This window comes from Pinus tabuliformis, chromosome 2_2 (assembly GCF_031772625.1).
Source record: "Pinus tabuliformis cultivar Carrire ecotype Pingquan chromosome 2_2, CPIR1, whole genome shotgun sequence".
Taxonomy (NCBI): Eukaryota; Viridiplantae; Streptophyta; class Pinopsida; order Pinales; family Pinaceae; genus Pinus; species Pinus tabuliformis.
Window position 1 is genome coordinate 727,190,820 of NC_142300.1, and position 72,089 is coordinate 727,262,908.

Consider the following 72,089-nt stretch of genomic DNA (forward strand, 5'->3'; position numbering starts at 1 on the left):
AAGAAACAGGGTGAGTCATCCCCTGGAAAAAATTCTTCAAACCCTCCTGGGAAAGGGAAACAAAATTATCCATGTATAATATGTGATGATAAAGATCATAACACAAAGAATTGCCCATTCAAAGCTGAGTTAAAGAGGTTCTTTAAAAGTTCCCAAACCTCAGCTGTGTTAACTGATCCATTTCCCAACCCAGGTCAAAATCTGGTTGATAGTGGAAATGCTTCCCCATCACAAGTGCTTATGTTGTCGGTTTCAAAACAGCAGAATGATGCTTTGATTTCGACAAGGAACAAAGATTATAGGAATCCTCAGCTGTCGAATGAAAAAGGTAAAGATCAACCAAGTAGTTCGACAACAACTTCGACAGAAGTTGTACCACCCATCATTCCTGAATTAACAATAAAACCGCCAAAGGGTGTAGTACACAAGTCGACATTTAATCCTCGCGCCAGAGCGGCGCAGCATTATAACATAGTGGAAGATTTGGCCCAATCGCCATCCGCTATGTCGACCCTTGAGGTATTACAAAATTGTCCATCCCAAAGGCAGGCGTTGTTATCAGCAATTGGTGGGGTTGATCCTAAGGATTCCAATCTTGTATCCTTTGATCACAAAGGATATGATCCTCAGTTACCAGCTCAACTAGCTTTCCTTATTCAAGTGAAAGCCCTTAACAAAACTGTTCACAGAACGATTATTGATGAGGGAGCATCAACATGTATTATGTCGATGAGCTGCTGGAAAAATTTAGGATCTCCAACCTTGTCGCGATCTTCGACGAAATTAAAAGCTTTCGACGGAAGGACTTATACCCCGTATGGGATCCTTAATAACTTAAAGGTTGAACTAGGAGGAAAAACAGTAGAAATTGATGTTGAAGTCATTGATGGAAATCTTGACTATAACATCCTACTGGTTAGACCATGGATTTATGCCATGGCAGCTATTGTGTCAACTTATTTTAGGAAGATCGCATTCCCGTTTCAAGGAGGGATTACGGTCGTCGACCAACAGAATTTCCTCCCTAATGGTTCACAAGTTACAGGAAGCATTCCCATGATCCATGAGAGCAACCATTCACTTCAAGATATCGGAGTAGGATTATTGAAAGACCCCACATTGATGGGAACTTTCGCGCTACCACCCGCTATTTACATGGGAAATATACCGTTTGTAGCAACCTGCAACATGATATCTTCAAAGAAGGTCGACATGGATCGTGCAATTGTTTTGACCCCAAGCCCTTTAGAAATATTGTAGCAATCAATGTTTCAAGCATGGGAGGTGAACCCAAATCAACGCTCGTCAAGCGTTTGGGCAGATAGGTCTAGAGAATATGGAACCCCATTAGATCCTTGGTCGAAAGTACATGGGACTGACGAAGGAATCTTACACTCAATGATGATTGAGGGGGCACCATGGAATGATCACCACCATCGTTCCCTTCTTCCGGAATATGAAGAAGATACTCAAAGTGACCTTTATCACCCTTCAGTTTTTGAATTCCTAACAAATACTGTAAACACGGTGGATTCCGAGCGAAACCTATCCAATATTGAAGAGACTATAGCCATAAATATCTCGACTAAAACAAATGTTGTAGAGAATATTTATGTCGGCAAAGGTTGTTCCCCTTCAGAACTGGAAATATATAACGCTCTTTTTCGCGAATTCAGAGATGTCTTTGCTTGGTCATATGATGAAATGCCAGGAATTGACTCGAGTATCGTTGAACATGAAATTAAAATGTATCCTGATGTCAAACCAGTAAGACAACGGCTTCGGCAGGTGCACCCCAAGAAAGCCGCTGCCATTAAGGTAGAAGTTGAAAAACTTCTCCATGCTGGATTCATCTACCCGGTTCCTCTAACCGATTGGGTATCGAATATTGTCCCTGTTATGAAGAAACAAGGGACAATTAGAGTGTGTGTCGATTATAGGGATGTAAACCAAGCTTGTCCGAAGGACAACTACCCTACACCCTTCATCGACCAGATAATTGATGAATGCGCCGGATGTGAAATCTTTTCATTTATGGATGGATTTTCTGGGTATAATCAAATAAATATCCGCCCACAGGACCAGTCAAAGACTGCATTTATTTGTCTGTGGGGCACATTTGCTTATCAAAAATTACCCTTTGGTTTAAAGAACGCAGGGGCGAAGTTTCAGAGGGAAATGAATTATGCCTTCCATGACATCAATAACATTGTTCAACCTTATCTCGACGATCTTCCGGCTCATTCGTGAAAGCGGACTGATCATCCGCATCATTTAAGAGCGATATTTCTACGTTGCCGACACTACAAGATAAGACTCAATCCACACAAATGTGTGTTTTGCGTCGGTTCTGGTCGTTTACTTGGCTTTGTAGTCTCTAAGGATGGGATTCGTCTCGACCCCTGCAAGGTTCAGGCAATCATTAATTTGCCTCCACCTTCAAATTTGCTTCAGATTCAGAAACTCCAAGGGAAAGCGAACTTTCTGAGGAGGTTCATTCCAAATTACGCAGAACTTGCTAAGGGTTATACTCGTCTTTTGAAAAAGGATGTACCTTTTGTCTGGGACCAGGTGGCGCAAGCTTCCTTTGATGCTCTGAAAGATTGTCTAGTAAAAGCATCATTAATGTACGCCCCAGACTATCAAAGAGATTTTAACCTGTATCTGGATGCAGCGGATACGACCATTGCGATGGTTTTAGTTCAAGAAGTCGATGGAATTGAACATCCGATCTATTATTTAAGTAGAAACTTAAATGATACGGAAAGAAAATATTCTTGTGTTGAAAAACTAGCGCTTGCAGCTGTTCAAGCGATTCAAAGGTTTCGACATTATGTCCTCTTTCGGAAAACTACCATCTTGTCAGATTGCAACCCCATGACTTATATACTGTCGCGACAGTTGCTGGGGGGCAAATATTCAAAATGGATAGCAATCCTTCAAGAGTTTGATCTGGAATTTGTAAAATCCAAATCAAAGAAAGCTCTAGTTTTCGCAAAATTATTATGTGATTTCCCATCGTCGTCCAACGATGAAACATCGGAAGAGTCAATCGTGGACGAAAGTTTGTTTCTCATATCTGCAAGCGATGAGTGGTATGGAGATATCATAGTTTATCTCCAAACCCAAAGGTTCAGGCCAAACACCTCTCGCTCCGAACAAAAACGTATACGATACCAAGCAAAAGACTACATGATCGTCGGTGATACACTTTACCGTCGCGGTATCGATACAGTTCTGAGGAGGTGCCTTACCCATGAGGAGGCCGACAAAGCCCTGAATGAATGTCATTCAGGCGCGTGTGGGGGGCATCAATCTGGATATGCAACAGCACAAAAAATCTTATGAGCAGGATACTTCTGGCCAACAATGTTCAAAGATTGCATAACTGCAGTCAGAAGTTGCCATGCTTGTCAAATTTTTGATAGCAAAACCAGACGACCACCCGCACCTTTACAGCCGATAGTTGTTGTTGGGCCCTTCGCCAAGTGGGGCATCGATTTCATGCAATGTAACCCCACCTCGACCGAGGGGCATGGGTATATTATAGTCGCTGTTGACTATTTTACCAAATGGGCCGAGGCGATGCCTACATTGGATAACACTGGTGAAACAGCTGCCCTTTTCTTTTTCAATCATGTAGTCGCCAGGTTCGACGTACCACAGGCTATAGTTACAGATCATGGGTCGCATTTTCGCAATCACATGATGGTCGAATTAGCTGCCAAGCTAGGGCTATCTCACGACAGCTATACCCCGTACTATCCGCAAGCCAACGGACAAGTTGAAGCAATCAACAAAGTCCTGAAGCGTATGTTACAAAGGATGATCGGGGTTCATAAAAGAAGGTGGCACCTAATCCTGTACTCAGCCTTGTGGGCTTACCAAACGTCGGTAAATAACGCAACCGGGTTCACACCTTTTCAACTGGTGTACGGCCTGGAAGCAGTCTTGCCAATCCAGTGCGAAATTTCGTCGCTTAAACTCGCAATCGATCTTCTCCCCGGAACTTCAGAAGAAGAGGCTAGTTTCTTGGAATTAATCCAATTGGATGAAGCTCGTCGTGATGCCAGTTTGGCTAACGAAAACCATAAGAAACGAGTCAAGGCTCAGTTCGACAAAAGTGTCAAACCCCGTGTCTTCTCAGAAGGTGATTTGGTCTTGCTTTATGACCAAGAATCCGATAAATTTGGAGCAGGTAAATTCAATTCCTTATGGATGGGCCCCTACATTGTTAAAAGGGTGTTAGCAAAAGGAGCCTACGAGTTAATGGATTACGACGGAATTCCACTGGCGCAGCCCCGCAACGGGCTGTACCTCAAGCATTACTATGCTTAAATAGTAACCTGCATGCTTTTGTTGTATTTTGTTTTCGCCAAAGTATTTGTTCTGGTCGAGTGATCCACCTTTTCCATTTGTTGCAGATGTCGAACCTTCTAGAGACATGTGTTGGATATGCCGACGGAGCGAGTCGTAGTTCGCGGAACCTATCCTCCGCAGCCTGGGCCATTTTTGATCCAAGCGACGAGTTAGTAAGTTTCAGAGGTGTGTGTATTGGGCAATCAACGAATAACATCGCTGAGTATAGCGCGTTGATGGAACTACTCTCTGATGCCATCACACGTGACATACGCCGACTAATTGTCAGGCTAGACTCACAGCTCGTAATACTACAACTCAATGGTATATATTCTGTTCGCAATCCAGCTATTTATCGCATGTTCCTAAGGGTTAATATTTTGGAAAGACAATTTGATTCAATTCAATATCAACATATTTCCAGAAACTTAAACACATTAACTGACTCATTAGCAAACTATGTGTTAGATAGACATTTGCAACATTTATAAAAAGGATACATCATCAAAGATTGTACATATGGATCATATAACTCAAACAGAATAAAACTCGAAAATCAAAATATATAAGTTGTTTATAGTTCATACATAATGTTCTGTAACCAAGACAAAATGGGTCATATGACCTAAAAACTCAAAAAGTGCTAGGGGGCACCCTAGCCTAGTGGTGCTCATGATAGCACGTCACGGCCTGTGCAATCATGCGCAAGAGACAAGTCCATCGTCTGGGCACACCGGTAGTGTGTCGCTGCAGCTGTAAAGGTAACTCATCAATCCTCACATCGGGAATGCCGAGAGTAAGGCTCTCAACCTGCTCCTGCACAGCTGTAAGGGTCTCAGTATCGTCAAGGTCACGGAGAATAGCTCTCCTAGCAGGCTCCACTGCCGGGGCAGCAACTGGCGGTCTCGGACGAACTGCTGGACGAACAGGACCAACATCTGCATGCACCCAAGAGTATGATTAAAAGTCTTGACAGAATAAAGCACAGCAACATTATGAATAAAACAGTAAACAGTGATATGGTCAAAGAGCTTACCAATAGCGCCCCACTGTTCGCCATCCGGTAACACCAAATCCGGATCACCTCGGAAATCCATACCCACATATGGATACTCGGAGAAGACCATCTCCTGGCGCTCGAACCACCTGAAGAAGGCCTCAGTAAAAGTAATCTGAGGTTGACCAGCATGCCTAGACATGTGATCAACCCACCTCTGCATGCGTGGCTCGGTCGGAGAAGGCAAGTCGAGTATGATGTACTGAGGCTGCATCAGTGGGATTTTCTCCAAGGTGAAGGTAGTCAGAATAGAACCAAATCCAAAGTTCTTCAGCTTCCTGTCCTTTACCTTGGTCAATTGACTTTTCATCTTAACAAGTACTGCATCACACCAGTTGAATACTTTCGGTTGGAGACACTCCAAGGCGTGCTACATATAAGATCTGTTGGCAACATGTAGAGCTGCGCTACCGGCCATCCTACCAATGGTATACAGAATGGACCTGAGAGACCTATCAGTAATCTCACGGATAACAATCTTTCCGTCTCTGCTCGGCTGAGAACCTTCCCTGCAATACTGGCGGACATAATCTCTGGTGGAATCGGTCCCCCGGGCCGTACCTGACAAGGAAATGGGGGCACCTCGTCTTGACAACCCAGTCAAGAAGTACATGTCCTCTATGGTCAAGGGGATGGACTTTCCCCTAATCTGGAATACTTGGTTAACAGGATCCCAAGCATCAAGCATATACTGCAGCAAAGTAATCTGTGCTCTCATGCTAGAGATACGGAAAAACTTCAGCAGGCCACAGTTCCGCAGCGCGTTCACCGTGACCGGGTCATGGAGGGCAATCATGTCCTCCTCTTCATGTTCTCGTTCTCGCCATGTAAGGGACATTTTGTTCAAAGTTCCCTGCAAAGCAAACAAGAGAAGGAGTAAGTTCCTGATTTTGATGAAAAACTGGCGAAAATTCATCGAAAAATGAGCTGGAAACTCAGTTTTCTGAGCCCAGCACAGGCAGAAAGTGTCCCACCTGTGCTGAAGGTCAGGCTGCCTTAAGGCAGCTTGACATTCAGCGCAGGTTTCGAATGGGGAACCTGTGCTGAAGTTAGGGCGCCCTGGCAAAACCCCTGAGGCCCAGAAAGACTGAAAAATAGCATAAAACTGGAAAATGAAACCATGAAAAGAAAGAGCTAAGGTTTAGCTCCTACCTGGTCCAGACGGCGCTGAAAATCGTCCGCAGAATCTCCCGGAATCAGCTGGTGAAAGTCAAGGAGGAAGAGGCACCTCCAGAGCTCCAACAAACCAAATGTAAATGAAATGGTAAATGAGAGGTAAAAAACACCTTTTAATGGATTTTTACGTAGTTCAAAGTGAAATATTAGGGTTATAATCTCATTTTCATGCGAATATTATTCATTTCTAACAAAGTTTGTTGTAGCAATTGAGAATGCAGTACTATCCTCGAAAAGAGAAAAGCTAGTAATGGTAAAAAATCAAAATTTGATCATATGTTCGAGCAGTTTTACCGCGGAATTTATGCTCGTTAAAAAATAGAAAAGCGAGATTCGAGCAGTTTTAGCATAAAGTTCATGCTCGTTAAAAAATAAACGCAAGATCCGAGCAGTTTTAACGCGGTCTTCATGCTCGTTAAAAAATAAATATAAGCAGTGAGCAATGTTTCCCCCAGAGTTTAAGCTCATTTTTAAATAAAAAATGAACCTATCCCGGTAAATAACCACTGTGATCGTAAATTTATTAGCCATAAAAGCCTTGGTCGTGTTTGCACCCGCCACCTCCACTGTCATTTGGCCGATCGTTCACCTCCATATGATTGTTTACCCATTTTGAGGAACAGCTGCGAAGAGTGATTTCACCTAGCCATCCTTGTGACACTGCCGTGATTGGAAAATTCCAACCTGTACCTGGAATCTGCTGCTATCCCTGTTTATCACTCGTTCCTCAAAAGACGAGTCTTCTTTGAGCTCTTTTCAATTGACTCGTAAAATATGAAAAGTTTGCCGAGTTTTGGCCTTCCAGCTCGTTAAAATGACCGGAAGAGCTATCCCTCCTCTAGATTTTAATCTTTTTGGACCTGAGGGATTATTGCACAAAAAGGTCGAGCGCTTGTTTTATTCGGCTCGTTAAAGTTATCGAAAACTCATCCCTTCTGTATTTTTTTATACTTTTTCGGACTTAAGGGATTAGATGACGAAAAAGGAATTTTGGAGTTAACTTTTTGTACCTTTTCAGACTCTCTAAAAATGAAAAGGACCGAGTTTTCCTTGTCGTTAGACTCGTTAAAATGATTAAATAGCGACAAACTTGTCTTTAGACGAGAACAAGTTTCCCTATCGCTAGGCTCGTTAAAACATAGCGATGGGCTTGCCCGAAGGGCAGGTTATAGAACAAGCATATGTTATCCTCCTCAAGCTTGACAAAAATAAAGAGGTACTGGTCAGAAATGACTGGGGAAAAATTGGGAGAACCTCAAAGTTTTAATGGTAGCAAGTCGCTCTTGAACATGACACTTTTCTTCCGTACCACATCGGGTTGGGTTGTTTCATTCACCGGTCTCATCACCATGGTCTCGCCAAACCATCCACATTTGGGGTAATGCTACCGATCCATCGCATCAGTGTCGTTATATGTTCAAGAGATGTTGTTCAGAAAGAGTCAACCGTGTCCCATCCACTACCATACATCATCCTTCATCCATTCATGACCGCTACCCTGAATCATATTTCACAGATTGTTTTCACCTCCATTAAAATCATTAGCTCTGTTCCGTGTCACTGATGTGGGATTCATTAAGGCCCTCCTTTGACGGATCGCTCCTTGTCGACATCAGCTCATTATCCAAGGAGTTGATCTAGGAACACCCCCCTCAGTACTTTGAAGCTTGCATGCCTCAATGGCAAGTTTCTCACTTCCGGCGACAGGTATACATCAATGACCTTCGACCAGAAGATTTTGCGTGGTGTTCGATGCCAAGTCCTTTATTCACACCACGTAAATTGTACTGCAGTACCTTGAGGGTCATTATCATTATCGGTGATTCCTCTCGCGCTTGTTAACGGTTTACATCATTGACCGGTAATCAAGCGATGTCTTTCCATGTTCGACTTCAGCGCAATTCTCACATGGATCGACTTGTACTTAGAGTGAAGATCGAACAAGTTTGAAGACCCCGGATCTAGTTTCATCCATCCGGGCTGTGATATATATTCAGGAAATATAAAGACATTTGATATGTACATCATTGCAGCAGATGATCATCCTACTCAAAGGATGATAATTTCAGCAGAGAATTATCAGTCTACTATCAGACGATCGTCTGTTCTATGTACCAAAATGAATTTATAGAGCTGAGCATGGGAATGCCCGCCTCAGCTAGATCATGAAAGCAAAATGAAAAATAATGTATTGTATTGTATTTTATTACAGGTCACCTCTCAGCGATTGAATGAACTTCGGATCCTCCTGATAAAGCATTTCACCCGATAAACGACCTCATACTTTAGGGGGCAACTGTTATAGACATTTTTGTGCCTTACAGCATGAAGCATGAAATGTCCATAATCTAAGGGATCCAAAGTCCCTAAACATGTTGTTCCTACCCTTAGAGGAACAAGGTCAACAAACCACAACACTGAATAGCAGTTCTCCACCTGAAAACACTCAAAAACAAGCTAATTCTGGATCATGTCAACTGCTCCACTGAGCATCTGCGCTGAATGTCAACTGCTCCACTGTCTACCTGCGCTGAATGTCAACTGCAAAGAAGGCTACCTGCGCTGGGCGAGTTGGGACATGTGGCACAGTCATTCCTCAAGGTGTCAATGCCCAGGAAGCTTCCAAAATGACACTTGGATCAAGGAATTCGACTGGTGATGAGTAAGAGGGTCTAGATCTCCAAGTGGAAGCAAGAACCTCCAAGTGGACTCAAGAACTGAAGAATAACTGAAGTGGGAGAGGACACTAGCGAGCTTCATGCCAGCTTCAAGCTGACTCATCCTTTCTCCAAAACTCCTATATATAGAGCTCTCTCCTGAGGTCTAGGGAGGCTGGAATCTTGTGAATGTAAGGAAGTGTTGTTGGTTTGAGTATAGAACTATTGGGTGATTTGCTTTGAAGGAGGTGAAGAGGAGATTTCTTTCTGCTGGGAAGTGATGCTGGATTGGGCCTTATGGTTGTATCACTTCCTGAACTTTACTTCTTCCATCAATAAAGCATTTGAGGTTCTCCTATATGCATGTGTTTCAATGGTGTATTGTTATACTTGTGTATTTGATTTATTCTAATCCTTGAATCAATTATGAATGTATGCTTCTTATAGTTTCCCTCTCTTGCCATTTTGCAGGATCTTGGTGTAGCTGGGCCAGTGAAAGAGCAAGGAACTGGGAGCAAGCAGCAAAGAGAGAAGATTGGATCAATCATTAGCGGAAGACATCGGTTAGTGGATCTCTTTCTCCCCTCTCTTACATCTCATAAAGAAGTAATCTCGAATAGCTTTGCTTTGATTGTTGCAGAGGTACTATCACCCTTAGAGTGGGATAGGGTCATTCCGTATTGGATACTTTTCCCAACAACACCGCCCTCCCGCCCACCCGCCCTCCCCGCCCTCCCTGCCCACCCGCCCCTCCCCGCCACCCTCCCCCTCCCCCGCCCTCCCCCGCCCCCTCCCCCTCCCCCGCCCCTCCCCGGCCCCCTCCGCCTCCCCCTCCGCCCCCGCAGGGCCACCCCCGGGCCGCCCCACCCCGCCCGACCAGTGACGGGTCGATTCCCAGAATCGACCCGCCGTCGGTCGGGCGAGGCAGGGCGGCCGGGGTTGGTGCTGCGCCTGCACAACGCCACCCCCGGGCCGCCCCGCCCCGCCAGACCGGTGGCATGTCTATTCCGAGCGCAGCGCCACCCTCGGGCTGCCCCGCCCCACCCGACCGGTGGCGGGTCGATTCCCGGAATCGACCCACCGCCGGTCGGGCGGGGCGGGGCGGCCCGGGGGTGGCCCTGCGCGGGCGGAGGGGGAGGCGGAGGGGGCCAGGGAGGGGCGGGGGAGGGGGCGACGGAGGGGCGATGGAGGGGCCCGGGGAGGGGCGGCGGAGGGGGAGGGGGCCAGGGAGGGGCGGGTGGGCCGGGTGGGCGAGGAGGGCGGGTGGGCCTGGTGGGCGGAGAGGACTGGTGGGCGGGAGGGCAGGTCGGCCGGGTGGGCGGGGAGGGCGGGTGGGCCGGGAGGGCGGGGAGGGCGGGTGGGCTGGGTTGGCGGGAGGGCGGGAGGGCGGGGAGGGCCGGTGGGCCGGGAGGGCGGGTGGGCCGGGAGGGTCAGGTGGGCCGGGAGGGCGGGGAGGGCGGGTGGGACGGGTGGGTGGGGAGGGCGGGTGGGTCGGGTGGGATGTGGGGGGTGGGGTGGGGATGGGGTGGGGGGTGGGGACAGGGGGATGGGGGGGACGGGGTAGGGTAGGGTAGGGTAGGGTGGTAGGGGTAGGGTGGGGTGGAGTAGGGTAGGGTAGGGTAGGGTAGGGTAGGGGGGGGATAGGGGTAGGGCGCGGGTGGGGAATAGGGGGGGTAGGGTGGCGGGGTAAGGGTAGGGCGCGGGTAGGGTGTAAGGGGGGCGATAAGGGTTGGGGGGGTGGGCTAGGGCGCGGGGATGTTGGGGGTGGGGTAGGGGGGGTGGGTGGGGAGTGGTGGGCGCAGTGGGGAGGCGCGGCCGCGGTGTCACGACTCCACAGTAATTATACCTGATAAAAAAAAATTGATTGCAAAACCTATGCTTTATGTCCATCCATATATTCGACATGGAATATCCACACACACACATATATATATACTTCACTTCTAAGTACTGGACATATTGCTATGATTAAACATATATATAACTTTCAACTCAATAACGTATTGACCTATTATTATATGAATCATTGGTGACTATACGATTAAGGTTAAGTCAATGGATGGCATTCATCGGATTCACTATTCCGACCAAACCCCGGTGCCAGGTGGTGAACGAATGTTTTAATGTCCTCACCTACCCCTGCCAGGTGGCTAGCACCGTGCAGAGGCCATGTGAAGTCTCGGTAGAATCGTTGGGGTTTGCGCGCCAAGCCTCCATTCGGATGAACGGCTAGGATTACATGCTCAAATCCAAGGTTTTACAATCATTCCAGGGTTTAGTGGGTTTATATACCACCGAGTCACTGTTTTCGGGTTCATTTGCATCTGTTTGGGAGAGGGCCGCATACTGCTCAGCTCGGCAGCCCTTCATACACCAGCTATCAAGTCTTGCAACACCATTCCAGGTACTCCGATGACTATTGCCCGCCATCTACAGGTCTTTCCTCAACTGATAGATTTATATATATATTTATACAGTGCTTTTGCTTACGTTCTAGATTACTATCGACATGAGCTAACCTTGTATGTTTTTCCGCTTGCAGGTATTTGCTTCGGAGTCCTTCTGTCGCTCGAAGAGCGATTATGTAACCACTGTGCTCACAGGTATTTACCCCATCATGATTCGATGCAGAGTCTGTGATTTAATCTTGATAGGTGAGGGTTATTGTTATACGGCTTGTCTTATGATGATTTTCTCAGCCTGAGGAATTCCTCATGGCGGTCTTTCTCTTAATGCTTCAGGGTTCCATCACTCGGTCAAACCCTGGTTCGAGTCGCAGTCGGCCATTTCATGCCTGAACCCGCGACCTCTTTGATTTGTACAGTCTTATGTTAAATATCAGTTTGGCAGTATGCCCAGGTTTCATGTGTACTTGTTTAAGGGTTCACGGCCCTCTGCCGGAACCGAAATGTTTCAAATGAATTCAAGACATTCACTCGTTTACTGTTTCTCATACTGTCGAGAATGTTTAATATGAACTCTCAAGTTTTTGTATGTATTTATGAAGGACGAGAACCTTCTTCAGCTCTCTGGACATTTGGATAAATATACTGTCACCGTACCCAACAGAGTTTCTGTCTATTATAATGTTAATATGTTTTTTCTTGAATACAATGCATATGTTTATCATTTGGTATAGTTTATACTAGCAATCTGCCCTATTTTACCCGCATATAATCTTGATTTAAGAATGTATTTATGCTCGACGGATTATACGGGATTATTGTTATTCTTTTGTTCACAGAGTATTGTTTATTTCAATGAGGGTTTTATGGTAACAGTCGTATCTTCACTGGTTATACATGACTATTCCACGGCAGTTGTATGGCCGTTCCCTCCGCGGGGTTTGGTTACCAGGTGACATCGTGTCACCCTTACAATGTTAACGGCACTACTCCCTGTGCTCTATACCGGTTGGGTATTGGTAACGGTATCACCGTGATTTCTTTTACACTAGTTTTCGAGCATAATGAAGTTTAAACCCTTAGCACAGGGTCTGTTTACATTTCTTTGTTACAGTCTTACTATATACTATGAACAACATTAATATTTCAACGTGTTTCTTGTCTTCTTTAGAGTCACGATAATTCTCTTGTCGTTCTGTTGTTTTCTTTGAATCCTACTACTGTTATATAGTGTAATGCATCTTTCTAATATGCACTTAAATACTCTGCGTACCGTTAGGGTCTTTCCGGACTCTGGTACAATTTGTATATAGATAATATGCTCCTGTTTCTATACAGATAACATACATTGGTTCTATACTGTTATTATGCAGCATTTCTAAATAGATAATATGCATCAATTTCCATACTGTTAGCATGCAAGATATACAGCAGATGGTCTCTGTTCTTTCTGTCTTAATAACCAGTTCTAGGTATTCATAGGAACTGTTTCTAACATTATATATTCCTTACATCTAGTTAGCAACAGAGACTTAGATTTAACTGTACTTTCTTCCTATACACTCAGTATACTGATACAGAAATCTGAATCTGGTGAATAACTCGTACCTGGTCTACCAGCTACAAGAGTTAATGCTCTAGAAGTTCACCTGCATTTTACATACTTGCTCTTAACCACCCAGCCTTGAGATCCATCAGTACGTTGGATTCTCCCCCCGAGCTGTCTTGCAGGCCTACAGCCCTCAACAAGACTCAAGCACCTGAGTGCTTGGGTTATCTAATCCTCACCAGACTTAACCCTCCTTTACTTTCTTTTCCTTTCTTGGAATTTCTTCCCCTGTCTGTCACCACAGCCCCGGGTTTCCCCTCCCAGGACTTTTCCTGGGTGAAGGGTTAGTTTCTTTTCAGTTTCATAACTGTTTCCTTTTCTTTAGAGATCCTCCCTCCAGGAGGTTGCCAGCATTTTCCAAAAAAAATATAAATTCCATTTCATAATAAAATAATATCATTTTAGTCATAGTAATTAACAATCCACATTAGTTTCTTACCACAGTAACATTTCATTTTTACATGTTTTACGGGGTCATCACATCTCCCCCCCCTGGGATTGGACATCGTCCCGATGTCTATTCCCTTTAAACAAGTCCGGGTAAACTTTCCTCATAAGTTCCTCGTCTTCCCAAGTAGCCTCCTCAGGCCCATAGTGCTGCCACAGCACTTTAATTTGGGTAATAACCCGTTTCCACAGCCGGACTTCTCTCCAGTCGAGAATGCTCTGTGGTTCGACCAGAACCTCGCCTTCCGGTTCGACCTGCAGACAATCAATATCTTCAGTTAGTTTCTGTTGAACATATCTGCATATTCAAACAACGGAATTAATTCTTACCCGAACATCTTGCCATTTGATCACATGTTTAGGATCATATACATATTTCTTTAGAACAGAAACGTGGAAAACGTTGTGAATTTTAATATGGCTTGGCAGGGCGAGTTGGTAAGCTACCGGCCCCACTCTAGCCAAGATCTGAAAAGGTCCAAAGTATCGAGGAGCCAGCTTGGCACATCCGCTCCATTGCAGTGTGCTTCTTCTGGCTTGGATCCTCACAAACACATGGTCTCCAACCTGATACTCTTTGAATCTTCTTTTTCTGTCCGCAAAGCTTTTCTGTCTATCCTGTGCAGCCTTCAAATTGGAACGCACCCTTTTCACCATGTCTTCCATCTCTTTAAGCATTTCCGGACCCAAACTCAGCTTATCCTCAGGTTCACCCCAACTTGAGGGTGTGCGGCATTTTCGCCCATACAGAACCTCAAAGGGGCTTAGCTGTGTCGAGGTATGATATCCATTATTATATGCGAATTCAACCAGGTGCAAATATTCTTCCCATTGATTTGGCTTCAGCATCACATACGCTCTCAACATATCTTCCAACACTTGATTTACTTGCTCGGTTTGACCATCGGTCTGAGGGTGGTAGGCTGTGCTAAAGTTCAGCTGTGTTCCCAACTCAGCGAACAATGTCCTCCAAAATGTGGATGTGAATTTTACATCCCGGTCCGATATGATTACTTTCGGCAGTCCATGCAGTCTGAACACATTCTGCATAAAAAGGTGAGCAATTTGCACCGCCTTATAAGTGGACTGCACAGGTATGAAGTGTGCCGCTTTACTCAACTTATCAACCACCACCATGATGGAATCATTGTTTTTCTTTGTTCGTGGCAAACCGGTTATAAAATCCATGGAAATGGTTTCCCATTTCCACTCCGGAATAGGCAAAGGTTGTAATAGCCCGGCTGGATGCTGATGTTCTGCCTTAATCTGCTGGCACTCTAAACACCTCGCCAAATACTCAACTACCTGCTTCTTCATTCTGGGCCAGAAATATTCCTTCCTAAGTGCAGTGACCATCTTTTGGTATCCTGGATGGCCAGTGTAGTGGCTGGTATGGAACTCGTCCAAAATCAGGTTCTTAAGGTCATCCGAATCAGGTACATATAATCTTTTGCGAAAATACAGCATGCCAGCATTGTCTAGTGTATATCCTTGCTGTAATTTTTCATTAACTGATTGTTGTACCTGCTGGTTTAATTGTTGGTATTCAGCATCTTGATTTGCTGCTGATTTAATCTGCTCAAACAGAGAGTTCCACCACTTGCTTACTGAAAGTTCACACAAACACTGCACCTTCCGACTCAATGCATCAGCCACTCGGTTCTCTTTACCCTTTAAGTGGTTAATTTCGAAATAGAAACCACTTAGGAAATCTGCCCAACGACCTTGTCTTGCATTCAAGGTAGGTTGACTGAAGTAATTGGTCAAGCTGTGGTGATCTGTTAACAACATAAATTTCCTCCCCAAGAGGTAATGTCGCCACATTTTCAGCGCATGGATAACTGTTGTTAACTCTAGATCGTAAGCAGAGTATTTCTGCTCATGATCTTTTAGTTTCCTTGATTCATACGTAATTACTTTTCCTTCTTGCATTAATACTCCTCCCACACCCTCCTTACTTGCATCGGTGCAAACTACGTAATCCTTATTAGGATCCGCTATACTCAAGATGGGTGCGGTAGTGAGTAAATGCTTCAACCGATCAAAGCTCTGCTGACATTCTGGTGTCCACTTAAATACCTTCCCCTTTTTCTGTAAGGACGTGATAGGGTAGGCTACCCTTGAGAACCCTTCTACAAATCTTCGGTAGTAGCCAGCTAGTCCCATAAAGGATCTGATATCAGCTACATCCTTGGGTATGGGCCATTCCATAATGGTCCTTATCTTCTCAGGATCTACTGCTATTCCTTCTTTAGTAATCACATGGCCAAAATATTGGATTTCCTCCTTGAAAAAGTCACACTTACTAAACTTAGCATATAGCTGATGCTCCCGAAGAGTTTGCAACACCATCCTAAGATGTTCTTGGTGTTCCTCATGGGAACGAGAATATATCAGAATATCATCGATAAATATCAGCACGAATTTGTCCAAAAACCTGTGAAACACGCTGTTCATCAAACACATGAAGGTGGTATGTGCATTGGTCAAACCAAAGGGCAGCACCACAAATTCGTAGTGCCCGTAGCGTGTTCTGAAAGCGGTTTTGGCAATGTCCTCTTCTTTAATTCTGATCTGATGATAACCAGATCGCAAATCGATCTTGGAAAATACCTTTGCCCCCTTCACTTGATCAAAGAGTTCGTCAATCCGAGGCAAGGGGTATTTGTTTTTAATTGTGAGCTTATTCATCTAACGATAGTCTATACACATACGGAGAGTCCCATCTTTCTTTTTAACAAATAATACTGGAGCTCCCCATGATGATACGCTGGGACGGATATAATTCTTATCCAGCAGCTCTTGAAGTTGCATCTTTAATTCTGTTAACTCTGGTACGCTCATTCGGTACGGTGCCCGTGACACCGGTGCTACCCCTGGTGTTAATTCTATAGTGAAATCTATATCCCGTTTTGGGGGCAGTCCTGGTACCTCTTCAGGAAAAACATCCACAAATTCCTGTACTACCGGAATATTGTCCAATGTAGATGTTTTGTCTTTCTGGTCTGCATAACCAACTTGAATAGCGTAAATCTGACACTTCTTCCTGAGACATTTAGCTAGCTGGGAAGCAGTGATAGGTCGGATCTGTACAGGGTGTTTAATCCCCTGCAACTCTTGCTGCTGCCCCAAGTCATCCTTGTAATAGATGGTTTTGGTCTTGCAGTTCACCAACGACCAATGTTTTTCCAGCCAATCCATACCAATCAGGATGTCGTAGGACCTCAATGGAAGTACATTCAGGTCTGCTGTAATCGGCTGCCCTGCTATGCTGAAAGGACAGTTACTAATTTTGGCTAAGACTCGTCTCTTAGCTCCTGTGGCTAGCTGTACCAACCATGGGTTCCTGAACTTTTCAGAAGATAACTTACACTGTTCTACTATTTTTGGGCTAACATAACTTAAAGTAGCTCCTGGGTCAATAAGAACAGCTATAGAAAGATTTGAAATTTTACCTTCAAACTCCACCATGGTCGGCTGATATTCCGCTTGACGGTCATCCAAGGCTGCGTTAATTCTTGGCATGTTGCACGCCACTTCTCCAACAGTCGATGCTTCTTGGATCTGAGATATTTGGTCCACTCCTTTACGCTAAGGGCAGTTCTTAATGTAGTGCGGTCCTCCACAACCCCAACATTGGACTGGAGGTCTGGTCATCCCTTCAAGGTCTGACCTGGCAGGTGGTTCACTAATTCTGCTCTCACTTGGTTTAGTCTGAAAGGTACTCTTTGCTACATTTCTGCTAAAATTTCCCTTACCATCACCCTTGCTGCCATTACCACGACTCCCTTTATTGTTACCAGCAATTCTGTTGCCCTTTCTTTCACTCCATCTTTTATTTGAAGTGTCCCCTTTCTGTTTGTTTTGCTGGTAACAGACTCTTGCCTTACGAATCGCCTCATCCATTGTTCTGGGATTATCAAACTCAATGGGTTCCCTTATATAGGCAGGTAGACTACTCACAAATCTCTGCACCTTGGCCTTTTCCTCCTTAATATAGGGCACGTAGCGAAGCAGGGAAGTAAAACGATTAATAAACTCGTCCATAGACTGTTGTCCTAGCCTTAAATCATGGAACTCCCGTGCCTTCTCGTCATAGAATCGCTCTGTTATATATCTCTCTTTGAAGTATTTCTGGAATTTTTCCCATATTATGTTCTACTCACTTACTCCTTTTACAATTTTGGTTTCTTCCCACCACAGGGTTGCCTTGCCTTGTAACTGGAAGACGGCCAGTCGTGCTTTCAAATTCTGATCATACTCATACAACTGCAAATACTTATTCATGTTAATTAACCATGCTTCTGCTGCCTCCTCTTGTTCCCCATCGAAATGTGGAGGTTTAATCTTTCGAAATTCTCTCTGTAATTCCATTTTCTGTCGTTTTGATGTTTGTTGTTCCAGCATATTGTCAAAATGGTCCTCCTTTTCCTCTGAATTTTCAGGTGCAGTTGGGTAATTTCGTTCCTCAGTTGCCCTTTGCTGTTCTGCACTGGGATTGGCTAATGGTGGATTTTGTCTGTCCGACAGACTCTTCAATATTCTTTCATGTTCTACTGTCAATCGCGCGTTATCTTCTCGCAGACGCGCCATCTCATTTTTCAGTTCTTGAACAGTTTCTAGTATCGCTAGATTGGTACTGCGTGTCTCTGCACCAAGCTGTACCCACAGCTCTGGATTTTCCCGAAGAATGTTGTCAGCTCCTTGCATTTCCTCCATCTTTATTGTTGACTGTTAGCGGATTGTTGTTTCTGTATTTATCTCATAATTAATAAACAAGAAAATCAGTTAGCTGAATTATTTCTTCCTCATATATGTACTATATGACAATATTCCATGCAGCTGGATCTTACTGCTCCAGAGGCCACAGTTTTGAAACCTCTGCTCTAATACCACATTCTCACGACTCCACGGTAATTATACCTAATAAAAAAAAATTGATTGCAAAACTTATGCTTTATGTCCATCCATATATTCGACATGGAATATCCACATATATATATACTTCACTTCTAAGTACTGGACATACTGCTATGATTAAACATATATATAACTTTCAACTCAATAACGTATTGACCTATCATTATATGAATCATTGGTGACTATACGATTAAGGTTAAGTCAATGGATGGCATTCATCGGATTCACTATTCCGACCAAACCCCGGTGCCAGGTGGTGAACGAATGTTTTAATGTCTTCACCTACCCCTGCCAGGTGGCTAGCACCGTGCAGAGGCCATGTGAAGTCTCGGTAGAATCGCTGGGGTTTGTGCGCCAAGCCTCCATTCGGATGAACGGCTAGCATTACATGCTCAAATCCAAGGTTTTACAATCATTCCAGGGTTTAGTGGGTTTATATACCACCGAGTCACTGCTTTCGGGTTCATTTGCATCTGTTTCGGAGAGGGCCGCATACTGCTTAGCTCGGCAGCCCTTCATGCACCAGCTATCAAGTCTTGCAACGCCATTCTAGTTACTCCGATGACTATTGCCCACCATCTACAGGTCTTTCCTCAACTGATAGATTTATAGATATATTTATACAGTGCTTTTGCTTACGTTCTGGATTACTATCGACATGAGCTAACCTTGTATGTTTTTCCACTTGCAGGTATTTGCTTCGGAGTCCTTCTGTCGCTCGAAGAGCGATTATGTAACCGTTGTGCTCACAGGTATTTACCCCATCACGATTCGATGCAGAGTCTGTGATTTAATCTTGATAGGTGAGGGTTATTGTTATACGGCTTGTCTTATGATGATTTTCTCAGCCTGAGGAATTCCTCATGGCGGTCTTTCTCTTAATGCTTCAGGGTTCCATCACTCGGTCAAACCCTGGTTCGAGTCGCGGTCGGCCATTTCATGCCTGAACCCGCGACCTCTTTCATTTGTACAGTCTTATGTTAAATATCAGTTTGGCAGTATGCCGAGGTTTCATGTGTACTTGTTTAAGGGTTCACGGCCCTCTGTCGGAACCGAAATGTTTCAAATGAATTCAAGACATTCACTGGTTTACTGTTTCTCATACTGTCGAGAATGTTTAATATGAACTCTCAAGTTTTTGTATGTATTTATGAAGGACGAGAACCTTCTTCAGCTCTCTGGACATTTGGATAAATATACTGTCACCATACCCAACAGAGTTTCTGTCTATTATAATGTTAATATGTTTTTTCTTGAATACAATGCATATGTTTATCATTTGGTATAGTTTATACTAGCAATCTGCCCTGTTTTACCCGCATATAATCTTGATTTAAGAATGTATTTATGCTCGACGGATTATACGGGATTACTGTTATTCTTTTGTTCACAGAGTATTGTTTATTTCATTGAGGGTTTTATGGTAACAGTCGTATCTTCACTGGTTATACATGACTATTCCACGGCAGTTGTATGGCCGTTCCCTCCGCAGGGTTTGGTTACCAGGTGACATCGTGTCGCCCTTACAATGTTAACGACACTACTCCCTGTGCTCTATACCGGTTGGGTATTGGTAACGGTATCACCGTGATTTCTTTTACACTAGTTTTCGAGCATAATGAAGTTTAAACCCTTAGCACAGGGTCTGTTTACATTTCTTTATTACAGTCTTACTATATACTATGAACAACATTAATATTTCAACGTGTTTCTTGTCTTCTTTAGAATCACGATAATTCTCTTGCCGTTCTGTTGTTTTCTTTTAATCCTACTACTGTTATATAGTGTAATGCATCTTTCTAATATGCACTTAAATACTCTGCGTACCGTTAGGGTCTTTCCGGGCTTTGGTACAATTTGTGTATAGATAATATGCTCCTGTTTCTATACAGATAACATACATTGGTTCTATACTGTTATTATGCAGCATTTCTAAATAGATAATATGCATCAATTTCCCTACTGTTAGCATGCAAGATATACAGCAGATGGTCTCTGTTCTTTCTGTCTTAATAACCAGTTCTAGGTATTCATAGGAATTGTTTCTAACATTATATATTCCTTACATCTAGTTAGCAACAGAGAGTTAGATTTAACTGTACTTTCTTCCTATACACTCAGTATACTGATACAGAAATCTGAATCTGGTGAATAACTCGTACCTGGTCTACCAGCTACAAGAGTTAATGCTCCAGAAGTTCACCTGCATTTTACATACTTGCTCTTAACCACCCAGCCTTGAGATCCATCAGTACGTTGGATTCTCCCCCCGAGCTGTCTTGCAGGCCTGCAGCCCTCAACAAGACTCAAGCACCTGAGTGCTTGGGTTATTTGATCCTCACCAGACTTAACCCTCTTTTACTTTCTTTTCCTTTCTTGGAATTTCTTCCCCTGTCTGTCACCACAGCCCAGGGTTTTCCCTCCCAGGACTTTTCCTGGGTGAAGGGTTAGTTTCTTTTCAGTTTCATAACTGTTTCCTTTTCTTTAGAGATCCTCCCTCCAGGAGGTTGCCAGCATTTTCCAAAAAAATATAAATTCCATTTCATAATAAAATAATATCATTTTAGTCACAGTAATTAACAATCCACATTAGTTTCTTACCACAGTAACATTTCATTTTTACATGTTTTACGGGGTCATCACACGCGGGGAGGTGTTGGGGGGTGTAGGGGGTTTGGGGGCGGGGGATGGGGGTTTTGGGGGCGGGGGTGTGGGGGGACGGTAGGGGGTGGGGTGAGGGGCGGGGAGGGAGGAAGCTTAGGGGGTTGTGGGGGGCGCGTGGGTAGGGGCTCACCCATACTTTCCTAAATGTCTACTTAGCCTCATTATCCCTCACCTGACCTCCTGCTCGCCCATCGAACCGCCTGCCCATTAGAGGTGGCTGGGCAATTCTGATTATACAAATAAAAAATTTATGGTATATTTTTGTTATTAATTTAAGTTAATATGTTTTTTTATTTACTAATTTATATGTTTTTTTTTTAGGAAAATGGCATCAAGGAAAATTTCTGTGAATCTTTCTGGACCAAAGAGTCTTAAAGGTGTATCTTCAAAAAACATTGGTGAACGAAATCCACCTGAGCTCATGCCTACAAATATTTCAAGTGCTTCAAGTGATAAGAAGCTAATCTCAGATTGGAAAAGTTCAAAAGAGGTGAAATTTCCATCAAGAGTCTGGTATGTGAAAGAAAGAGAGAGCACAACTGTGAATATATATCTATACATTGATATATCCCAAAATAATGAAAATTTGGAGGTGATGCGAAGAGTCATAGATATGTGTTCGGTACCAAACACTGAAGTTGTTTACGTACTTACAAAAGCTCCCAAATCACATGAAAGGATTAAATACCGACTATCATATTTATTATATGACACGAGAGAGGTATCTACAAAGTTGTGTAAACAAATCGTAAATGAGATGACACAAAACATCGTAAGTATTGTTATTTGTATTTTTATTTTGCGTTTTGAAAGTGTCTCGCTATATTTTTTTAACTTTGTTTATATTAACATATGATATTTCGTTTGGCAGAATTTTGTTGAAAGCTGTTCAATTAGGTTGGGAGGCATTCATTACATAAGAATGATATCATGAAATTTGTTAGCCATTTTTACTCAGTGTCAGAAGAAGATATGGAAAACATGGAAAATGTAGTAATTGATGATGCTACAAAACTACATCCAAAGAATCAGAAAAAAAGGCCTCTGGTGGATAAATCTAGCAAGGGTAAAAAAGTCACTTTTGAGGACGATGAAGTTGAAATTGACAATGAAGCATATGTTTCCATTACTGAAGATTACATTGGAACTGAAGAAGGTCGTAAAAGACCAAAAGTAACAATGCCCAAGAATAGATCTCTTGAGAATGTTATGACGAAAAAAAGTAGAGTTGAAGATCTTGAAGTAGTCATTACCAGCAGTCAAGAACCTAGTGAAACTTCAAAAGAAAGCAGAGAAATCATTACAACAGGAGCTGATTTAGATGATGGCATAATCAAAACAAAACAAAATGCCATTAGACAAAATTTGACAAAGAGAAACATAATTGATGGTGGTCGTACATTTCAGTTAAATGTCAGACAAACCTATAAGGCAACTGAAGGACAATGCCAATATCAAATCAGAAAGCCACATCATCTGCATGTTCACAACTTGAAGACATTGATGAGGTACAATCCATATGCTCATGTGGTTAGTTATGTCCTTCTTGTTGATCCACTTCAAGTTCCCAACAAAGAAGCATTTGATAAGTCAAAATGTTTTGAATACAATTACTATGTGCTTGGGGGGAACCATTCTGTTGAAGCTCAAAGACAAATGATGGAGGAATATCCTAATAACCCACGTTTTGAAACAATGAAATGTGTCATTTATGCTGGTTTAAATGAAACAGAAGCAAAGTTACTGGCATTGGACCATAATTCAGATAATGAATATAGGATGTCCATGACTTTGATCCAAAAGGTTAGATTTATTCATAGTGAATTCCTAGAAAAATGTGGTGGGGATAAGATAAATATTACTGCAGATTTCCGAAAGGAATGTTGTATGGAAATAGGCTATCAAATTGAAGAGAAAACCAATTCAAAAGGTGGAAAAGACAGCAGATATAGCGATTTATTCAGAGGTATTGATAACATTTTCCAATTGGCATTTAGAACTAGAGATATTTGGAATTTGATTGATGACATTTTTAGCATGTGGGAAGACATTGGCATTAAAAACCAGAGGGTCAAAAAGTCTAAGCCATTCATATGTAGCAACAATAAATCAGCTCCTGAACTGAAGCAACTTCCAGAAGATATGACCATCACGCCTTGGAGGGCGATGCAAGGAGTGAAAGATGAAAAATTGTCAAAACAATATTATCTCATGTGAGGTCAGGGGAATTATCATTGGAAGAAATGTCTGAAGAATTTCAAAAGTAAGTTTGCTGAATTATTTTTACTTATTTCCAGGATTATAGTTATCTTTTAAATAAAACATGTTGTTATTGGTAGTATTTGTTATACATATCATTATATTAACTTTTTCTTACTTTATCTATGCAGTCACAAAGTTTACATGAAAATTCAGGAACAAATGGTTAAACTGTTGAATGAAGATAGTTGGGATGATGTTGTACGCAACTATCCAGATTCAAGTTCTACATCAACATTAAAAGCTTTTTATCTTGCATTTAAAAAGGTAACTTGATTTATACATTCAGTTTTAATCATCTGTGTACTATTTTTATTTAAAACTTACACATACATTTGTTTTTTTGGTAAAAGATGAAGAAAGAAGATAATGGAGCACCAGACAGTTTCAAGACTTTATTGAAAAAATAAATATTGAAAGACTGAGAAAGCAACGTATTAAGAATGTTGTACTTGATCCAACTCTTAATCATTTCATTTGGAATGGGCTAGACACTATTCAATATCAAGTAATACAAGGCGACTGTGAAGACATTGCTAAACTCGTACCAAAAAGGGATTATGCCCTGGTTATTGTAGATATTCCCCATGGTTTCAATATTCCAAACATTTACTATGATAGTGACCCTTATACTTATCAAGCTTTTAATAAAGTGGTGGCGGGATTTATGGAAGTGACGTCATCACCATTATGGAGATTTGTGACATTTCATTCAGACACACAATTGGCAATGGTATTGTCAAGCTTCAAGGGGAAAACAAATTCAAGGATACTGCTTACATGGTAAGATGTTTAAAGGTATATTTGATTAATGTTGAAAAATTCAATTATGTACAAGTTAATTGAACTTTTACTATTTTATGTTACAGGCAAAAGTCAAATCTTCTTAACAATGAAGATCAACAATTTATAAATGACTGTGACTTCATTCATATTGATAGTTGGGCAAAAGATGATAGCCATATGTCTATGATTTTTAATCAGGTGGAGAGAAAGAGTCATAGCCAAATACTTACTTATGATGTTGTTGTGAGAAAACTAACATATGAAGAAAAAGAAACGAAAGGAGAGATAGTTAACATTTATCAGAAACCACAATTATTGATTAACTATCTTATAGACATATGTTCAAATGAAGGAGATTGGGTTCTGGATTTATTTTCTGGCTCAGGTAGGTTTTGCCACATGGAATTGAATTTCAATATGTTCTTTTTTTTAATTAATATCTCGTTGTACTAATTTACTTCATTATTTTTTTGTGCTTGATAATTAGGTACAACACCAGCATGCTGCCTTCAAAAAGGAAGAAATTGCATTGCAATTGAGAAAGATCCATTACAATGCAATTTCATTCAGCAAAGAATTAATGCTCTTCAATTTCTTCCAGATGAAATGCAAGAAATTGGGTTGAGGAAAGGGGACCTTAATGAATCACGTGTGGCAAAAACGGCAAAGGAACCCCAACCACCATTACATGGAATGTTTGGAAAGACATATATTGGGAGATTTGCAGACATCAAAGACCCATTAGAAGAGGAAATTGTGCAAAAGGAAGCAGAAAATACTGTGGAAGATGACAATGATGAAACTCTAGAGGACGAAGAGTTTGGATTACGTGACATTGTTGATTAAATTTAAGTTATACCTGGAAATCAAGCTTTGCAATGTTTTGACTCTGACATTTCATGAAAAGAATAATCAATGAATTAAAGTTGTTATGTGTTCAATATTTGTAATTTGTGATTTTCGCATTGATTTTTAAGTTAATTATTATTTTTTGAAAAAAAAAGTTGTTATTATTATTTTTTTGACATGAAATTCATAAAAAAAAACTACTATTTCACCATTTTTAGTTAATATTTTTGTATAAAAATTGTGATTTTGACATGTTAATTCTAGCAAAAAATTATCAAAACGTTTAGTTTTTTTGTTATGTTTATGTTAAAAATGGTTATTTTTATGTCCATTGTTAAAAAATGTTGTTTTTTAGAAACAATTATTTCATGTGGATTGAAAAATTAATTAAGGATGTATAAATATGTACATTATCTAAAATTCAAACTATCGACTTTCTAATTTAAAAACGCAAAACATTAAAAACCCCCCTAAAAAAAAAATTAAGATAGGGAACAAGAAAATATGAATAAAATGACGACTTCAAAAACTATCAAATTTAGAAAATAATTTTTTACATTTCACACACTAGAAAATTAAAAGTCAAAAAATAGGTCTTTTAAAAAAAGGGTGTGATGCAGAATACTCACTTTTTAAAATCAGCATGAAAATCACTACCATTCTAAAACGGATGAAAAAAAATTAAAGTTCCAAAAACCATGTTCTAAAAAAAACATGTGTATTCTGCATCACCACTTTTGAAAATCGGGTCATTTTTTTGCTATCTCTACGAAACGGGTAACAGTATCAGTTCCCGTTTCAAAGTTTACATTGTTAGAACTTTTCATGAAATTCTCTTCAAAAGGAAAGGAAGTTGAATTAAGGGGTATCGCAGGGAAAGCAGGAAAGATAATTAGCTCTAATAGAACGACAAAGCTCCTAAAGAAAGAAAAACGAGGCATAATTGCACAATTATGTTCACTAGAGGTTCCCACATTGAAATCATCCATTTCTCCAGATCTCAAAAAAGTCCTAGACAATCATTCCAAGGTATTTGAGACTCCCAAAGGCTTCCCACCTATTCGTGATCATGATCATGCTATTACTTTGATTCTAGGAGGTGTTCCTCAAAACATTTGGCCTTACAGATATCCCTATGTCCAAAAGAGTGAAGTTGAATGTATGGTTACAGAAATGCTAGACGCTGGTATAATTCAATCTAGTCAAAGTGTTGGTTCACAAGAAGGATGGATCATGGCATATGTGTCCAGATTATAGGGAGCTCAACAAGCTCACTATTGGATGAATCGAATGGATCAATTTACTTCACCAAGTTGGATCTTCGTTCAGGATATCATCAAATCAGAATGAAGACTGAAGACATTCCAAAAACAAAATTTGGTCATTATGAATTTTTGGTCATGCCTTTTGGCCTTACTAATGCACCTTCTACATTTCAAGGTTTGATGAATTCCATTTTCAAACCCTTCCTTAGAAAATATGTATTAGTATTTTTTGATGATATACTAATCTACAATAAGTCTTGGAAGGATCATGTCCAACATGTTGACATGGTGCTCAAAATATTATAGGAGAAACAATTATATGCAAAAATCTCCAAATGTTTCTTTGGAGTACAAGAGGTGGAATATCTGGGTCATATTGTATCTCATGAAGGTGTTAAGGTAGACCCTAGCAAAATTAAAACCATTAAGGAATGGAAAATTCCCACCTCCATAAAGCATCTACGAGGATTTCTCGAGTTGACAGGGTATTATCGCAAGTTTGTTAAGAATTATGGGAGAATAGCAGCACCTCTAACAACATTATTGAAGAAAGATGCATTCTCATGGACTCCAGAAGCAACAAAGGCCTTTGAACATCTTAAAGAGGCAATGTGCCAAGCACCAGTCTTAGCTACATTGGACTTCACAAAAACCTTTATTGTGGAATATGATGCCTCGGGAAATAGAATTGGTGTTGTTTTAATGCAAGAAGAAAGACCCATTCCTTTTGAAAGTCATTCAATCAAAGGAAAGTATTTACACAAAGCTATTTATGAGAAGGAAATGTTGGCAATACTACATGCACTTAAGAAATGGCGACCCTGCCTAATGGGAAGACACTTCAAGGTAAAAACAGATCATGATAGTCTTAAATACTTTTTAGAACAAAGGTTATCTTCAGAAGAGCAGCAAAAATGGGTCACAAAGATGTTGGGTTATGACTTTGAAATCATCTACAGAAAAGGGAGGCAAAATGTTGTGGTAGATGCACTTTCAAGAAAGGATGAGGATGTGGAAGCATTTCTTTGCGTCATTTCTTTTATCCAACCATATTGGATAAACGAAGCAAGGTATGAATTGAAGAATGACAAGGAATTGTGGGAACTCATTCAAAAGATAAAACTAGATCCCAATACATCTGATACATTTCGCTGGAAAAAATGATTCGTTATGGTACACGGATCGATTATACCTATGTAAGAATTCCCAACTCAAACAAAAGATTCTTAGAGAATTGCACACCTCTCCCTTAGGAGGGTACTCAGGATTTCTAAAAACCTACCATAGGGTTAAGAAGGATTTTCTTTGGGATGGCCTTATATCGGATATTCAAAAGTTTGTGGCGGAATGTTTGGTTTTCCAACAAAATAAAGTTGAAACAATTAAGACCCCAGGACTATTACAACCTTTATCCATTCCAAGCCAACGTTGGGAGGAGGTTTCAATGGATTTTGTCACAGGTTTACCCAAGTCCCAAGGGAAGAGTGTTATCATGGTGGTAGTTGATAGACTTACCAAGTATGTACACTTTTGTGAATTATCTCATCCATTTAAAGCAAATACAGTTTCTACTGCATTTATGGAGACAATTCAAAAGCTACATGGAAACCCAAAGATTATTTTAAGCGATAAAGATCTCATTTTCATTGGAAATTTTTGGACATAATTATTTTCTTGTCTTGGTACTCAGTTAGCTCATAGCTCATCTTATCATCCTCAATCTGATGGGAAAACTGAGATAGTAAACAAATGTTTGGAAGGATATCTTCGTTTCTTTGCATCTGATAAACAAACACAATGGGTCAAATGGTTGCCTCTAGCTGAATGGTGGTATAACACTTCCTTCCATACTGCAACAAAAATGACCCCATTTATGGCACTTTATGGATATCATCCACCATCCATAACATCATATTTAAGAGAAAATTCTAAGGTTCAAGCAGTGGAAGATCACATCGAGCATCATAAACAAGTTCTCCAAATCTTAAAGGATAACCTCACCTTGGCGCAAAATAGAATGAAATAGCAGGTAGACCAACATCGCATCAAAAGAAGTTTTGATATAGGTGATTGGGTATTCCTACGGCTACAACCATATAAGCAAATGTCCCTCAAGTAAGCTAAGAAGGATAATAAATTGTCACCAAAGTATTATGGTCCGTACAAGGTGTTGCAAAAGATAGGTACTATGTCATACAAATTGGAGCTTCCTACAGCTTCCCGAGTGCACCTAGTTTTCCATGTTTCATGCTTAAAGAAGGTTATAGGTGACAAACTTCTAGTTCAAACAATACTGCAAGAACTTGATGAGGAAGGAAAAATCATATTAGAACCAGAACCAGTCAAAGAAACAAGAACTTGACAGCTACGAAATCGATCAATTTCAGAGTGTCTCATCAAGTGGAAGAACTTACCCATTGAAGATTCCACACGGGAGGATGAGAATTTTATACAAAAGCATACAAAACTACTCAAGCATTGAGGACAACACTTTTTTGAAGGAAAGGGGCATGTTAGGTCCCTATAATACTAGTGATTCCCCCATTACTATTGTCATTGTATCCCTTATTGTTATTCTTGTGCCCCTATTGTCCCCATATTGTTATTATTGTGCCCCATAGAATCCCATTATTGTTATTTTTGTGCCTTTATATTATTATTGTTAGGCTGGCTTGGTTATATTGTGACCCCTTATACTCCTATATATAGAAAGGAGGTTTTTTCATTTGAAACATCCAAGAATTGTTCATTTGTGTAATGTAAAGGAGGTTTCCCCCTTGAAGAGGCTAAATTCTAAGGCGTTGATCTATATTTTCTATCTGTTTGTGAGATGGTTTCATAACATATACTAATCAATGAGAGATTATTATTATTATTATTATTATTATTATTATTATTATACATACTGGACAACATTTTTTTTGGGAAAACCCTTCTAGAAGAAAAAAAATCAATCTATAAAACACACTCAATGCATTATTTGAAAAAGTCAATGGTTACAATACATTATGGGGTCTTTGTGCTCAACGAGAGTGTTTTAAAATAATACATTGAGCGTGTTAATTCATTGTTAGACACCTCTTGGTATAGTGTTTGTGCAATTGAATAGACTTCCTCATATGAAATAACATGAGGAAATATCATGTTTTACCCAATTCCATAAGCCCATCAATAATGAATGAGATTATCCTAACTACTTTATGAACAAGCCAAGATTAACCCAACATTCCACCCTTTACACTTGACTTGGGATAAACACCTATCCTCCTTAAAGCTCATTAACAATGTCTTTGAAAATACAATATGCCCCTTATCACATTAGTCTACATCTATATTTTACATTGGTGAATTATCAAACCATGGGTGTGTTTACAACTATATGCCCATTTACATTTTTGATACATATAACTCAATAAACATACTTACAATTATATGCTTGAGCATTTGATGCTATGAAACATCAACTTATTTCATCATCAATGTCTTTTTAGCTCCAAATACAATGAAAGAGACCAATCGCTTATCATTGTATGCACAAGTAAATGATATAAGAAGCATCTACCCACTTCTTTATTTACATCCCTCTTTGTTCCAAATATAGTAAATTAAATCAAGTAGTCAACAATTTTAGGCATCCAAGTGCTATATTTATCCATATACTCACAAATCCATGCTTCTCTATGCATGTTATAGGCCAAAACCAAATGCTTCAAGTTCATACTCAATTTCAATTATTATTGTGCTTGTCATTTCATTCAGTATATTTTCATTCTACATAAGCTCCCTCTCAACACAAGATTAGATTAGATTAAGAAACCTTGTTGGGAACACCTTGCATTTGAGGTGAGTAGGCTTTGATACCACACAAAACAAAGTCAAGTTGTTGAATATGTTTCCTACATTAATCAATGATAATAAACAAATACGTTGATTTTGGTTGGTTTGACCCATGAAGAATTTCATAGTACTTCATAACATGACTATTGCCAATTGAGTTGGCATGTGGGTTAGAAAAATATGTAGAAATTAAATAAACACTATTGCAATGATAGATAATAGAGGAACATACAACCATATAAGATTGTCCAACAATTAGCTCCTTCTTGCTTGTCTTTGCAGCCCAAATCAAACCTAGACTAGCTACCTAAGGCTATGCAAGCTAAATAGGTCAACCCTTAAGGCCTATATAAGTCAATAAGTAAAGTCTCGAGGCTTATACCATGAGGCACATAAGACTGAAGAACAAAATTCAAAACCATTACAACAAAGCTCATTATGTCATTTGCAAAAATTAAATACACATGGAAATATAATAATCATTCTTCCAAACAATTCAAAATAAACTTAATCAACTAAAATTCAATATTAATAAATTATAAAAAGAATTGTCATTTATTTATAATAATATGGAATAAATCACACTTGACTTGTTAACTTTTATTTATTTTTCTATATATATATATATATATATATATATATATATATATATATATATTAATATTAATTACAGTTCAATAAAGAGCTAAAGTCTTGTGAGGGAAATCAGAACATCATATTTGATACTTAAGTGTAATCACAAATACTTATATCCGTGGGAACAAAAATAAAGTATAAACTAACACAAGTGAAACTACCAACAAGCTACATATTCTCTATTTTATTAGTTAATTTGAGACACACAATTAGTGAAAGAAAATTGTATAATCTCACATTGAAAATGAAAAAGATCAATTGAAAAATTATTTTCGATGCTTTTTTAAATCTGAGTATGTGTAAACACGTTAATTTTTGTTATGTATAACTAGCATTTGCATCATATGTTGCAAAAGAAATGCCATAAGGCAATGGCATAAGAAACAATAATATAGAAAAAAGAAGTCAAAATTTTATGCAATTTTGTTTCTTTACTAGTGTTTATTTTTTTATCATGTGTTATGTTTTAGGAAATTGGTAATTCTTACTCTTGTAAATTTACCTCATCAAAAACTCACCATCCATTTCTTATCTTCTTCCCATCTTTCTTATCTCCTCATTTCTTTTCAATTTACTTTACCCTAATTAGACCTTTAATAATTATATTAATGTATAAAATTACTTAAATTCATGTTCTATATTTTTCAATTTTATATATTTTTGGAAAAATGTTTTGAAATTCGTTGAGATGAAGTTGGAGATTCTTAACACAATCAACTATTTTTCTTTAAGTGTGAAATAAATATCTTTAATAATTATATATATTATTTAATTATAACTTCAAGTAATTTTGTAAGTTTTATTTATTTAACTCATTTATCCATTTGATTTGAAATATTAGGTATTAGAATTTTTTTATTTTATAGGAAAGAAATGTACAAGAATTGAAGTAAAAATAGTAATGTAAATTTAACTCAAAAACGAAAACATAAAAATTGAAAAAACCAAATTTGGGATTAGTTAAATTCATATAAAAAGAGGAATTTCAATATGTAAATCTTTTTTAGTACTAAACTTTAAAAAAATTTATAATTCTAAACATTTGATTTAGTTAATAATATAATAAATTTAATACTTATCATAAATTAATATCTATTTATATTTATCAATTATTTAATTTATATAACCTTATTAACCTATATAATGAGTTCATTTCCTATTCTTTCCGAAAACTACGTAAGCAAATGAATTAGTGATGCATTGTGATTTTTGAGATTTTACAAATGTATATTTCTATTCAACCCGTGTAGCTTTTTATAATTAGTAAAATGCTAGAGGCAACCCAATAAAAATGTAAATATACACACAATTGATGTTATTGTTTGTATCCATTTGTAACATGTAAAACTTAAGACTTTAACACGATTATAAATAAGTAATATTTTTTTTTTTTAATTATTACCATATACTTAAACACCTAGGAGTATATGCATTCTTTGAATAATTATTATGGTAATCCGATACTTTGGTTAATAGATGGCATACCATACATACTTGAAATGTTATTACAACCCATACCATAATCCGTCATGCTTCAATACACAGTGCAACTTAACTATGCACCATAAGGTTTGCCAAAGTTTCGCGAAGAAGGTGAGGGTGACATCTGTCGGTCATCATGGTGGACAACTGGGTACATCTGAACTGTTGTTTTTTCCGGAGCTAATCTGAAGGTCCACCTTCTTCCACTATCAATTAGGGTATCAAATGTGGGAAGTCGTGCCCTCAGTTTGGCTCATTTTCTCTCCACTTGCTCCTAATGGCCGAGCTCTGCAACTTGGCATCAGGGGTTCTGTTGTTTTGGCATCTCCCCATGTTAACTAGGTGAACTAATGTAGGTTCTTTCACCCATTTGGTTAGAAAAGTCTTAATATTTACCATTGGCAGTTCCGACTATGGTTTATTTTTCTGGGATCTCTCTGAACCCTCGATTGGAGTGCAGGGAGCATACAGGTGACTGGTCTCCGATTTTACATCAGGGTTAATAGAAGGTAACCTACATAGTTTTTAGGTGCAAATGACATGGTTTCCTATTACAGGCAGTGAGCTACTTACGATTTTGTTCCTTCTCTTTAAATTACAGCTTATCCCTTCATTTAGTTTCCTTACGGTTTTCACCCCAATTTGTTTTGTATGTGATAGTCATTACTCCTCAGACAATTTGGGCACCAGTAGCACTGCTGCAACTGTATCCCAACTATTAACAGGTGTTGATTTGTTTGCGGCTGTGTAGTTTATAGGTTAACTTGAAGCACTTTTTCATCCACAGAAAATATTATCAGATTTAAGGATGATGACAAGAAGAAAGTCTAGGATGACCCTAATCACGAATGATTGAATAAATATTTTTCTTGGCCATAAATTAATTTAATCGGCTTTATGTTGCAGTGTGGATTTTCTCTAAATATCTCTAGATATTAAATTAAAGCCCTAGTCCTCTCCTCTAAATATCTCTATTTCTTAAATTAGAGCCATGGTCTTCTGCCAAATCCCTTATCCATGTAAAAGGAAAAATTGGATATATGTGGTGTCTCTAGATTTTGAGTTGTTAACTAAATCTTATACCAGAACCTGAGGTTTGTGCCAGAGATATTGCCAAAATTCGGATCTGTGTGATTTGAAGGAATTCTTTTTTGTTTTAATATGTTGTACTTTGAAATATTTTAAAGAAGGATGGCTACGATGAATTGCAACCTCTTTTTCTCCCTGCACAATGTCAGCAGAGCATGGAGCTTTGTAAAATGTCAAAATCTGTATAATTTTGTGTCCAGGAAAATGTAAATTATTAGCAATTTAATTTATATTTCGGTTCAAGTTTTTTCTCTCACTATGAATTTTCATATCGCGATTCAAATTTTCTTTTTATTGTTTGGTGAGGGAATTTTCTTAGAGTCCAATACTGTAATTTCTTCTTTGGCTATGGAATTTTTTTAAAGGCGAGTACCGCGATTCTTGTAATTATTAATTTTCAAGAGAAATTAATCTTTATTTTTCCATTAGAAGTAGGTTCAATCTCTGGTTATCCAAAATTCCAACACCATCTTGCCCGAATTCCCCGAATTCCACAGTTAGGTTTCCTAATAGGATGTTGTTTCAACAGTTTGATGCTTTCTTTGAAATGTTCTAATGGAGATTTATTATATAAATGATGCAGTATAATGGATATTTTACATTTTTTGGAAAAATGTCTTGAAATTAAAATTTAAGATTACTTCATTTATATATTTAGTATATAAATGATGAACTCTAATGGAGACAATAATTGGTTTTTATGCATCAATACTTTACTTTCTATATTCTTCAATGTTAATTTTACACTTTTGAAATGTTTATTTTCTAGAGGGGAAAGACAGGAAAATTTTACATTTTTGAAATGCAACACCATAGTCCGTCCACAAAAGTTCATCTAGTTCACTGATGCAACACAGCAATAAGGGAAAGACAATTAAAAAGTTGTGGAGAAAATTTTACATTTTTGAAATGCAACACAATAGTCCGTCCAGTTCACTGATAGCAGTCCGTCCTGTTCATTGATGCAACATAGCGATAGGTGTAAGAGAAAATCGAACCTTAAACCTCTAGATGGAAAAATCTTTAAAATAAAGATGCATTACTAACCATGATGTAGTGGCCCTTGTTGATGAGGGTTGCATGTGCAAGGTCATAGCTTCTGTGTAACGGGCTGAAATCCTGGCAAAATGTGGCATTACTCTTCAGAAAATCGACGGGAGACTACTGCGGCCTTGCTCTTCACAACATTGATGGAAGATTGTTGCATCCCGTGACCGCAGGCCCACCATTTGTTATTGAGCTTCCACCAGCTTTCAGGCCCCTTGGGACCCTCTTTGTACTCAAATAGACATTACAGTATGAGTAGTTATAACTACTTTCCCTTCCATAGGCCCACCATACTTTCCCTTCCGTAGGCCCACCATTTGTGGTTGTGCTTCCACCAGTTTTCAGGCCCCTTGGGACCCTGTTTGTACTCGAACAACCGTTACAATATGAGAAATTATAACTATTTTCATTTACAACCGTTACAATATGAGCAATTATAACTATTTTCCTTTATCGAACGGTTGAACCTCTTTCAATCGTCTAACACATAATCGTATGGTCCACAATAATGACAGATGGGAAAGAGGAGAGTTGATTTCAAAGGGGAATGCCTTACGACGTAAACATGTTAATTTAGTTGCTGACATTGAAAAGCACGCTTGTAATCCGTATTGTGTAAACACGTTAATTTATTTACTGCCACTCAAAAGCACACTTGTAACATGTATTGTGTATACATGTAAAGTTATTTGGTGCCATTGAAAAGCATGATATTTGAATATTTAATTTAATTGAAGAAGCTAATTGGAGCCACAATTTAAAACATGGTCTAGAAAATCAACTGCCATTGAGATATTTTTATAACATCAGATATAAAAATAAAACACTTTGTAATGGGTAATTTGCTCATCAAATTCAATCCTTGGTCACCACTTCCATCATCCATCTAACTTCAACTTAGTCAATACTAGTAACATATATCATAGTTACCAAGTTCATCTGTATTGAGCAAAAAAAAATTTAAAATTTGTTAAGATTGGATTCCCAAAAAAATACTGTAACATGTAAACCTTACAAAACTGAATTAAACATAGTTAAATAATATATATATATATATATATATATATATATTAAACATTGAGCCTTCTGAGTCTCGTTCACTAACTATTCAGCACACATACAAATATCTGGAATATTATTGTCATTTAATGTCGAGGGAGATGCCATATGCTTGTTGTACCTATCCAATGAATATTATTAATGGCTTATTACCACGACAGGTCTACGTGCACATGGCTTTACATGATACGATGTTGTGTTGGCCCTCATCCGTGCCTCCACACGATGCTTGTACATTCCGAAGGACAGGACTTCGGTGTGCGTCCACCATCTATTGTGGCTCTCCATCGTTGATCTCCAGCCCGAAATCTGATGACAAAGATGGGCTAGAGATTACCCTAACCAACTGCCTGCACTAGTGCTAGCCTTTCTCATTGTTTCTCGCATACTTCGGCTTTATTCTACTCTACAAGGTTTTCGGTTATGGCATTCGGCAAAGCTTTGTCAATGGCGCTCCATGAGGATTGAGAGCACGAGGGTCCATCCATTGAACCGAGCCAAGTAACCCCTCTCTCAATTGTCCCAATAGGCTTTTGCTCGCTCAAAGGAACATTGTTTGGAAGACTGTTTATGACTAGTAAAGTTGTGAGGGTTTTTATCTTGCCGTTGTATAGAGGTGATTGGAGTATTTTCAGAGATGAATGAAGTCAAAAAATTCCCCATCTCATCTACCACTGGTAAGTCACTATTTATCAGGTGAATACTTGATTGGTTGTCCTCTATTTAGGTTTCTCCAAAAATTTACAGCTACGCTCCTTCTTGAATGGATTTCCTATTTCTAACACAGGGTTCTCATTTTCCTTTATAGGTGGGCAACTTACCAAAGGCATGCATCTATCTCAGGTAAGCCCATAACTATTATTTTTAAGCTGAGTTTCTAAAAATGAGTCGTCAGTTTTGACTCTGAAGGTAAAGACTAACCTTACCTTCTGTTGGCTTGTAGGTATGCTATACTAGGAGGTTTAGAGTTCGAACTGTCAGCTTTTAAGTTTCCAAAATCTCACAATATGGCCATTGCTTTTCAGGTTGGAGCTAGACTCTGGTCGTAGGATAAAGAGGTCATTTTTTTTTTTTTGTAAATGAAGAACTTTAATATCAGGCCACGGCTTCCCATGATTCTCTTTGTTTCTAGGTGAAATTACTTGACCGACCATTACAGTTGGCAATCTCCACTGTTGGATTGTAATTGTAACGAGTTTGAAGGGCTTTCGAGCCGGTCCTTTATGTTTAAAGTCTATATGTAATAATTATTCTCAAACCCTAATGGAGGTGTCGTTGCTTGGCTGTTTGAGGCCTATTTAAATACATTTCTATTGCATTTCCATTCACTGAACCAATTTAATTATGTTTATATGAGGTGTGAGAACAGTTTAGGCAACAAACGCCTGATTCTTGCGCATAATCTTTGAATGTGAACATTAGGGTTAAGTTGTAGCAGCTTCGTAATGAAGTCTCACATTTTGCTGTCGGTTTCATTTTTGATATATATATGTATAAAGATTTATGGGGTTATGAATTTTGGCCGACTTGTGGTAGCTATGTTATTGTGAGGCTATTCATTGTCTTTCTTTAGGTTTTGATGTTTAAAACATAAAATTGGCATAGTGCACCAAGGTTTTTGCTTTCTGGTTTTTATGAAATTACAAGTATATATGTTTAGCGTGTGCAGGGATTTGTGTCAATATCTTAGATTTTTCCTGACTCTACTCTAGATGACAATTTCTATTTTGTGTCAGATTAATCATGTATTCCATTCTACTATCAGAGGGTTTATCTTTTGTAGAATTTTTCAGAAGCGTTCAAAATTGTTAACAGATAGCTTATCATTATAATCACTTTCCTGTGCATTCAATGTTAACAACTAAAGTTTAGTATAGTTGATCTATTTCATAGGCATTAATAGTTGCTGCGTGAAGTTGTAATTAAAGTTCAACAATGATTCTTTTGATGGCTTCTCCTTTAGTTTTCTAATTAACTGGAAAAACAGATAATAATGACTATTGTACATAATAATATTTATGGTTTAACATTAGTACTATTAAGAAGCTTGCTACCTCAGTTTAACAATTAACCTGTAAAAACAATATTTTCGAAAGGTCTCTCCTCCGAGCCACGAGTCTAGCAATCACATCCAGACTCTTCCCCGAGCACCTTCTATCTTATCCATGCTGAATCTAGTCCAGTTAGAGTCAGTACTAAGGACTTGGGACTATGGTCCAACCTCCAATTGTACTCTTTGTTGACTGTACTGAGCAGGTTTCTCCTAATGGTTTATCCACCCAGCTCTAGAAGCCTTTTCTGCTCTTTGCCCCTCTCTATATTACCTCTTTCAAGCAGAGGGTAACCACTTTAATTGAATCCAGTCAATTTGTTATATTATAATTTTAATTTTATTAATAAAATTATAATCAAATTTTTTTCCAAAAAATCATAATTTTCATATCACATTAAAATAAATTTAAATAGTAATAATTCATATTTATAGTTATGTCATTTAAGAGTATATAATTAATGTGTATAAAATGAAGTATTATATCAAAAAAATTATAATAGAAAACATTATGTTATTTTAATTTTAAAAGTAATATGAATAATAAATTGAATAACGATTCATATTCATAATGATTATAATTCATAACTTTATATTTAAAGTTAATGGATAAACATATAGAAATTCAATGTTTATAAAAAAATAAAAAATAAAAATCTAAGTTATAAATTCATATATAATGTTCTATTATCAATATTATTATCACATTTAAATTAATTATAAAAATTATAAAACATGTTAAAGAAAAATTCCGGTCAAATCTTCATTATAAATTTACCAAGAATAAACCAAAATCAAATATCTCTAAAAACTTTTCTTGAACTCAAAAACACGTTTACATACTATTTTTTTTAAATAAAAATATTGTAATTATTATAAATAAATATAAACATTTAAATTTTAACTCAATATAAAAAATTCTTATAATATTCCTACATTAAATTATAAAATAATAAATAAAATAAAAAAACAAGCCAAGAAAACTTATCTAAGTTGAAAAAAAAAATAACCAGACTTGATTGCCTCCTTGCATGGTAGATAAACTTATCACATATTAAACACAATATTTTCCATCAATACTTATCTATTTAAAAATTCATTTTAATATATCTCTATAAAAAAAAAAAAAAAAATTATATTAATAATTTAATAAATCTATAATCATTTGAAAAAGAATTATATGCTATGAAGAAGGGGGCATGCGGTAACGACAAAGAGGACACGTGTTTTTGGATCGGAGCCATGGGAATAGAGACCTCTCGTGGTGGATGTGGCGGCATGGCATTTCACAGGCTGCCTCTCCACCTTCATATTCATCCAAACAAATGGATGGCTCTGGCATTTATAACACCATGCTACACATGAGATGTACGCTCAACTAATCGACGCGATCATCAGAAATAATTACCAACGAACCTGTATGGGTAACTATAACTAACCACCAACCTGTATGGGTAACAATAATTATTCACATATTCTAAGTCATCGCTTCATGAATCATTCAAATAAGATCATATCATTAAAATTTATTATTTATTGATTGAAAATCACTAGATTAGATTTCCTTTACAACTAATTAACTTATCATAGTTATCCTAGGTAAAACTTATGAGATGCTTCACTTCGTGAAACTCCGAGGATTACAGTGGATCCATTATTGCTGTCTTTTTGTAATTTGTCCTGCAATATATTAATTATTAATTATTAAGGTGATGCAAAGACATTTAAAATTAAAAATTAAAAATTAATTATAATTGTAATTATGTTTTTATGTGTAGTCTTTTATAAAACAATTATTTTAATATTAATGTGATGCAAAGACATTTAGGTAAATTTCAAAGTTTTAAGGTAATATGTGAGTTTTTAAACATGGATTTATATTGGTTAATAGAAAATTTAATGTATTTAATTATATATAAATTGAGTATATATAATTTTATTAGGTGTGATGGTTAAGAACATGTGTGACTTTTTAAGATATCACATGTTCAAATCCAAATAGTGGTAGAGTATGTGAACTTTTGTAGGGTGTTTGATACCTTGTATGGGGTTTGATATTGGGTATCTCATAGTATTTGTAAATATTATAAAATAATTTCGTTTGTTGTTGGGATAACCCATGGTATTTGTAAATATTAGAACATAATTATATGGTATGGGGTAACCCATGGCATTTGTAAGTATTATAAAATGATTTTGTGTGGTATTGGTAGCACGTGATATTTGCAAATATTACAAAACCAACATAAACCAATCTTAGTCACACATCTATCAAGCATCGACAGGGATCATTCATATTAACCACACATCTATCGAATGTTGAGAGTGATAATCCATCTTAACCACACATCTATCAAGCGTCGAGAGGGGTCATCTATCTTAACCATACATCTATCAAGTGCCGATAGGGATTAAATTTATTAAGATGCAAACATCTTTTCAATTGTAAAATTTGAAAAAATGTTTGCACCTCGAGATATTTGATCCCTCTCGACACTTGATATATCTAGAGTTAATACAAATCATTGTTGGTCATGTGTGTGTGTGCGTGCATGGTCAATCACATGGGCACCATGTGTCAACGTCGTGAATTACACATATCCTTCATCTTAAGTTAATGAATTGATGACCAAGCTCTCAAATGGCTATATTAATTGATGTTACGACTAGGGTTTTTGTCACGGTATCTACAAATATTATAAAATAGTTTTGTGTGGATTTTTTCCAAGGATATTTGGGTAGATCCACCTAAAGGGATCACATTCTATTGGCTTATTAGCAGAACATAACCTCAAGGCCATCAAAGAGAATTGATCACGTGACCTCCCATTAACGAGGTGCTTTAGCAACAAGAACTCGACAAATTGAGCTAACCCTCCAGACAAAAAAATAATTTTGCATCGTATTGGGTAATCCATGGGATTTGCAAATATTAGAAAATAATTTTGTATGGTATTTGGTAGCACATGATATTTGAAAATATTATAAAACCAACATAAATCCATCTTAACTACACATTTATCAAGCGTCGACATGGATCAAATCTCTTAAGGTGCAAAAATATTTTGATTGCAAAACTTGAAAAAATGTTTAACTTTCTTAAGGCGCATAAATTTCTTTCTTGTCAAAACTCCTACACTCTTTAGGACTTGTTGTCATGTGCCCGAGGAGTTAGAACCACTTGCTAACTCGAAAGAGTGATTAACTCAGTAATGGACGTCAGGAGTGAGAGGGTCTTGGATGTCCACTCCTTTTCAATCTCATCAAACCTTCCCAAAAAATTGACCTCTCAACTAGACCAAAGTCCTCACTCAATCGGAGGCCCAACTTACGGTCATTTTATTTTGTTTTTACCCAAAAACTAATATAAAGGAAAAATTCACCAAATAGATTCCATAACATGAACCTCAAGAACTTGCCACATCATCATTTTACATCACGCTTTCATCATGTTGATGTCATCAAGGCCACGTGGCCCATAGGTTGGTGCCACCTGTGATCCAGGGGATAAAAAATGTACTGACAAATGAAAATGCTCAAAATCTCTTGAAATTAGCACCAAATCATAGATCTTGCCGATATGATTCTAAAGACACTTGAATCACATAAATTTGACACCGTCTGAGGACATTATCTCACTCTGAAGTTTTTTGCAAACAACAAAAAATTTCTACTTGTAGGGTTGATTGTGTAGACCTTACGATGATGTGGTGCTAACATCAATACAATGACCGAGTAGTACATATGACATTTGGGCCAATCCCATGAGGGCGCGTGGTGTGTGGTTATTGGACATATGGTTGAATTGGCGAAACACTTGTAAGTCACCATGTGGGCCAATCAAAGGGTGTCACATGGCCCTATGAGAGGCTGCCTTGAGTGCCCCTTGTTTTGGCGCAAAAAAATTGTTCAATAGTTCGATAAAATTCCACCAGTCTCAAACACATGGCCTACAACCAACAAAATGAGCCTCCAACTATTGGGTAACGGGTGATCCTTATTAACTATGGTCGCCCTCTTGTATTTAAGGTTTAAGCGGTGTAATGTTTGGCAAGAGGTTTGAGTCAGCAAGTGCGCCCGATTGACCCATCTTTGATTGTATGACTTACCACATGACTGACCACAATGGAGTAGGAGGTGGGAGTGAATATTAGGTCAATGGCCCACAGCTATGTTAACTGATGCGACCATCAATAGGGAGATAGGGGATGGGGGTGTGTGGCACCTTACATGTGCCTAGGCCCAAGACATATGATAACCACGAGACCAGGAGCGAGGCCAGGGAGAGTGCATGGTCTATGACCTATGCCCCTTAATCCCATGTGGCCCCATGTGACTAGGCGTGCAGCTTGCAAAGCAACCCAATGTTTAAAATAAAATTAATTTTTATAACTAAAACATTGAAATCATCGTCAAAAGTTGTGGATTGAACCCGAGACCTCCGGGATTCCAACCTAAACACCCAACCAATTGGGTTGAAATGAGTTTGTCAATTTAACATATCCAAGCACTTTTGCTGAGTATATTGTAGACCAGATTGGAGAAATGGTCATATCTTACTCATCTTTCAACCTTTTTGAGCTCAAGAGGAGCCTAAACAAGAGTTTTTAGGCATTATGGATGCAATGGTAGTGTTATTTTTGCATATTGAAACTTGTATGATGATGTATTGAAAATTTGAGTACACAAATAAAAATTCCACCATTGGAAGTTGGACTCGAAGTTGTAGCTCAAGAGGGGTGAAATTTGTTACCAATTTGTTGTATTCGATGTTGTATGTTTTTCCATTTTTAATTGTTAAATTTCTACAAAACTTACTTACTTTTGTGTGCTTTTGGAATCATAATCCATTGAATAAAAAACATAAACTAACTTGTAAATATTTTCATGAAACCTTCACTTTTTAATTTTGGATCAACATGTCACCTAGATTTGGCCCACCTGGCCACTTGAAAATGTAAAAAACACATGCCATGTGACATCTTCCCATGTTTCCATGTCACCTTGTTTTGAAATCATTGAGACCATGTGGCCACCTCCAAGTGTTTCCACCTATCACCCATGCTACCTATAGCTAGTCCCTCACAGGTTGAGGGTTAGGGTTGGTCCTTTGTACTCCTGCTAAACATTGTTGTGTGGCCTGAACTATGACTAAGCTCGATTATGGCTAAGTCTTGACCTTACTCCAAAATCCTCCTAAGTCCAAAATTCCATTAATAAAGAAATTTCTTGTGAAACACAAGGGAGAGGTGGGACCTTGAGGCATGGAACCCTTCTTGTTGACCTTTTGATTTGCGCACTTTGATGAGTCATATATTTTTTTCCAAGAAGCATTTTTCAAACTTTAGGATAATGCTAGATATCTCTTTGAGCACTACCCAACTGTTCCATTTCTAGGAACATTTAAGCTAATTTATTTGAGCAGAAATTATCTCAAATCCTAAGCCATATAACCATTATACCTATAAGATTTATGGCTTTCTTCATTTATCCTACTACTATGACGATTCTCTACCAAAGAGTATAGTAACCAAAAGACTCCCCCTAAGCTAAACACAACATGCACATCAATTTCAAACACACTATGCCTCTGACATCAATTCTAGCATGATTCACATCAGTGCCAACACACTTAATGCCACCTACCATCCTAACAATTCCAATTATCCAGCAATCTCCCCCTTAGGCATTGATTGAAACACATCACTTCTCTAGATTGATGGCCACTCCTCATGCTACATTCAACAAACAGAATGGCATTATTCAACCCTCAAAGCTCTTTCAAATGATGGAAGAATCGCATCAATTATATTCTGTATGCAAAAGTTATGCCTCCCATTCCATGTTGGCCACCATGGTATGAGAATATGCCACATCAACCCCTATTATTCATGAAAAAGGGGCTAGCAACATGTGGACTTTGAAGAATTCTATAGAAGTTCCAAACCTAAAATTGTAATTCAGGGTTGAGGGAGTCAAGTTTTACCCTAATTGGTTTTCAAGCTATGTTAAATATCAGGTTGCTAGAATGATTGGGGGTTCCATTCTATGTCATTTTATTTTGTTCCATGGTTGAGAAAAACAACTAGGAGTAGGAAGTTAGATAGTAGAGCATAAGGTGCTAAAGTTCTACAAAATCCATAGAAGCCATAAATCTCAAGTAAATAAATAGATTGTACCTCTTCCTCTATACATGCATATTTCCATACAAAAGAAAAGATAGCATAATAGCCTCACCCTCTTATTGGGTTTTTTCTTATAAGGGTTTCCTGGGGAAAATTTTGTGTTTGTTGTGGATGACATGTTTATTTTTCTATGTTCGATTTTTTTCTCACATTTTAGATAATTTATTAATTTAAGCATAAAATAAATAAATAAAGAATATGAGATTGAAAGGGAATTAATATTCATAACAAATATTTTAGTATTTTATCATATTTTTTTGAAGAATTATTCTAGTGGAATATCCATGGTAGTTTATACATCCTGATACAATAAAAACTTAGCTAGAAGGTGAGACCTATGCTCTACTATTTTATTCTTAATTATGAAATGTGACTACAAAGAAAGGGGCACTCACCATGAATGCAATGGAGATTGTGTCAAATATGGCTACTATAGGATCTCCTTCTTCCTCTAGTCTCCCTCAATATCCCACTATGAATGTCAACATCTCATTCAACCTTCTAATGTCTCCTTGTTGAAAATTTAGATCAATAATTGTTCTACTCAAACTATCATTCTGAAGCTTGTATTCTTGCAGCTACTATCTTCTGATTTAAATCTTTTTCTTCTCTATCAGAATTACTAACATACCCATGACCAAGATATATTTCAGTTTCAACCTTTTCTTCACCACTACTAGGGATATTATTATTTTCTCCTATGGATGAGAAATCATGATATCTCTCTTTGTTCTCACCATGAGACATTCTTCCCTCTTCTAGAGAGGTATCTTCTAATAACATGCATGCACAACTAGGATATAAATGACATATTTCTTTACAATCATCATAGCAAAATAACTTACCTTCTAAGCTTCCTGACCTCTAATTTAGGTCTTCTACTTCAAAATCATTGGATTGATGTTCAACAACTTCCTCACTGGGAGAAATATCTGCTATCATTCAAGCATCTTTCCTATGGGATGCCTTCATCCTTTTTCTCTAGATTGGATAATTATATTGTTTTTCATCTATCTCAATGATTTCAAACTGCAAAAAAATGGAGGAATAAGCTTGCATGGTCATTTTAAAGGTGGATCCTAGTTTGGATAATTCATATTGAGAAAATTCTAAATCCATTTTGAAGAATTAAATGATGTTTTTTGGGTTAAAAAAAACTCTCACTTGTGCTAGATACTTGGCACTATTCAGCACTCAAAGACCTTTTGAATAATGGAAGAATCACATCAATTGTACTTTGCATGCAAAATTTATGCCTCCCACAAGCTAACATACCATGTTGACCACCATGGTTTGAGAACATGCCACATCAAACCCCTTTATTCATGCAAATGGGGCTAGCCACATGTGGACTTTCAAGAATTCTATAGAAGACCCAAACTTGTAACTGTAATTTAGGGTTGAGGGAGTCAAGCTTTACCCTAAATTGACTTTCAATCTATGTTAAATATTGGGTTGCTAGGAATAGTGGGCATTCCATTCTATGTTATTTTATTTTGTTCCATGGTTGAGAAAAGCAACTAGGAGTGGGAAGTTAGATAGTAGAACATAAGGTACTGAAAGTTCTACAACATCCATACAAGCCATAAATCTCAAGTGAATATATAGAGAGTACCTCTTCCTTTGTATATGCAAATTTCCATGCCAAAGAAAAGAGAGGATACTAGCCTCACCTTCTAACAAGGTTTTCTCCTATAAGGGTTTCCTAGGGAAAAAATTGTGCTTGTTGTGGATGACATGTGTATTTTTTATGTTCCATTTTTAGAAACATTTAGCTAATTTATTCATTTAATAATAAAATAAATAAATAAATAATACAAGATCTAAATGGAATTAATATTCATAATAAATATTTCAGTATTGTATCAGATATTTTTGAAGAATTATTTTTGTGGAATATCCATGGTAGTCTATAAATGGCGATAAAAGAAAAACTTAGCTAAAAGGTGAGACCTATGCTCTACTATTTTCTTCATAATTATGAAATGTGACTACAAATAAAAGAGCACTCACCATGGATATGCAATAGACATTGTGTTCAATATGGCACTATAGGATCTCCTTCTTCCTCTAGTCTCCCTCAATATCCCATTGTGAATGTTATGATCTTGTTGGCTTTGTGGGGAATGATGCAGGTTCAGCGTTAGTTAGCCAAACAAATCCCTACACTATTGGCCCTTTCGGCATCAGACCACGGAGCGCAGACCAAAGTCTCACCCAAAGCAGTATGGGGGGACACTGGAACTAAGTTCCGCACCCTGAGATGGTCGTGATGTCAGTTTATACCCTCTGCCCCTAATTTCACATAGTTCACTAAGATTTAGGGCTCTATCAATCTACCCTTTATTATGCCCTTTAGTACCTTTGCGAAGGTGTACGGTTGACCTTCGCACAGTGCTAACCGGTGGTCCAGGTACTTTCGCGCAGCTATGACAATGTATTATATAGGTTCCCAAGTTATCTCAAGTGTGTTACTTATCTTAATAACCTATCTTAGTTAGCGCCATGTAAACTGATATCCTTACTTGCATTTAATTAACCAACACAATCACATATATTTTCTTATCACATGAACATTGTAAATTAAACCAAAAATGTAATATAATCAGGTGCATCAACAAGAAATAAATACACATAATTTGCAAAATACTTCTCTTTATTGATATCTTTCAGTTTAATACAGAGTCTATCTGCCCTGCGCACACAGCTGCTAGGGTCTACACACTCAGTTGCAGACTTCCACCCTAGGCCTCTGCACACTCAACTGTAGAGCCTCCTCCTACGCTAAGACCCAAAACACTTAGACTTCTCTACCAAAAATCTAATGCTTCTCCTCTCACTACTCTCTCTCCTTAGAGCTTACTTTCTTAGCTCCTTTTTATACAATCCCATGGTCTGCAGACCATGGGTAGATCTTTACAGCCAGTTTGACACACTACAAAATAAGGGCGGACAACCCTTTATAACTCTTGACACCTTCGCAGTCCGCGACCACAAAATGAGGAGACTTTTACAACTTTATTACAAAATTATTACAAAACATGGGCTTTTAGCCCCAAAATTTCTCTTGGGGGAACATGTTCTCAACAACCCCCCAACACAAACATGGTGACTCTCCCTCAAGTCACTCTGTAGTCACAGAGATCTTGGCGCGAAGACCTCCCAGCTCGACCTGTATGGCGACAACCTTAGCAGTGCACTTTGCGGCCGCTTCCTTCACTTCTTCAACCAACTACTCTGTCGTTGGTCCTGAACTGTCAACATAAAGCTTTTGCTGAGTCGCTTGCAGATTAGCAAGCTTGCATTCAATAAAGGCCATGACTGAATAAGCCTCATCCAACCAGGGCTTACAAGCGCGCCTTCAGCACTGCCTCTTTGTGTTGTGCTGCATCTACCTATTCTTTCAATGTTTTGGCATCCTACAACTTTGCTAGTCTTTGCATGAGAGAGATGGTGCGCGTTGTACATTTTACTCCATCATAGCACTGTTGCAGTTCTTACGCCTCTGTCTCTAGCCCCTGTACATTAGGATCCTCCTGCAGGCTCGTTAGGACCTTGAACGACTGTTCAAAAAGTCATGTGCAGTCTACTACTACACTGTCTACCACCGTTATCACCTCTGTGACAGCGGTTACACACTAGTCCTTAACTTCTGGTGAAGTTGAAGGCTGGGCCTTCAACTATAAATCTGCAATCTGTAAGTTCAGCTCTAGTTGAACCTTAGCCAACTCTGTGTGAGCATCACGCACCCCTGTAGCGATCTTGTAGACCTATTCATCTACCTCAACATCCTCAGTAATGGCAAATTTGGGGACCATTTGGCAGGCTTCCCTCACGGCCTTAATCATGTGCATAGTTGTGTTAATAAGTTCCACCATGGAAGTGCAGGGCCATCTGTTCATTATTAATCTTCTGCTCACTGATTACCTACAAAGCACAGTGTTCACGACCCCTCAACTCCACGATCGGTCCATCTTGCAGTAGGTGGAGCACCTTGCTAGGGAGAGCTGTCAAGTTCAACCCCACTCCCTTGAGGGCGCTGATGGTGGGCCTGTCGGCTTCATTTTCTGTGGTCAGTGCTCCATCTGGTAGCACTATCATTCAGGAGTCCTTCGCATGCAGCATCTCGACAGCTTCTAAAGTACCGATAGCGAGGTTGGTGGACACCTTGCCAGCATGTGATGCATGGATATGCAACTCCTGTAGACCTATTTAGATGGCCCCCAATAGTTGTTGCTGCTACTGCTCGAACTACTGTAGTACCTCCGCAGCGACATCCCGCATCGTTTCTCTAATGTCATGCTAATCTCCCTCTAGTGACGTCTTGTTGGCCTTGGATTTCTTTCACATCCCAACTTTTTCTTGTTCTCTTGGACATTTGATGTGGTCTAACGTCGTTAGTAGGTCTGCTCCATGTTGTTGTATTTGCTCATACATTTCTTCCTCTGTTTTGGACGAAGGTGAGATCACACCTTTGTTAGAGCCCCGCTCTTTTTTTCCTATCTACTTTTCTACCTACTCGGTAGCATCATGCTCTGCCTGGGCCTTGTCAGCGGCCTCCTTCTTCCTTTTCTCAGCTAGCTGCACCATCTTGAGCTTGGCCTCCACCTTTTTGCATTGCGCGGTGGACTTACTCGACCCCGCTACCAAATTTGAGGCAGTGCGCCACTCTATCAGCCAACGATCAAGGACTACACCAATCACGTCATCCATTGCCAAGTAAGGCAAGTCATGCCACATCTACTTAGGTTCCTTCCATGTCCTGATCGATACACTGTGAAAGTTTTCCCTAAACTCTATGTACTCCTGTAGTTTGGTAAACACAGTAGGCGACAATCGTGGTTTGTGATTGATAGGCATGCATATGTTCATTTCCATCAAGATCCAAAAGATCTTGCTATCCTTGATGCATTGAGCATCCTTGGTCACCCACAGCGAAGTGTACTTCGCTACTTCTGGCAAGTCCGGTGTGACCGAGGGGAATTGACTATCTTTTGGCAGCTCCCAGGCTACTAGCAACATAGACATCAAGAGCCATGCATAGTGGAAGGTCTTGCTAAGCTCCTGTGCCTCACGGTAGTTCACAAGGAACTCACCGTAGAGATAGCATGCCCAATTAAATTGGACTCCTTCGGCGCATTGGGCCATTAGAGCGACAAATGGATCTGACACTTCATTTCCGTGACACTTCCTCATAACTTTTCCTACCAAAATATGCATGGCCACCTTAACCGCAGGGTCTCAGATACTCGAGATGGCATATCCTCAAGACTTCTTCATGAGCTTGAATTTCTCCTTCATGGCCTCCACAAGGGCCTACTCACCCCCTTTTCTACCAAACATCATGGCCAAATTCTCCCCTGTATAGGGCAGTCGGGTGATCCTATGGATCAACCTGTCGATGATGGGTATCGGCTCATCCAACCATAGATACCCATCGTGCACCAAGAATAGCAACTGCTTGATGACCAACATAGTAATGGGTGTGTGATGGTAGTGCGACACCCATAGTAGGTTGAGCAGACCTGCCTTGTCTACTCCCCTGAGCCACTTCTGCAGTTCTAATGCAGTCATCCCGATGGTTGTGTGAACAACGTGGTGCATTAGCTGCTCTCTCGCCAAGTGCGAGAACTTCTCATGGTCAGCTAAGTCCCAATATTCCAGTTTTAATAGAGGAAGCCACCCCAAGTGTTGTCCTTCAAAGACAATCTCTTCTAGTAGCAGAGGTGTGTGCAAGGCGACCTTGCTTTCATCAATGTCCTTTGACACTTTGGTCTTGCCTTTGTGGGGAGGGATGTATTTAGGAAACATAGTGATAGGTTCAAAACCCTTGACTTCAACTTCCTCCACTTCCACCCCCAATTCCTCATCATCCACTAGGATGTCCTCAATTTCTTCCTCTTTCAGCTCCAAGTTAATGGTTTTTCCCTTTTCTTGTGCGGTGGGCTTGTCCTTCGTTGGGTTTCCTTTGGGCAACGTGTGCACCAGTATTGCAACCTACTTTCCCTTCTTATCCTTCGCACTCTCCTTGGTTGGGGTGGGCTTCAGTCTAGGCATCCGTGGTGACTTGGGGACTTCAGCTAGTTCCTCTGCAACCTCTCGAGCAACACCCTCTGCCTCCATAACAACCTCCGAAACAACCGCCTCGGCTGTCACTGCTTCGACGCCCATAGCTTCGGATCTTGGGATAAAATCACAGACAAAATTATGGTTGGATTTTGGAAATCGATCAAACACTAAGTAGTCAAGCAATGCTTCAAGGAATGCGCGGATCATGCACGTCTAAGAGCTCACCAACTCAAAGTTCAAAATGCCAAGTTTTTTTCGTTGGGCCTCCACCTATAATTTATAGGCCATTTTGAATTCAAATCTAATCGCTCCCCCCACATTCAGTTCATTAATTTCGGATTGGAGGCAAATTTCCAAGGATCTTACCCATAAATTTTGTCTTAAATGCCGACCACCCGCTCCATTTGGCCACATTCTTATCATCAAATCATGAACAATGACTTTAACGCTCACTTTCCAAGTTTCCAGCTAAATTGCACGATTTTTCCCTGGGTAGCTCAACTCTTGTCGCGCTGTCGCGAACCCCGTGACATTTCCTTATCCCAAAAAATCCTCCAATCGCGTAGTTCCCCAACTCAGGTAGTGTAGTTTATAGTCCCGCACCTCCTTTCAGTTGCCTGGAGCGCTAAGACTATGCTACCTTCATATAGTCACTTGGCTGAATCACTAGTGTATGACTTTAATCGGCTTCCGTTTAGCTTTCCTGGGAAGGGATCTCCATTCAATTTAACCAGCTAAAATGCTCCATCATTAGTAATCTCCTTAATGACATTAAGCCCTAGCAGATGCATTTTGAATTCCCCTAGAAATTTATCAAACTTACTGTCATATAACAAAAACAAATCACTTACCTTAAAGGTGCACAGCTTAATGTGCCAATCATGCCATGCTTTTTCGCACTACTTTTGGACCTGTTCGTGAAATCCAGTGAAAAATATTTCTTCCTCAAGCTCAGAAAGCTGCATGAGCCTCTCTTCCAGGGCTCTGCGATCTATCATACCTGTGAGTGCCACTATGCGTAGACTAGGCACAATGTATTCCATGGGCATCACTGCTTCAACACCATATATGAGCTTAAACTTCCTATAGTGCCCACTATGTCCCAAGGTTTCGTGTAGTTGTTTTACACTCCTCGATGTGTCCAAGTTAATTATCACTACGATCTTCACGGGATCTACCATCAGTCCTTGTCTACAAACCACTTGACCCAGTAGAGTCCCAAAGGGAACACAAAATAGACATTTCTTCAAATTGAGCGCAATCTGGTACCTTCGACAAGTATCTAACCACATGGAATTTTACCAACCCAAACATAGTCCAGTCATCAAAGTACACCTCCAGAAACTTATAATGAATTTGTAGAAATTCCCACTGTAGATCACCTGATAATGCAATATACTAAAGCAAAATACTTGATCTACTTCTACAACCAATTATGTGGAAGCTTAATTGAATTGAGCAAGATCAATTGAACACATATAACTAATAAGAAGAAATCAATCACACATAACACAGAAGAATTAACTAGGAGAAAGCCTTAGCCTAAAACCCAAACTCTGTATTATAATACAAGTGGAAATATAGTCTGTATTAAAAAAAGAATCAGCTCACAAGCTATCTTGCTCTCTCTGCAATCCCTCTACTACTCATAGATAGTCAAAGGCCTCTCTCAAACCTTCTCGTCTGCCCTCCAAGCCTCCTATTTCTTTGCGTAATTTTCCTTGGGGTCCAGTGCAGCCACTTGTGTGAATTGGCCTCTTCACACACTCACTAACCTCTGATCCAACTACGCAATCCTTACGGAGATAAATCCTTCTCCATGGATAGCTTCCTTTATAGGAAAAATCCATCCAACTGATAGTACACTGTCCCTCCTCTGATCTCAACTGGGTCTCTGTCTGAACTAACATGAATGAGTTATTCATGAGAGAATATTTAGTTACCTGAAGTGCAGCAATTATATGCAAGCATGCATTAACTAACTGAACTCACATTAATTTAAACAAACTGCTTAAATCAATCTAATTGGACTTGACTTAGTTAACTGAGCCAACTAATTACAACTCAAATTAGAACTCATCCTTATCTCTTTAACTGATGGATAAGTTCCTCAATTAATGGAGAAATTGTTGCATGTTCTCACATAGACTTCATGTTTGATTTTTCACAACTAATTAACTCATGGTGAATTAATTAATTTATTTTCAAAAAGTTGTTAAGTTCAAATTCAAATTTTACTTCCTATTTTAGTCCAGGGACTGACTAAAATTGGAATCCATCCCGAACTGCTAAAAGTAGCAATGCTATTTTTAGCACTTCCATTTTTGATTCCGTGTTGCTAAATCCAGCACTGGTACCCAAACTGCTATTTATAGTAGTGCTATTTTTAGAACTTCTATTTTTAACATTTCTTGTTGCCATTTTCAACAGAATTTGTTGAATGCAGCAATGACTACGCACGAAAAAATCGCAGGCTCATTCTTCAATCCAAAAGGCATTACAGTGTACTGAAAACATGCCCATTCAGTCGCGAAGGTCATCTTGCTTCTATATTTAGGCACAATTTTGATTTGATGGTACTGAGAGAACCCATTAGTGAAGGAGTATACTTCCCATTCACCTACATTATCCAATACCTCATCAGTGAACAGAGTCGGGAAGGGATCATGTATGCAAGCGTCATTCAACTTCCTGAGATCTACGCATATCCTTATTTCATCCTTCTGCTTCTTTTCTTGTACCACCATTGGGCTTACCCAATTAGATTCTTCTACGGGCTCAATGATGCCTGCCACAAGCATCTTGTCTAGCTTTAAGCGGACCTTCTCCTTATACTTCGGATTGAGATAGTAAGGTCTTTTCTTAACCGGCATCACATCGGGTTTTAACGTGATCTTCATAATGCCTAAGTATCCCATTATCCCCTTTAGCTCCGTAAACTTGGTAGGGAACAAATCTTGGTATTCACAGAGCAATTTGGCAACCTTATATATCATCGCATCATCCCAGTAATCTCCAATCTTTGCGAATTTGGGCTCTGCCTCAGTACCAATATTTACCTGTTTCATTTTCAGTGGCACAGTTATATTAGGATTCTCAATCTGTGGTCCCTCGACCTTGTGGTGGCCCTCGGTTTTTAGGATATTAATATTTCATGGATCCTCGTGTTCTTCTTCGGAAGTCATGTTATAGCATTCTAGCACGTGGCTCAGCTAAGTAGTCCAATCGAGTTGAATCATATCCAAAGGATCCTGCGATATCCTAAAGATTATTTCTTTAACTTCTTGTAGTGTTTCGTCAATACAGTCAAGCTCATCTTCAAATTTGAACGTCATTATGAATCCTTTGTGCAAAATATCCCATTCACCTATGCCATGGAAGAGCTCTGTCTCCAAGTACTAGTTCATCTCGATGACATCCAAGGTATGACAGAACAAGTGCATCCATTAAGGTTGGGGCTTCGCTCCATAATCCTTAGCCCATTTGGCCAAGTGTGTGCGTGGATCATCCTTCTCATCATATTTTTCTATCACTCATACCTTCAGCTTCCCAAAGTGTGTTCGCATAATCCTCCTACATTCACGCCAATCATTAAATATACCCTTGTGCGTACCCCACTATCTCACGAGTGTAGCGTGCAGTGCCCGGTCCAAAGCCTGGAAGCACTGTTTCTTTCGTACATCCCTCTCAAATGCATCCAAAAACACATCTACATCACTCAAGCCATCATAAGTGGGCATATTTCTTAGCTCTGAAGACACACAACGCAACGATTAGGTCATCATTTTATAGCTCAACGTGGTTACTTCATGTAGTCAATTCTGCCAGCGCTCTAATTCTTCATCCGAGTCTGAGGTGCAAGGACTCTCGCAATCCCATGTAATTCGGCCATCTGCTGTCAAATTCACCCAATCTTGGTCTCACGCTATTATTTTATGTATGCATTACAAATCATCATCGCTCTCATAATCATGGACTGGTTCAGTATAGCGATATCCTTCAACAGCAACTAGGGGTACCATTACACGCAGCGATTTCTTTTCAAATATCATCTTTTGCTTCTTTAGGTTGATTACCCCATTCATGTCAGTAGCCCAATCAATTCCAAGAAGCGCAGGGTAGGGGATGCTATCATCCACAATTTCTATCTCCTCAAATTTAGCCAAAGCACTTGTGCCTTCAATGTCTACAGTTACTCCTTGCAGTTGTCTCGTGGGAATAATCTTTTGTAGCTTTTCCATCCTTAACTGAATCGGATACCACTACAGCACGGGTCTCCCCATCTGCTCCCAAGTCTACTTTGGTAAAACGTTTGCATTTGACCCCAGATCTAGAATAACCTGATCCATTTCATATTCTCCTATGTGCATGGTGAGTCTCATCTCACACCCTATCCTTGCTTTATGTTTACCAATCTTTTGTATCACGCACAGTTCACCCAGAGTATTTCCAACGCATCTATTTATAAGTTCATGTAACCGCTTCACAGCTTTGTTATTACGTAGTAGCTTCATGCAGGTCTATAGAAAGGTCGTAAGCATAGAAGGGTCCATTTCCTGATCAGACTTATCCCGTCTCCCTGAGGTAGAGGCCTCAACGAAGCTATTATTTACCTCCATGAACGTTTCGTGTGTGTGATCCAAATCAAATTCAGCCTCCTTCGCCGGAGCTTTGCAAACCCATCTGTTGTCTTTAGTTTATTTCCCCTTATCGTCGCCCATTGCAATCCCACTTCGGAGCACAATATTCACATTTCGTTCCTCTTCATAGGCTCAACCCTCATCATCTGTAGGTTCTGAGTCGGTTGCGGTGGTAGCACCCCCTTTTCGCATATTAGTGTAGGACAGTCCTCTGTGTCATGATCAAACTGAGTACAATATTTGCACGACGGATTCATTGGGTTAGTGCATTCATGGGCATAGTGTCATGGTCCTCCACAATCATAGAAACTTAGCCGTCCCCGACCTCTACTAGGTCCTCATCTACCTCGGCCTCATCCGCGCCATCCCAGCGCTTTGGTCAGGGGGCCTCATTTCAGCCTAAACTCTATAGGTGACTGCTCTTTCCATCATCAATTCGTAACTTCGGTAGTTGCACTCATCATGCCCTACCGACTTGCAAAAGTTGCAGAATAGTTGCTATGGTGTTTGTACAAACTTCTACAACAAATGAAAATTATCATTTGTGTGCTTCCCTGCTACCTGACATATACCGCACCACAACGTAGGCCCCGCGCTCGGTCCTACTTGGGCTTCCGGCCTCAAATGCATCAGTCCTCCCCTTGCAATATAGTTCGCAAAGACCAGGCAGTGGTCTTTGTCATGCCCCTAACCTTTACATTTCACGCACCATATCTCTTTGCATGCCTCCGATCAAACTATTTTTTCCTACTTCAAACTTTGCATTTCAAGGCAAAGATTTTTCAATTGTGAATGGATCTGTTGAACCCCCTAATTCAGATCTTGCATCAGTGTTTCATGTAGTCTTATTTCAATCTCCAAAGCCTCTGCCTAAGTCGTAATCTTCTGTTGTGATAGTGCAACCCTTAGGTGAGGCAGGAGCGAAGCCACAAACCATTCGTGGTGATGTCCATCTAATTTGTTCATATTATCTTCGCGGATTTTACACTTCAATCTCTAATCCAATTCCCAAGGTGTTTCACTTGGTTTCATCACAATTTCCTTGAACCCCATAATCGACTGTGCCTCGGATTTAGGCCTATTGAACTCTTTATTTAATGCGGTTTGGATTTCTGCCAACCCAGCGTTTGGGTTATCATTAGAGTACTTGATGTACCAAGTTAGCGCGTAATCCTGCAAAGCGCTAACTAATGTTGCCTTCTTCATGTGGTCGTCTATGATGCCCTAAGCTTCCCATACAGCTTTTACGACGAACCAAAACTTGTCTAGGTCCTCATTTCCCAAGCCCTTAAACATAGGCAGCTTCACTAAATTCGCAATATTGAAATGTGGTGGAGGTGGGGGTGGTGTTGGCGAAGTTGCAGGTGATGGTGGTTAAGTTGGAGGTGGTGTAGGTGGAGGTGGCAGTCGCGGGAATCCCTATTTTATTAACTAAACTACACTTCGTGGAGAAGCCTGCACTACTCCCTCTTCGTCACCCAACAGAGGTGAAATCAATGGGCTATATTTAGGACCCTTTCTTCCTTCATTCTTGTAAATTATTCCACTTGGCGTAGCTCCGAACATCAAGGTAGTTGTATAACCCATTTTTCACACAACCACATCTTAATCCATGTATTTAAAGACTTCAAGTACTTACCTCCACGAACCTTTGAAAAAGCATCACTCTGCCTCGCTGTAACTAATTGAGGTATCGACCGCGAATTTAGTCACAAATCCTCCTATGATACACTCGAGCCAATGATCAATAGCGCGGGCGATCTTATCCTCAGAGGCTTCCAGTCTCTATACTAGCTCCGGGGTCCAGAAAATAGGATCGCCAAGCCTCCACCTTCCTTGGCTATCTACTAGCTTCGTGATCCACTCATATAACTCAACTAGAAAGGAATAAAAAAAGATCTCATGGATTTCTGTATATAGATATCTGTCCAGCCACTGTTCCTTTGTCAACCATTGATTTCTGTTCTCCTGTGCCGCGAATTCGTGGATCTTCCTATCCAACCAGTCTTTGACCTCTTTCTTACTTGGATTCCAGAGATACGACATCACCCATCTCTCATGCAGATTACTGTCCTAACAACGGAACCATTTGTTGGCTTTGTGGGGCCTAACCCAGGTTCAACGTTAGTTAGCCAAAAAAATCCCTACACTACTGGCCCTTTCGGCATCAGCCCGCAGAGCGTGGACCAAAGTTTCACCCGAAGCAATATGGGGGGATGATGGAACCAGGTTTCTACACACTGGGATGGTCATGATGTCGGTTTATACCCTCTTCCCCTACTTTCACAGAGGTCACTAAGATTTAGGGCTCTATCAGTCTACCCTTTATTCTTCCCTTCAGTACCTTCGCGAAGGTGTACGATTGACCTTCGTGATGAGCCCCAATTTTTGTTACAATTTGGGCTCATTTGGCCTACTTGCTCTGCTCAAACCATTCATTTTTTATTGCTTATGCATTCATTTCTTGGTTTATTCGTGTTGTTTGTAGGAAGAAGGGTAGGCATTCTATCCACGTGACTAATACATGATGATTTCAGGTTTTGGCATTAAGAGGGAGCAAAGACCACGAAAAAGGAGACAAGGAGACAATGAGATGGCACTGCTGGTTTTTAGGAGAGGATGTCCACAGTCTTGGGGACCTTCCTCGTGATTCCCACCATAGCTCCGAGCTCCAACCAATCTCCCCACCGAGCTTAGAGGCAGCCAACTGTTCTATAGGAACAGCAGTTATAACTGTTCTACAGGATTAGCAGTTTAACCTTCAGTTGGACAGCCGAGCTCCACAATCAAGGACACCTGTTGGATGATCATTTTGCATAAATACTGAGGCCGTAGCCTTGGATAGAAGCTTTTTGAACTTTTGTATTGCTCTTGTAATTTGGAAGTACGAGCTACAGCTCGGTGTTTGTTCCTTTTGTAAGCCAGTTTTGGCATGACATCAGATTTTCGTTTATGAATAAAGGCAGGCAGATTTTGATCTCATTCTGAGTTTCTAAGGGAGCTATAGCTCTCAGGTTAGGGCCCAACCTGAGAGCAATAGATCTCCTCGGTGTTGTAATGTTATTTGCATTTCGTTCCAGCACTTTGAGTCTTTACTTTGACATGCAATTTGAATTTACAGTCTGTTAATTTAGTCTTTTTCATGAGATTGAATAGGATTAGTTCATGGTGAATTTTCTTTCAGTTGCTTAGATTCGATAGGAGGATAGTTATAATTTATTGGAGCTCCAGAAAAAGGTTGTTAAAGCTCACTGCCATCTCTGTTAGGGATTGGGGTGCAGTCCATAACCAACCACCAAAAAGAAATGCAGTTCTTCTCACTTCCATGCAAGCTGCAACATAGACATTTTCGTTGAAGATCCATCCATGCACTTTTGACATTGAGCCATACTTCTACATTCCACTTCCATGCACGAGTTTCCTTTCTTGGTTTTCCATTGCTATTCATAGGTTTCATGGCACAGTTATCATAGGTTAATGAATTCTCGGTTGGTGCATAAGACATTTGTTTCATTTACGTTGCTCCATATCATTCCACTTCCTTCTTCTTCTTCTTAACCTCTCCTCAACCCACCTACTCGGCCTTTGTCCAGCTCGTTTACCCTCCAATTCATCCATTGCCACGTAGCTTCATCTTTTTGACCTTTTGTTGATCCCATCCTTCCAGCCATCAACCCACTGCATGCACTCTTCCTCCATCTGATTCCTCTGCTCCTGAGCCATCACCAGCTCCATCTCCATCTCACCTATCCTCCAACACTTCACCATCTCCCAAAACTTCCACGGTCAAACATCCTGTAGAATTGCACAAACTTCCTGTAGAAATCCCTGAGTTTCCTGTAGGATCCCCTGCAGACTTCCTGTAGAAGCCTGCAAACTCGGTTGCTGAGCATCCAAACGTGGTAGACTTCTGTGGACTGATTCTAGAGACCCTCTGGGACCTCCCCTAGCCATCCTGACCTTGCCCATGCTTTCCTTCCATTCAAACCACTCCTGCACAACCAAACCCTAATCAAAAGCATCATCACAATAAATCCAACCACTTAATGAAAAAAATACAAAAACATGTCTTTTCAGATGCAAGTAGCTTAGATGCATGTATTTCAGCTCACTACAAGTAATGGCATTAGTGGTAGTAGTTTCATTCACAGTTTTGCATTGTAAGGGTCTAGCTAGTCAAATTAGGGTTTACTAGGGTTTTCATGCTTTATTGTCTTTCAGTTTCTTTCTGCAATTAGACTAGTCTCCTTTGAGTTAGCTTTCGTCCATCATTCATAAAGCTTCTTCTGTGAGCATATAGAAGTTGGCTTGAGCCCTAGCGGACTTGTGCCAGCTGACCAAGTGACAGCTGCGACAAGAGCTAGTACTTGTGCATACAGCACCGTCGCTTCCAAGTTTGTACGAACTACCGGGTTGATAAAATTAGAGATAGGAAGCTCCAGGAGTTGTAGCATTATTGCTACAATACTGGAGCCCACCATCTTTTTGGCGCCGTTGCCGGGGAAGCGTCAGAGTATTAGTAATTGTTGCTTTTCTTCTACTTTCTTACTCTTGCCTTCTGCTAAGTAGTTTACTTCATTTCCATTCTGCAAAAGTAGCATAGATATTTCCTGCTTTCATAGATTAGCATTTCCTGCTTTCATAGATTAGCATTTCCTGCTTTCTTAGATTAGCATTTCCTGCTTTCATAGATTAGCATTTCCTGCTTTCATAGATTAGCATTTCCTGCTTTCATAGAATAGCATTTCCTTTCTGCAAGCGTAGACTAGCATTTCCATTCTTGCAATTTCATTTGAGCAAAGTAGAATAGTTCTTTCCTGCTTTCAGTTTAATTATGCATCTTTCATAGTTAGTGTAGATCAATCTGTCTCAGTTTTGCAGGTACCACAAGAAAAGCAAAGCAAAAAAAAAAAAAATCAAAAGAAAAAGAAAGTCTTTTCCATTTCATGCTTCGTAGGAACCGAGATAGATCAGGCAAATTCCTACCAAACACCCCCACCACATCACTGAGTCACCCTTCTCTCTTCTTTGGTGATAGTAACCCAGAGCAACCTATAGGTGAACATCCTGAGATATCCAAAGACCCTATAGTAGAAGACGAGTTAGAGACCACTCCATCTGAAGCTATGGCTGACAATAGAAGAGAAGATGAGAGAATAGAAGGTGCCTTCCCCATCCGAGAGACCAATGGAGAGATGAAAATGAAGAACATTAGCCCCTCCGCCTTACCTCACTTCCATGGGCTGACTACTGAGGATCCGGATACCTTCCTGTTTGAGTTTGCTGTCCTTTGTAGAACTTATGACTATGCTGAAGATGAGCAAAAGTTGAAACTTTTCCCTTCCACTCTTAAGGATGCAGCACTACGCTGGTTCATGGGCTTACCTGGGAATAGTATCACCACTTGGGCTCAGATGCAGCAAGCTTTCAACACCAAGTACCGGGATTACTATAGGTCCAAGGAAACAAAGGGGGAAATCTTTCAGATGTCCATAGGAAATGATGAGTCCTTAGAGGATTATGAAGAGAGGTTCCAACTAAGCTATAAGCGGGCCAGGTGCACACTTGACCCTGAATCCCTCAAGTTGGTCCTGCTCCGAGGAGTCCCTGAAGACCTCTTAGATACCCTTCACATGTTAGCTGGGGGGACATTTACCAACTGCCTTATGAGGACATCAAGACTGTGTTTAGAAACTACTCCAGGGCAGCTCGGAAACGAGGTAGAGGAAACCACCTCTCGACTAGTGTCCCTTTCTCCAAACATGAGCTTGCAAATCAATTAGAAGATCTTAAGAGTGAGGTGAGACAGACCATTGCCATGCAGCTTGACACATTCAGGATTCAGCAAAAGAAAGAAGAAGCTGAGAGAGCCTTGGTTGTCTTCTGCCCTAGGTGCACAAGGAGACACCCTAAGAACGAATGTCCATTGCATTCGGTTGAAGTGTGTTTCGTTTGTGAGGAGGACCATCCCACAAATCAGTGTCCAACCTTACCTGGGTTTAAAGCTATATACCAAGGGACAGAAGCTCCCACTGAGCCTCTCTATTACCTCAACCAAAGGAGGCCACAAGGATCTAGACCTTATCAGCAGGGGATGCAAGGGGCATCTCAAGCTTATTACAACCCCAACCAATCGACTCCCATGCCTTCCTGGGGTCCCCCTGCTCATCCTTCATGGTCCATGCCTCCTCCATGGTCTTATCCACCTCAGTACCCCACTCAACCTACTTCTCATTCATATCACTCACATGCCCAGCCACAGCCTCAATGGAATGCACCTCAGTCGGGGTGGAGGCCCCAATACAACACTCCTCCTGCCATCTTGCCTCCACCACCAGTTCAACCTCAGCCATTACCTCCTGCTCCTCCAAGGAAACCTCAAATGCCTTCTCAACCTAACCCGAACCCCAACAATATACAGGCCCAACAGGTATACACTGGGGAAACCTCATGCCCTACCTATGCTGTGGAGATCCAGGAGATCAATCTTCGATCTGGAAAGACTCTACCAGATCGCCAACCTCCTCCCCCAGAGGATGAGGAAGATAAACAGGAAAGTGAACCGAAGGTTATTCCACCCTTTCCTGAGAGACTAACAGCCACCACACAACCCAACCCAGAGGAGGATGAGCTTCTGGGTGAGCTCAAGCAGTTGTGTGTAAAAATACCACTTCTCCAAGCCATCAAGGATGTGCCAATATACAACAAACTGGTTAAGGAGAAGTGTTTCAAACACCCAGGCAGACGGAAGAAAGATGCCTCAACTATCAATGTCATAGGACAACTGTCTGACCTTATGTTAGGACAAGTCATCTGCCCAAAGTACCTAGATCCTGGAAGTCCTGTAGTAGATGTTCACATCAATGGCACCATTATACCTCACACCTTGATTGATCTGGGGGCTGCCATTAATGTGATGACCAGGGATATCATGCTTAAGCTTAATCTTCAGGGTTCCTTGAGGAAGACCTCAACAGTACTGCAATTAGCAGATCACTCCACCATGACTCCCGAAGGGATTGTGGAGGATGTCTTGGTCTCTATTGACTCTTGGGAATACCCTGCAGACTTCCTGGTTCTGCAACCAAAGGCCAAGCTTACTGGATATCCTCTCATTTTGGGAAGGCCTTGGTTAGCTACTGCAGATGCTTACATAAGTTGTCGTGCAAGAAACATGACCATCAAAAATGGTGCCATGTCCAAGCAGCTAGTCCTATACCCTCCTGCCCAACCCTCCTTAGAACATGACTTACCACTCTGGTTGGAAGAAGGAGAGGAAGACAAGGTGTACTCAGCACCTCTGTGCACCTTAGATACCACTAGAAGAGACCCCCCAACCGAGGATGACTTGATCGAGACCTTGATCCAGAATCCACCTTCCAGTGCACTACCCTTAGAGAAATTGGTGGAGGATGCCCAAGCCAGCACCTTAGTGGATCTTTGTACAACCAACCCTGTTACTCCCAGAGTCAAGAATGTGGAGTTCAGCCCTGAGAAAGCATTGAAGATCAGCTCCTCCCTATCTCCTTCCCAGGAAAAGGAGCTGTGTAGTCTGTTGGCCAACCACCTAGATGCTTTTGCTTGGAGCTATAAGGAAATGAAAGGAGTCCATCCTTCGGTCTGTACCCATCATATATACATCAAAGAGGATTGTAAACCGGTTAGGCAACCTCAGAGGAGAATGAATCCAGCCCTTAAGGACATTGTCAAGGAAGAATTGCAAAAACTGTTGGATGCCAGGTTCATCTACCCCATCTCAGATAGTGAATGGGTGTCCCCTCTAGTGTTGGTTCCCAAGAAAAATGGGAAATCGAGAATCTGTGTGGACTACCGAGAATTGAACAAAGCTACCAAGAAGGACCATTTCCCTCTACCTTTCATAGATCAAGTGTTGGATGGACTGGCAGGAAAGAAGTTCTTCTCTTTCCTGGATGGGTTTAGCGGGTACAACCAAATCCAAATCAGCCCAGAAGACCAAGATAAGACCACCTTCACTTGTCCTTGGGGTACCTTTGCCTATTGAGTCCTTCCCTTTGGGCTATGCAATGCTCCTGCTACCTTCCAGAGAGCTGTCTTGAGCATCTTCTCGGAGCTGGTCCATGATGCGGTAGAAATCTATATGGATGGCTTTACTCCTTATGGGGCCAACTTCCAGGAAGCATTGACCAACCTGGGAAAAGTCCTAACCAAATGCACCGAGATGAACTTGTCCCTTAGTCCTGAAAAATGTGAATTCCTAATGACTGAAGGGACCGTGCTAGGCCATACCATTTCTTGCCAAGGGTTGCAGGTGGATCCTAACAAAATTGCTCTCATCAAGAGGGTTCCACCTCCTCAAAAGGTAAGGGATGTCTGGAGTTTCTTGGGATTAGCAGGATACTACCGGAGATTCATTAAATATTTCAGCAAGCTAGCCTCGCCATTGTTTGGCCTGTTGGCAAAAGATGTGGAGTTTAATTGGACTGATGATTGTCAGAGGGCTTTAAATGAATTAAAGAACAAGTTGGTGTCAGCCCCAATCCTGAGAGGTCCAAACTGGGCCCTACCTTTCCACATCCACATTGATGCCTCGAACAAAGCCATAGGTGCAGCTTTAAGACAAGTTGAGCAAAAACTTCCATATGCCATTTACTTTGTTAGCAAAAACTTGTCCAAAGCTGAGCTGAATTACACTGTAACCGAGAAAGAATTCTTGGCTGTGGTCCATGCACTGAACAAGTTCCGACATTATATTACTGGTTACCAGACCTTTGTACATACTGTTATCACAAAACCAGTACTAGGGACTGCAACCAAGCAAGGTCTCATGTAACTGTTTCAGACCATACTTTAGATTAGGAATTAGCCTTCCTAATCAGAGAGGGCTCTCTCATGACTCTTGACAAAATCCTTCAAACACTAGAGGGCTAACTCTTCACACATTTATAAAAATATAGCTGGCTGGACATACATCAAATTAGTCTTCATTGGGCTATGGAGTCTTTCACAGTTAATAAACCAAATCACAGTCATCTCATAGAAGCCAAGGCTCTTTGCATCATCAAAGGTTCAAACATAATTTACCTAAATCAAAGCCTGCTGAACATACAGGAAGTCAGAGCATTAACAAATGAATTCTGAGTGATGTTCAAACATGCTTCACCAAAACCCACAGCCTGTCAAGCACACAGGAAGTCAGAGCATATAATATGAATTCTGAGGGATTGTACCATAACAAGGCTGTAAAAAGAACATTAAGAAACTAAACCACCATCACATTTGAACAAAAAGATGCATTGAGAATCTTGGGAAGAAAAAACCCTGTTTGCCATTACTATAACAGTCTTTTCATAAGCTCTAGAAAACTCTGTTTTTGTATATACAATCCAACCCTTTTTACATTCTAATCTGATTCATATATAGACAAGCAAACTAAACCACCTCGAGCTTCCTCCTCCAGCATGAGGGGAGCCTCGAAGGTGGCTATTAACTATTCCTACATGCTATTTAATTAATGTATTTATTACAAAGTGCTGAAATGTAATTGCACCAATCCTAATCAAACTAAAACATTAATTCTTTTCTCCTCGTATGCTTGATGCTTTTCTGGCTCTTGACACATGTCCTTTTGCTGCTTGAGTTGAGATGACTGAAGGGAAGTACATTAAATGAGTTGGCCTTGGATTCCAGTCACGTAGATGAGTTCATTAACTAACTAAAGAAGGTGCTCTGTTTTCACGGCTTCTGTCTCCCAACATTCTCCTAAAGTGTAGCAACATGTTCCCAAGTCTTTTAATAATCCCAGGTATGGAATGCTGACATGTTTTTGAATGTGCTGTAGATGGTATTGATAAACAGATATCTCTCTTCCACAACTCCCGCTCACAGTATCACACTAACAGTTCTGCGCTTTAAAATCATCACCTACAGCAGTTTCGTAGCGCGCTACGAAACTGCTGTGTGATTTAGAAAACACAGTCTTCTTCACTGGTTTCTGCTAACACTGTGCTTATGGCTGCATTGGTTTCCAACAGTGGCATCCAATGAAACTTGTAACACATTAAGAGATCACTCCATCCCTCTTACTTCATCAACAACTTGAATTGCATGCTGAACTTGTGGTATTGCCAAGCCTGTGAAATAGGCCGTTGCCTCGGGAATGAATCTTATAAACAAGTCCATAACCTCTTTCACTTAAACACTTAGCAAAAATGAACACAATTACTGAGAACCTGCCCTTGATATGCCTTATACTCTGAGGGAGTTACTTATTTAAAAGCAATCAGCTAAGCCAGTTATGGTATGATTATGAAAACCACCTTGAAGACCAAGGAACACAGCTGTGTTAATCCTTTCCTCATAGTCATACTTAACCTCTTGCCCCTGCCTGTTGATTTCTTTGATACCCTTTCCATAAAATATTATTGCAGCATGATGACCACGGAGTGACTTGTGTGTAGTAACAATCACTACATCTGCAAACTTAAAAGAAAATGGAACTACACCAGTTGCAACAAGTCCATTTATGTTTGTCATGTCCGCCAACAACACAGCTTTTTTACTTGTCATAAACCTTGCGCATCCGAGCATAATCATAATGGTGCGCATAAGCACTAGCCACAATGAGTTTAAGCCTGAATAGGACTGTGTTTCTCCAGCTGGTCATAATCCATATAACCATGAGAAAATTTATATGCTTCAGATTACCAGACATGGCTCAATATTATGTAGGTGAAGAATTTAGGCTCCAACTTATAATCTCAGAAACACATGGATACACAGCTTGACTACTTAGAACTGGATACATCAAACACATCAATAAAGTGTTGATCCACAGCATTTGATTTCAAACCAGTCAATCACAGGTATTCATAAAAATTGATGACATGTGCCAACTTTACTCTTCTTATCCGTCCCCTGTCAGATAGTATTATTGAGCGCTGAAGAATTTTGGTTCCGCCTTGTGATTTCAGCACAGGATGATTCCCAACATCCAATAAAACCTTCAATATTTCTCATATAACCTCCTCTGGTATATTTACAAAAGGCTCCTTGTTTCCTTCGATCCCAAAATGAAATAGCTTAATTCCATGATTCTTTAAAAACTTTATGTTGTCTGCTGAATACGGCTCCTGGCAAAGATAGATGATTGAGCAGACGAAAGGTTTCCAGACCTATACACGCCCTTGTCTACCGTTGAAAAATTAAAAGGCGTAACTTCAGATGATCAGCATGTGGAAGATCAAGTGCCATGATGAGATCATGGAGCTTTTGTTTTTCAGGACAAAAGTAATCGGCCTTATTGGAAAAAACAACAGTAGATTGCAGAGCTTTTTATAACATAGCCGATCCGGGCTTAAACAAGGGTGAACTGGAGATTTTTCGCATGGTTGCCATTTCCATAACATTGCTTTGCCATGTGGTAGCCAATCTTCAAGATCAAAGTTCACAACTTCTGAGCAACCCCATGAAAATTGATGCAGCAGTTTCACACGAATTATCTTTGCCGGCATAAAACCATTAACATGCATTGATTCTGCTCTAACTATTTGACAATCTGAAGGTTCTACATTAGATGTTCTCTTTTAGGCCGCAATCTTTTGGAATGAAAGTCTCCTTCATTATTAAAACTCCGTTGACATCAATAACTAGAGGAGATAAGGCCCAGTCATGATAAGCAACAGGGCGCAAAAATCTTAAGAAGCCTGTCACTGGTGAACAAGGAGAAGAGAATGGGGATGACCTGACAAATAGATATTTAGCTAATAACTCCACCACTTCACCTACAATCTCACTGAATCTGAAACTCCCACATGAAGAAAACCGAGCATGAGAAAACCCTGATTTCTTGAACTGTGGCTTTTAAATGAGCGCCAGAGATTATAATAACAATCCTCCATTTGCGCATGAATGGAATGGTCTATAACACCTGGCAATTCCACAAACGTAATCCACAATCCGGCGCGCTGTTGTAGAGGCCATGTGTCATATAATTAACCCGTATGTTATTACTTGTCCAGTAAGACCTTTATTTGCTCATTGCTATCTCTAACCAAGGCTTCATGTTTTCATTATAGTGACAGACAGCTGAATTCTCAATATCTGAAAACTCGACACTTGGGTGGTATCCTAGGCGCAATACGTGCCAGGAACTACTCAGAAGGAAGGTCAAGTTGTAAAATATAATCAAACCCGGTGGCAGTGTTCCAAGCTTCCACAATACCCTGTCCTCATTCATGCTTTGCTACTTGTGGTAAACGCCAGTTATAACACGTTTCTTCCATTCTTTCAAATTGAAAACATTCATTCCATATGCCCAACCACAAGTATTCGGATCAATTCCTGAGCTATGTGAGGATTAGAAAAGTTCAGATATTTGTCAAAGCAATGAAAACTTCTCGCTACATGTTTCAACTGCACCATTTACTTTTCCTTGGAGGTTGACAGACCAGAATGCAGTCAAATCTTTCTGTACCATGATATCATCATCCAAAAAGAGGATCATGTCTAGTTTATATTTCGGAATGATTCATCAAACCTGTATATTAAAACCTTGGATACTTGTGCATCATATAAAGCCAGGAATCGGGTACATTCAACAAAAGCTACCAAATCAAAACCCCGTTTAAATATGCGAATAAGATTGCTCTCATGCAGAAATGGTCCTAGCTTTGGGGACATGTACAAGTTTAACCAATTACATACTCTGTCATGGATAAAAATCAGCAACTCACCCAATCTCAGAAATGCCACCTTTTTAATATTTTCTATCTCAGGATCACAGCACACTTATTCAAATGGATCCGAAAAAGACGGGACAATGCAATGCATGGAATTTGAATTTAACTCATCTAAATCTTTTCAATCTTCTGACATTCATCATATTAACCATTGTTTGCCCGAAAGACAGATTTAATTTGCAGTCTTTGTGCCGAAGAAGATTCTTTAGAGACATGACAATCAACGGATGCTTTGAACCCTGGCCATCATATCCATGAGGAAGCAAAACAACAAGTCCAGATTGGCGAAGCCATTTCGATTTCCCACTGCTCATGAGTTGATCAAAAATGACTTGGGCGCCATTTGCAAAATTACCAAATTAAACTTCCCACAGGACCAATAAATTGGGATTCTTTATTGAATAACCCAATTCAAAACCCAGAACACCAAATTCTGACAAAGAACTGTGGCTCACAGTAGACATCTCCTCAGGTTGAATCATGATAACATGGTAAATAACTTGAAGTATTTCATTAAAATAATACCGTGAACCAAAAGAACTTGTAAAAGAATTTGATGCCTAATGCATGCACTATGAACCATCTGAAGAATTTGCCACACCATGAATCCCTGTAAATCTCACACTCACCAGGACTCCACCGGTATACAAGGATTAGGTGGATTGTAGCCATTTAAACACACATTAAATATCCCCTGCTTCTGCACATAACCTTGCAACATGTTCTCATTCTTCACCAATGTAACACACCTGGAAACTTGCAACATCTCTCTCAAATATAAGCCAGTCACTGATAATGGATTTTGATGAATATGACAGCTGTGTAAGATTGGCTGTGGATTCAGACAAATTCCCCTTTTCGTAGCACGCTACGAAATCACTAAAACGGGCTGCGCTGCGAAAATACTCACTCTTTAAGCCAGGCTAAAAATTTTTGGCTTCAGCATTTTCAGTGATAACACATACTGACCATGCTGCAATTAGATATTTAATGAATAAACCAGATGTGAATGCTCGTATTATTAGATGGTTACTTTTATTGCAGCAGTTTGATTTGACCATTGTTGACAAACCAGGTAGAGAAAATGTTGTTGCTGACTTTTTATCTAGATTGGATTTGTCTGCAGATGAGGATGGAACAGTGGATGACCAGATGCCCGATGAACATCTGTTTGCTATTTCAGTACTCTCTCCATGGTTTGCTGATATAGCAAACTATCTTGTTTCAGCACAGTTCCCTCCACACCTATCTTCCAGAGAGAAGAGAAGAATCATTAGAAAAAGTGCATCATTTACTTGGATCGGGGGCAATCTGTTCAAGCTTGGCCCCGATCAGATCTTAAGGCGTTGTGTAAGGGAGGAGGAAGTCTTTGATATCCTCCTCACTTGTCATGATGGGCCTTGTGGAGGACATTTTTCAGCAAAGAGAACTGCCTTCAAAATCCTGCAGGCAGGCTACTATTGGCCCACACTTCATCAAGATGTCAGAAGATATGTCAGTCAGTGTGACCAATGCCAAAGAATGGGGAAACCGACCCAAAGGGATGAGATGCCTCTCCAACCTCAAGTGACTCTTGAGCCATTTGAGAAGTGGGGCATGGACTTTGTGGGCCCAATCAACCCCTCTTCGAGGAAAAGAACTTACATCATTGTGTGTACTGACTATTTGACAAAGTGGGCAGAGACCAAAGCAATCAAAGCAACAAAAGAAGAAAAGGTGGCCGAGTTCCTAAGAGAAAACATCTTCTATAAGTTTGGCTATCTAAGAGAGCTGGTCACCGATCAAGGGAGCCAGTTCACCTCCAACCTGGTTGAAGATCTCCTAGCTCATCACAAGATCAAGCATAGGACTTCCACCCCTTATCACCCTTAAGCAAATGGGCAGGTGGAAGTCACCAATAGAGCATTAGAAGGGATCTTGACTAAGGTGGTGAGCAGCAGCAGAAAGGACTGGGCAGATCGCCTGGTTGAAGCCACATGGGCTTACAACACCACTTGGAAGACCACCACCGACTTCACACCGTATGAGCTGGTCTATGGGAAGAAAGCTCTGTTGTCCATTGAGTTTGAATACAACACATTGAGGATGGCAGCTCAGCTGGACCTAGATCTCAGCCATGCACAACAAGAAAGGCTACTGCAGCTGAATGGCCTGGATGAGCACCGAATGCAGGCCCTCCTTCACTCAGAAGTGGTTCAACTTCAGAGAAATGTGTGGCATGACCAACATCTCCATGACAAGCAATTTCAGCCGGGAGATTGGGCTTTGTTGTATGACTCCAGATACAAAGATTTCAAGGGGAAGCTGAGAACCAGATGGCTAGGACCATATGCAGTGGAGAAATGCCATGACAATGGATCTGTCCTCATTCGAACCATTGATGAAGAAGCCATTCCCATGCTTGTCAATGGGCATCGATTGAAGATCTACAGGAGACCTCTCTCAAGACAAGAGTTCATCAAAACTATGGAGAAATCTGTATTGGTCCTAGAGAAGGGTTCTGCCTCTGCTTCTAGCATACCCTGAGGGATATATATATATATATATATATATATATATATATATATATATATATATATATATATATATATATAAATAAAGATCCTTGGGTGAAAACCTCTCTGAGGCGCCCAAGGCAGGTGGTAGGGGTGAATACCTCATTGAGGCGCCCCTATTGTCTTTCAAAAAAAGAGAAAAGGTTTGAAAAAGATCCTTGAGTGAAAACCTCTCTGAGGCGCTCAGGGCAGATGGCACGGGTGAAAACCTCTTTGAGGCGCCCCTGTTATCTTTCAAAAAAAAAAAAGGAAAAAAAAAAGAAAAAGAAAAAAAGAGAAAAAAACAATAAGCAAAATATGGTAAAATTGCATGCATGTTGCAGATGTTCTATGGAGGAGAGGAAGCCTTCAACTCAAAGCCAAGGGTCCTTATGTTGCTGTCAAGAGACCTCACCAGCACCTCCTCCAAGGGTACCCATGTTTTTTTCAAGGTATGTGCAATTTTATCATGGTTTGAATCTTCTACAGGAAGATGCAGTCTTTCTACAGGAAGATGCAGTCTTTCTACAGGAAGGCGCGAATTGTCTACAGGAAAGTACGAACTTTCTACAGGAAGGCCGAACTTTCTACAGGAAGCTCTGTGTTCTACAGGAAACTTCCTGTAGGAGTTTGGGACGGCCCAGAATTCATCTTAAAAGGAGATTTAGCGACTATGGATTGGTTTGGATGCATTCAAGCCTCGGTTGGCACCCTTGCACATTGCTGTCACCTTGCTCCACCATCCTTGTCGACATGCGACCAAGTTCCCTGCACCAACAAAGAAGATCGATGAGTTCTCGCGGGAAAAGCCATTTTCGAAGATAAACAAATGCTGATATCTCATACCACAGCCATCAGAAGCTCCGGGAACGTGATTGAAAGGCCAGATCCTCCGTCGTGCAGCATGCACCCAAGGAGGAAGAACTGTTACGAGACACCTCGCGGGAATCCTGTAACAGTTCAACCTGCTCGAGTGGATACCATTCACAGCACCGCCATCTGCAACGAAATGCGGGCGCATGCAACCAAAGCATCCACTCCATCGTCGGCAGCCTGTAACCACGAGCCTCCGGGTCTGTGTAACTTCGCATGCAGCAGGTAGATCCACTCACCATCGTCCAAAGACTGGAAAAATCGTGTGCAGCCACGCAGGTAAGTGTCTCAACCCTTCCTTCCATCAAATCACATGAATTTTACTTTGAATTGTTTGCATGGCGTAAAAGTGAATGGTTGAGCGGCCGTATGGCCAGTCGACTGGCCACGTCGGCTAGTTAAAGTGTAATTGGATGTTTGGGTGGCGGCCACGACAAAGAGAATGGGCGGCACGCAGGTGAGAACACTCCCGTCGGAAGCATGAGTTTAACAGGAAAAGGCGGCGGCAGATCTGAGGGAATGGATGCGGCAGTAAGTGAATACGCAGGCGAATGATGGATGACGTCGCCCAACGGTCTGGCGGGGACAACTCACCCCCCGCGCCACAGATTGCGCCGATTTAAAATCTAATCGGCTAGATCATGCACATGCATTTATCAACCACCACTTCAAACTCCAGTGGCTATTCTGATCTCCTCTGCACTTTGATACGCCAAGCTATTGGCTACCAGAACGCCGGTGAAGCACACCTCGAGCGCGAGCCAACTACAGTCCTCCCCGAGAATTGCGCACTGCTCCTACAGGAACACAGTTTCTACAGAAACGCAGTTCTACAGGAACGCAGTTCTACAGGAACGCAGTCTCTACAGGAACGCGGTCTTCTACAGGGAAGCGGGTGCCTCACGGAAAAAAGGTGGCCAATTAAAGAGGTAACCCTGAACTCTTCATGCAACTGGTTAGTAAGAGTGGCAAGACCATCGTCCACAGTCTGGTCATAAAGATATTGGTGGAATTGTTGTTTGCTGTGCCTATGTTGTCATTCTACAGGATGTCAGTATAAGTAGACTATGTTGAATTTTGTGGATTATGTGCATGCTCTGTCTTAATAGACCAAATCTCTTTTGCATTTGCCACCTTTAATTAAAGAAACCGTGTTCATCATGTCGGGTGGGTTTATAAGACGGGAACCCACTGATTCAACCAAATTAAGGGAAAACCCGGCAGTGGTAGAGCTCTTCACCAGAGCACAATGGATGCCTTTTTGTGATAAGCTGCAGGGTTACGATGATGAAGTGGCCGAAGAATTCTTGCAGGCTCTGAAGCCTAAATCCCAGACACTGGCCACAGTGAACTTCATAGGTCTGAGCCTCAAGCTCACACCGCAACATATCAGCTGGATCACAGAACTTCCTATGG

General features: G+C 40.2%; 1 long non-coding RNA gene across 1 annotated transcript; it reads left to right on the forward strand.

Annotated features, from left to right (window-relative positions):
* The first annotated feature begins 32,693 nt into the window (after positions 1-32,693).
* Positions 32,694-36,452, forward strand: LOC149194722 (uncharacterized). The gene is made up of 3 exons (XR_016255108.1): positions 32,694-32,917; positions 35,765-36,280; positions 36,412-36,452. It is a non-coding gene; the product is annotated as an uncharacterized LOC149194722 (long non-coding RNA).
* Positions 36,453-72,089: the final 35,637 nt, after the last annotated feature.